Raw genomic sequence first — 72,089 nt, forward strand, 5'->3', positions numbered from 1 at the left:
TGATTTAATTATAAAGCCATTCCAATTTTTGTTTTTTGGAGGGGCGAGATGAGAGGTTGCTGGTGCAAGTATAATCATAGAATCCATACAGTATGGAAGCAGGCCATTTGGCCCATCAAGTCCACTTTGACCCTCTGAAGACCTACCCTCCCACCCTATCCTTGTAACCCTACCTGTCCAGGGCTAATCCACCCAGCCTACATATCCTTGGACACTACAGGCAATTTAGCATGACCAATCCATCTACTGCATATCTTTGGACTGTGGGAAAAAAACTGGTGCACCTGGAGGAAATTCGCTCAGACATGGGGAGAACAGCAAACACCACGCAGATAGTAGCCTGAGTCCCGATGCTGTGAGGAAGCAGTGCTAACCACTGAGCCACCATGCCAGCCCAATAATGATGAACAATATAACACTATATTCATGGAAGTAAAATTTTAATGAAGTTATAGCTCAAAAACAGGCTATTTGGCTCAATTGATCTATGCTGGGCTTTTTTCTGCTTCACATAAGACCACTCCCACCTGCCTTCATCTGCTTCGTATCAGTATAATCTTCTGAGCCTGTCTCCCTTGAGTTTACCTAGATTCCACTCAAGTGAACCCGCACCCTTTCAATCAACATTGAAAACTGATCATTTATCACGTTTCAGTTGATGGGATTTTGTTTGTATAAAGCAGCTGCTACATTTACCTATATCTCACAGTCATTGATTCAAAGTAACTCTATCTATGGCCAGTTTGTGTTGCCATGAGGAACTGCATGAATTCAAGTCCAGCTATTAGTTCAAGTCGCAATTCAACACTCAAAATGACACACTCACTCTGCTGTACATCATGATTCAATCTGACTTTGAAGGGCAATAAACTCATTAGAAATTGGGAATAGGTTTACTCTCTTCATGTTTTCTCACTGTCAAAATATGCAGGCATTTGCTCTTGATTCAGATGTGGTCAGTGTGATAGCAGATACCGGACACCATATACTGTGTTGATATTGAGTATGGAACATTGGTCTGATATGGATGAAATGGTCATTGCACCACTGGTCATCATTTCTAATAACATTAGAATCTCAGAACCCCAACAGTGTGGGAGCAGGCATTCAGCCCATCGAGTTAAGACTGTCCCTCCAAAGAGTACCCCACCCCTATAACCCTGAATTGCCTCATGGCTAATCCATCTAAACTGCACATGCTTGAATTATGGGAGGAAACCAGAGCACCCGGATGAAACCCAGACAGACATGGGGAGAATGTGCAAACTCCACACAGACAGTCCCCTGGTCCCTGGTGCTGAGAGGCAGCATTGCTAAACACTGAGCTACTGTGCTGTTCAAGTAAAGGAGCTTTCTATAGAAATAGCACAGAGCATCATGTGCTGGATAAAAAGTAGTGAAAATGTACATCCGATGCGATTAAGCATACAGGTGCAGATGATGGAAAGTGGAAGTGGATTTTGCACATTGGAATATAAATTGCCCAGAAACAATTTTTTTCAATGGTATAACATAACAAGGGGAATATTGCAGAGACTGTACCTTTCATTTGACTTTATTTTTCATTGTAGACTGAACTGGGAAAAGGTCTGTCCCACATCAAAGGATTGAGGGAGAAGATACCATACTTCTAAAAAAAAACAAGTTACTGAAACTCATTGTGAGAGTCATGTTTACTCTGCTGTTTTGTTCAAGCATTAAGTGAAGCTGTTTGTGGATGGGCTGTGTACAATATAAGATTCAGCTGGTGACAGGTTGCTGATTGTCACAATTTCACAAACCAAAAGGCATCATTGTTCCTTAGGATGCACACCAAGACAAACATTGGCTGTGCCTGGTGTTATGAAGTTGAAAGTGTGTACTGTACCTTTAAGAGAGAGTGAAAGCTGTTTTGTACTGAGAGCTTGCAGGCACATGCCATTTGACTGACTAGCAGTTTCAGAGTATACTGGAAAATTGAAAAATCTGTAACATTTGGCTGTGAAAAAAAACCTGACTTTTGGCTGCTATGTTTTCACAACAGTTCAAAATTAACCAATCGGTTTAAACTATGCCCCAGGATACTAAAACCCAATCAAATTTGAATTTTACTGTTTTGCCAGCGTCAAACCAATGAGATGATTAGGGTACAAATAAGCCAGCATTTTGAGAATTAGCCAGAATAGTGACCAACTGCCATCATCAGAGTAACTGCCAGAAAAAAACACTCTCAATCAAAGGTACTTTTTTCATATGAAACACCTTTGCAACAAAAGACCAAAGACAACCCAGGGAGATCTACATCCAGAGAAAGGTGGACACTGGAGATGACAGCTGCTGTCTGGTTTTGAAATTAAACTGATGTAATTTTAATATGGGTGGTTATTGAAACAGTAGATTGTTATAGAGTTGGAGGCAGATAACAAGTAGTTAGGAGAAAGGAGGTTTATAGTTGTAAATAGTTGTTGTAAATAGAGTCAAGAGTAAATAAATACATTTTTCTTTAAATAATAGAATTTGGGAGTTCTCTGTCACTTGTAGTTAAACACATTATGATGTAAGGTGAACTATGCTGGGTGTTTTCTTTAATTAGCAGAAGGGTTCACCGCTGTGTCGTAACACTGGTGAACCATCAACTCGGTGAAAGAGGCTCTTTGGTCTACCCAAAACTTGTTGGTCTTACAGTGTAAAGAGTTGACCCTGACTGGGTGTTACAGACTGGCACATTCCAAGGTCTAGGACTACGTGCTGAGGGACACACTAGAGCTTGAGGCAGCTGCTGCCAAGACAGAATGGGGACAGACAACTGCCTAAGGTCTTTTTGCCAAAATATAATGAGGGCCTGTTACATTTCAAGATAGGCTCATAGCTCTAATGGAAAAATTAATAGTTTCCATTCATGTTTAGAAAATGCCTTTTCTTTGCAACTGAATTGAAGCTGTAATGAGGAATGTTGAAATTCCACTGTACTTTCTGCAGGGTGTTTTCTATTTCTGATATTTATTTATGCATACTTTATTTCAAAAACAAAATCCATGAATTAAAAGAATTAGTCTGACAACAACTACCTGATTGGCTCCTGAATAGCTGAACAGCTTGTGGATGAGAAAAATACTGGCAGAAGCCTTTAGACTGCTAACTGTTCTGATGAAAGATAATTCATCTGAAATGATGGGGAAAATGTAATGCAACCAAATTTCTCTTGCAGCAGGAAACATAGTAGCCCGGCCCACTTAATTTTTGAAAAGGGCCCATGGTAACCTACCTGTGGTGGGGGCACTTGCCTTAAAACCTCTCCAAAGGGTGGACTGGGCTGACAGGAGATTACACTCACTACTATCAGGAAGTTAATTAGCCCCAAAGAGCCAATGCACATCCATTGCTACTTCACTCATCACAGTTCGCAGATGCAGATATTTTTAATCAACTTCTTCAGCCTGTTGTACAGAAATAAGATAAATCACATGCACACTAGAGTTTTACTGAATTGGGCATTTTGGTTTTCATTTTTGATGGATTGCAAAGTGTAACACCAACATTATAGATTCCTTTGTATATGTTAAAGCATGCATACTTAAAGGACCCCACAAGCAGCTGTAAAAGAAGACACTTCTTATTTTCATATCTTGTATATATAATACATAAGCAGATAGGAAATTGAAATGCATTGAACTGTTCAAATGAATTAGCTGATAATTGTAGGACATGAATCCAGGCAGTATAGATCAGAGGTGGGAACAATACCACTGTACCACAATTCTCCCTTTCAATTATCATTCTAAGTGAATAGAAGAATTCAGTGTACTATAGATATTTTCTATTCTGTGCCACAACACCCTCTCACTGCCGCCCCCTACTGCCCCCCACCCCACCAACCCCACAAAAACTTAGTGTATCAGCATCTTAATCACTGGTTACCATGAGTACAAATTGTTCATCATTACTCCCTATTCAAACCATTAAGGTTTTGCCCATTACCCTTTAGCTCTTTAAACCATAAACTTTGGATAATGTTTGGTTTTGTTGCTTACACCATAATTCCTGAATAATTCACCCACTGAATGTCTTACTGATGTTTCTATCAAATCTTGAAGAGTCAAACCACAATTTTATATTACGTAAGCTTTGCAGGTACAGCTAGCATTTAGGGAGAATATGATATGTTAACATTTATCAATAGAAGTTTGAAGTATAAAAGGAAGGAAGTCTTTCTGATACAGGATCTTGATGAGACCACACCGTAATTATTCTCATTCCCAAAGGAAGCTTGTATTTGCCTTAGACTGGGTGCAACAAAGATTCACTACATTGATGGTGAGAAGAAAGAATTGTCCTATAAACAAATTTGATTAGAATGGAACTGTATTGTCTGAAGTTTATGAAAATGAGAGAATCTCATGTAAATGCATAAGATTCTTAGAGGCCTTGATTAGGTATATGCTCAAAGGCTGATTCCCATGCTGCAGAGTTCAGAATTAGAGATCATTGTCTCAGGAAAATGGGTCAGTCAATTAGGGCTAAGATTAAGAGAAATTTCAGATGATTATGAATCTTTGGAATTTTCTACCCCAGAGGTTTGGGGGTATTCAACTGTTGTGTGTACCCAAGGATGAGACTGACAGATTCTTTGATACAAAGGAAAACAAAGGATATGAAGATGGGGTTTGGGGGAGAGAATGGGATTGGGTGGAGTTGATGTAAAGATTCAAAAATGATCATATTGAATCATAGAGCAAGCTTAGTGCTCTGTATGCTGATTCTGTTCCATATTTGATATGTTTGTGCAAACAATTTCTTCTTTTTGCTTGTTGTTCCTGAACTTTCCCTTATGTAATATTTCATATTATTATATTTTACACTCCATAAATCTATAGTTAGATAGAAATTACTTTGATCATGACAGTTGGACCCTTGTTAACTGACTGTGAGCTAATTCAATTGAACAGTTCGATGCATTTCAATTTCCTCCCTGCTTATATATATTATAAATATGAGACATGAAGGAAAGACAAGAAAATTATTCTTTTATAGTTGCTTGTGGGGTCCTTTAAGTATGAATGCTTTTAAAATGTACAAAGGAATCCATTGAAAATAAAAACCAAAATTCAGTAAAACGCTAGTGTGAATGTGATTTATCTTTTGCTGTAAATCCTGATAAAGCATTGTCACTAAATACATTGTGAAGGATGACCCAAGCATGCTCTTCTGGCTGATTGTTGCAGTAATAACAATCACTTTGTGACCCTGTTATACAGTTCAGCACCCTAGGTTGCATGGTACTAGAACTCACCAATCAAAACTATGAGGGATTTGGATCAGTTCTCACCAGGGCAATTGGTAAGTTACCCTGTCGTAACTGAGCATATCTTACATAATTCATCTCTGCTTCCACAAAGTCAGTTGAGAATTCATTTTACATCCATCAGGGAAAAAAAATACAGCCAGCTTGCCTAGACCTTTCAGTTGACATCACATGTATGGAAATAACAGGAAAAGAAAAGGTTGGTATAAGAAAGTGTGTCAATGACATCTGTCTGCAGGACAATTGTATGTTTTTATTACAGAATATCTAGGAGGTTGTGTATGATTGGATAAGAAAAACAACAACTTGTGTTGATTTAATGCCTTTAATGGATTAAAGTATACCAAGGTACTTCACAGGAGTGATATAAAATTTGGTACCTCATTATTCAAGGATATATAAAGGCAGCTGGGTTTTAATGACCGTATAAAAAGGAGAAACAAGAACTGAAGAGCATTAGAAGAGGAAGCCCACAGTTCAGAAACTTGGCAGCTTAAGGGGTAGTCAAAATGGCAGAGAAAGAATTTGAAGATAAGATTCCCTACAGTGTGGAAACAGGCCCTTTGACCCCACCAATCCACACCGACCCATCCGAAGAGTTACTCACCCAGACCCATTTCCCTCTGACAAATCACTTAACACAATGGGCAATTTAGCATGGCCAATTCACCTTAGCTGCACATCTTTGGACTGTGGGAAGAAACCAGAGTACCTTAAGGAAACCCATGCACACACGGGGAGAATGTGCAAACTCCACACAGACAGTCATCCAAGGCTGGAATCAAACCTGGGACTCTGGTGCTGTGAGGCTGCAGTGCTAACCACTGAGCCAAAGTAGTCATTGCTGATCGCTGTGAGATATATCATCAACCCAAGTGCTTAAGATGCCTTTGGTTTTTCTCTATGTTGAATAGGAGTGCACTAGTTTGTTTTTATGTACTCTGGAAGCATATAGTCTACATGACTTCAATATCGGGCAGATAGCTCTGAAGATACAGCTCTTACAACATATTTATTCTCAGGATTTGGAGTCAGACAGCATCAGAAATAGTTAGTTTGTCTGGTTGCAGGTATTTTTACCACCCATGAAAGTGAGTGCATTCTAAATTCATCCTGTAATTACCCAATTACTATATTTTATTTGACCTTGAAAAAAAATCGACAAACTTGCTTTGCTAGTTATCTATATGCCATTCAAGATGCAGCTAGAAGAAAGGATAAGATTTTACAGAAATAAGTTGCAAAAAAAAATAGATAATGGAGAAATTGTCTTTCTGGAGGCAGTACTCGGGGATATTGATAAAGGGTAAAAAATGAATTTTGATTTTACCTGCAGTTGTACAAATATTTCCTGCCATCTGAATCCCCATTGATGTCTGAGAGCTGATCAATTTTTACGGGAGGTCAGTGATATCATCAGTTGGCTTTTAATCCTGCTATTGCATCTTTCTAGGCCATTTTGTGACATGTAATTAAGCTCCTTAAGTTGTTTTAGCACAAACTGTCTTGAATGATCAAAAATAAAGGATTTTTCATGATGTAATTCAGTGAATAACCTAATATTAAACTTGTCACACAATTTCTCTGTAATCAAAAGAAAACAAAGAACTATGGATGCTGGAGATCAGAAAGAAACACAGAAATTATTATAAACACTCAGTAGATCTTGCAGCATGCTTTCACATCCACAGGTGCTGCCAGACCTGCTACGTTTTTTTACAGCAATTTCTGTATTTGATCTCTCCATAATAAATGTAATGGGTGAGCTGACAGCGTTGATATGGGCTTCTGATGATGCTCATTGGATTGAGACCTCAAAACTGAGGCGACCGCCAACCAGCAACTGAAGCTGCCTGGTTGGTCACAATCAGATAAGGTAGAGATCCCAGAGTGGCTCAAGCAATATTTGGAGGCCATGAAAGTGTAGTTTAGCACCTATTGTTGGTCGGCATCTTCAGTTACATTACTGCAACTGCACAGTTCAAACTCCAAACACTTCTCATCTAATATGGCAATCAGATTCAATTGCACAGTACAGTCCTGATACACATTAAACAGGGTGGACATTCAAGACACTATTTGTCATGGAAGTTAATTGCAAAGTTAGAGCAGCAGATCAGTAAGACTACCAACTTCATTTGGGAGCTGTTACCACCCCTTTTATATAAAGTGAAAGCAATCCAAATCAGCTTCAAATAGTATATCCAGTGCACTGTCAAACCTGGTTTGCAAAGCGTTTGTGTGACCATTAGACCTTTGGCAACTTTGTAAACCCAGCGAACTTTAATTTAAATGTATGGAGACTGTAGTGCTTCTGAACTATAGCCAGTCATTTCAGGTGCTATAAGTATATTCAAGATGTGTTGGTCTTGGTTTCTTTCTGTTAAACTACACATGATTTTTTTTTAAAAGGTTCATTTATTGAAAATATTCTGGTTACAATTGATTAAGAGTAATGAGTAAACAAAGAGCACTTTTACTGAACTATACAATAGTGACCTAAGGGGCACATTTTCATGCAGATGGTGGCCATTGTATGGAATGAGCTGTCAGAGGAAGTGGTGACAGCTGGTACAAGCACAATATTTAAAAGGTGTCTGGATGGGTACATGAATAGGAAGGGTTTAGGGGCCAAATGCTAGCAAATGGGACTAGATTTATTTTGGATATTTGATCAGCATGGATGGATTAGACCGATGTGTACAACTCTACGACTCTATAACATATAGGAAGAGAATTATATAATTGATCACGTCAAAGGTTGCAGAGAAACCAAAAAGGAACCAAAGGATAAAAATGCCAGCGAGAGCATTTCAACTGAGATTTTAAATGGATTTATTTTGCAGCTTTAGCATGTCAGTACCCTAACTATACAGATTTACAATTGGAATTCTGGGAAAAGTGGGCATAGATTCCAGGTGACAATACAATGGAGGAATTTGGGATGGAAAGGGTGCTTGGATATAATATACATGTCTGTAAGAACAGAGAAGACAAGAGTAAGTTCTTTGAAGCTGTGGCAATGACTACGTTTGAACCATGAGTTTGCGGTAGATGAGGAAAGTGAACTGTGTCAGCCATCATGGCAGGTGAGAAAGGTAAAGTGGATGGAAAACCAGGTTAGCAGGAATGATGTCAATGGAGGAGTTTAATTGGCCAGGCCAATCAGAATCGACTTGCCCCCTCTGAGAGGTAACATAAACAAATAACTGTTTTTGCAGCATCTCTATGCTAATGATGACTCAACCAATCAGTTGTCTCTTCCCATGCTTCATTAAAAGGTGTCTCTTTGTTCAAGGCTGTATCTTGCATCCTGGTTCTAAACAGTGAAAGATCAAAAGCTTTAACATTCTCTTTTATTTTAGTAATGTTCAAGCTCTGTAGTACTGAGCAATTATTCATACATCTGAAACAAAGGAACAAAGATCATGCTGGGGATGATGACAGAGTTAGAATCACAGGAAGGTCGCCACTGATGATGTTACCTAGCCAGGTGATGAAACGTCTGGATATCAAACCTACAACTCAGCGAGCAAACCTACACCCTAAATCACGGGAAGGTTTAAGAGGTATCAAATTGAATTTCTCCAAAAATGCATTGAGCTGAAAGTCTTGTCAGTGTTCATTTCCAAGCTTAGTGAAAATTGTAGACATAGTTCTACAATTTTATGCAAGAAAAGATGGAACAAACTAGTAACAGCAGGTTGAATCCTATGAGTTTTCTTCCTGTCAGTTCTATTAATTTATTTGGAGGGTTTTGGCTGTGAGGCCAAGCAAGATTTCTCACCCCATCTTATAAAACTTGCATCATTAAATACTTACCCTGCTCTTATAGCTTCTCTCATGTCCAATTCTATCTCTAACTTACCATGTACTGTTCCCAGAACAACTTACCACTCAGCAGATACCTGCCAAAAGATCAGTATGCCTTGCCCCGCGTCACCTTTGTGCAACCGGACAAGTGTTGGCAATCTGGCATTGCCCCTCACTGGCAATGTAATGGCACATCATCCACAAAGCCATGCTGCTTAAGGTCCATAGCCATCATGGCTGACACTCCCTCTCAGATACAACCCTATTCTCACCCCTTAGCCACAAAAGCTAACAGAAATGAAATGAGTAGAGAGTGCAGTTTACTACAAATGTTGGTAAGATGACCATAACTCCTTGATAATCTACTGCACCCACTACTGAACTGGGTGTCAGTTGGGTGCTGACTTGCTTGTAGCATTCAAGACAGCTGATTTCTGTGCACTGACAGCTTCCTCCTCCTTAAAATACAGGGACTCCTGACTGATAACAGCTCTTGCTTGACTGGACTAAAACCTAGCTCCTATCCATGGAAACTTGGTGGAATTAAATGTATTGGCAGATGTTAGATTGACATTTCAATGTGCCATATACTTGTGTCCCTCCCACAAACAGATTGCTACTGAGAACCAGCTGTCTGTGTGTCTGTGCAAAAGAGCACATCAATACAGCATTACTGAGAATGTTTAAACTCTGGCTAAAGCACCAACTCCCATGGTACAGCATGGCAAGGCAAGGCAGGAATGCTGGTAGGTGCTAAGTAAGTAACTCTAAGAGAAAAAGTAAGCAGCACTGAGACGCAGCCTGGTCCAATCTGTAACTTGAGTGTCTGTCTCTCTGCACAGTGTCCCTGCAGCAGCCTTTCAATGCTGGTTGCTGGTGTGTCCTGCAATGCATGTCTTTGCTTCCTAAGCATCCTGCATGTGGACTGGAGAGGTGCTATGAGGTTCATAAAGGGATGTTAATGACAATGGATCAGAACTGCATGCAGCTGGTACCAAAGGAATGTACCTTGAGATGCTATTGTGTCATGAGCTACATGGAGGAAGTTGCTGAAGTCACAGGATACTCACTCTGATGCCATGCTGAGAATTCTTGACACCTAGTTTGCTCAATGCATTTGGTAAGGTAGGCGATATTTTAATGAGTTACTATTAACAAGACGAAGTGTATACTTAATAAGGCCATTGCCAAGCAATAGTCACCCTAATTGGCAACTCAACACTGCTTAACTCAACACTCAGTAGATACATTAAAAAATGCAACCAGTTGCTCCTGACGTCAAGATAGACCTTATCAAATGTTCTCCTGTGATTATCCAGAAATCTCACCATGGCCTACATGGTGAAAATCTGCATAAAATCCCACCCAATTTACGTTGTGTTCTATTCCATGATTGGTGTGAAATGCCCACATATCTTTCAATTTTTGATTTAATCTAGTGAGGTGCCAGCACGTTATGTAGGCCATACATCTCAATGACTGGCAGACCACATCCTGTTGACCCTTCACAGTGAATAACATTCTGATTGTGCTTGACCAGCCTGTACTTGCAAATCTCAGAGATATATATCCACCATTCCAGGTGCTTCTGCTATTGGAAATCATTTATTAAATAATCCAGATTGTGCTAAGACATAAGACTGGAAACTAATCATTAGTCAGATCCAAGTGTGCTGCATTTATACATGCTAGAAGTTACAGATATAAATACACAGAGCCCTGTTTTATGTAGGCAAAAGAAATTTGTGCGCCCATTCCACATTTCTCAATGAAAGAGTCACAGAGACAGCCAAGCTCTGCTGCATCCCATTGCAATAGCTTAACCAATTAGAAAGGCTGCTTCAGGGACACTGTGCAGAGAGACAGACACTCAAGTTACAGATTGGACCAGGCTGCATCTCAGTGCTGCATCTCAGTGCTGCTTACTTTTTCTCTTAGAGTTACTTACCAGCCTCTTCCCATGCTGTATAAAATGCATTTCGTGTATTGTCATTCTGATTAGTGCAAACCACTTCTTGTCTCCTTTCCTAGCAAAGTTTGAGATAGATTACTGAGAGTTTAGAGACTGAGGAGTGTCTAATGTGATTACAGGGCTGGGATGGCCATGAGCAAAAAGGAATCAACAAAGAGGTCTGAATTGATGCACTTAATACGTAGGGAAACATACTTGTTTGGAGTCTTTGTTGCTCACCCCAACGGACAGACGTGTCCGGAAGGAAAGGGGTAAGATTCTGAGTTTCAAGGAAATGGGGTTGAGTGAGCAGATCTCAGAGACAGCAGTTGAAGAGATAGGAGAAGTAAATGGGTCAAGGCCAGAAGAAGAAATAACAGCTGCCAAATTTAGCATCAAGGTAGTCAATGAACTCCTTAATTTTTTTTGTTGGAGAGAAAGGTGAAGGCAGCAGAGGAGCTGTGCTTTGATTGGATGTTTAGGAGTCAGATAAAGAAGCCAGTGGTTACGTTTGATTTCCAAGATTATCATTGAATTGGGGAGAACTTTAACAAAGGAGACAAATATAAAAATTGCTGGAAAAAAATCAGCAGGTCTGGCAGCATCTGTGGGGAGAAAGGAAAGTCAATGTTTCAGATCCAGTGATCCTTCTTCAGAACTGATTGTAGCTGGGAAAGGTTGGCATATTTTTAAACAATAGGGTGAGGGGAGAGGCAGGGAGAAGTAAATGATAGGTGGGGATTAAGCCCAGAGAGAGAGAGAGGGAGAGAAAAAAAAAACATGATTTGTTTCTGACTTCCAGCATTCGCAATTCTTTGTTTTTTTTGACAGATGAGAGGCAGGTTCTCAAGTGTGTGATATTCTCCATCCAGAGCTGATGATGGAAGGCTACATCAGTTCAGACCTAGTTATGCTCTGGTTTTCAATGTTGGACTTGGGGAATAGGGATGCAGTGTTATAGGTCATACCAAGAGGGAAAATAGGATGAGATTGATCTCCAAGGGCATAAAAGTGAAGCTGAAGGACCTTCATGGAAAATGGAGATCAAAAGGCTTGGTCATTGAAAATGTGGATTTGCAGATGGAAATTAATTTGAGGAAGTGCTTTTCCTAAGATATATGCAGAGGAAAATGCATCCAGAAAGGGTTAGTGAAATGTAGATGATCAGGGACATTGGAAGTGGTCAGACAGTTAGAGATTAGGAGCACAGGAATGGAGGAATTACAGAGAATTGGAAGAGAATTGAAAGGTTGCTGCCCACATGTTTTGGGGAATTTATATGGTGGGGGAGGTCTGAAAAGACTAATAGAGCAATGAATTCAGGGTAAAAAGGCAGCAACTAAGACAAAGATTGAAATTATGGAATTCAGAGAGAGAAAGGAAGGCAGAAACTCAGGGATCAATGCATGATTAGAGGGTAAAGAGTTAAAGGAAAGGTCAGAGGTATGGAAAATGGCAAGGTATGTGTTGGAGGAGAAGGGACCAAAGAAGTAAAAGGAAGAGGTGTTACTTGGTGATGAAGACCAAACCATCATAATGGCATGTTAGGTGAGGCAGTTAGTGGAATATATAGTCAGCAAGGGAAGTGTCTAAGGGGAGGAAGATGTTGTCCCCTATGAGCCAAGTTTCAGCCAAAACTATGATGTAAAAGTAACCAGTATAATAAGGTTAAGGATGGCAAGGGCTATATCTGCTGCAAAACAGGTATTCTGAAGCCGAACGTGTTTTGGAAATTCTGAGCCTCAAAGACATAGTAGAATATTTCAATGACAGTTTTCATGTTGGAACTTTGTGATGGAATCTTCAAACTCATAGAAAAAGATTGTAAATGTCAATAGTTCCAGTATAAACTAACATTTCCCCCAGAATTGCATATTTCATGTTGTTTGAATTCTGATCCATGCACAGTGTGAAGTACCTCATAAGTTGTGGTGATCTTGATTCAAATTACTTACGGGGTGGAGGGAAGCAAAGTCGAGCTACTGTTTTAATTTGACAGGAACAGTTTCTGAAGAGACTGCATTTAAAAATTATTCATGGCAACCAAACTTTTTACCTTCTAATCAATTGAATGCTGCATAATCCTGTCTGGAACATCAGTTTACAAGCTACACATGAGAAGATTAAACCATATTTCTAAAGCTTAACGACTGGAAAAAAGACTGTCAGAGATTCCTAATTGTGTATCTGTCACTGATTTCTCAAAATATTGCTTTCGGCATGCTGTGATACTTATTGAGTTGTTCATTTTAGATTTATTATCTGTCAGCTTCCATGATATGTTCTGACAGTCAAGATTTTAACATCTCAGCCTTATCTCAATTTAACTCATGTATATCTTGATTTTGGGAGTTTGGAGTTTGATTTTGTTAATTTGCAGAGAATGGTTGAGACCTGTGGCTGCTGAATATTTTTTTCCACTCTTCCCCCCACCACCATTCATCAATACCACAACACCTTAGGCCTGAAAATCAACTCACTAAATAAATCAGTGCTGTATTTTCTCCTTTGAAAACATGCCCAGTAGAACTCAACCTGCAACCTATTGTAAAAATACACAGTTTGTACAGTCTGGGTGGATGTATTAAGAGCAATGTTTTGTTCAGAGGTAGGTTATTGAAGTAATATGCTGCTGAACGCCAAAATCCTTTCCCGAATTGTCTTCCAACAAATCTGGTCAGCTTCAAAAGTCAGTTCTTCAATTACCTTTAAAGGTAAACATGCCTCTTCTGTTTCTTTCCTAGTTCTGTCCTTCACCTGTGGAGATGATATACTGCAACTCCCCCCCCCCCCCCGCCCCCATCACTGCATGAAGACACTCTAATGATTAAATCATCAGCAAGCAGTACTGCAATGAGTCTTCCAGATCAAGAACAGAAACAATGCATAGTAAGGAAGGAAGGTTGTGTTTTAACAATGTACTGATGAGATGCAAAGCAGCAGACATCCATTCAGGATCCATTAGTTCCTAACTTATTGATATATTTGCATAAAAATAGCACAGGGTCTCACAGAGAGGCAGGATTGCCTCAAAATTAAACCAGTGCAAAAATGCCAATATAAATATATCATCGTGTTATATTTACTTACAATCAGAAATGTTACTAATCTGTCACTAGTTTATTTACAGACAGTGCTTTAGCAGCAAAGAAGACAATTATGAAGATTTTTTTGATACTAATTTTCCTTCATAAGAGGAGGTTTGCCAGGATTCTGCCTGGATTAGAGGGTATAAGCTATAAAGAGGGGCTAGAAAAATTGGGGTGTTTTCTCTGGAGCGGTGGAGGCTGAGGGGAGACTTGACAGAAGTCTATAAAATTATGAGATGCATAGATAGGGTTGACAGTCAACCCAGAGTTGTTATTTGCATTCACTTTCCTCAGTTTTGTATCATTCGTAAACATCATGGCTTCTGTCCCTGTGACTGAATCATTTATGCACAATGTGAACAATAATAGCTGTCATCCCAGATTCTGACCTTGACACACTCTACCATCTTCCTGTCTGATGAAGGGTCATGTATAACTATCTACATTTCCATTCAACTCAAACAAGTTTTGATTAATTCGAGATTTATTTCAAAAAGCTGCGTGATTTACCTTTGTCTATTTTTTCCACTGTATATTTATTTAAACATCAAGATCTCTGCACTTCTGTGCTCCTGGCCTCTTATACAGCTCTGATCTTTACTCCTTCACAAGTAGCCAAGCCCTTACCTTCATGCTTGTAAATGATCTCCCTAAATTCTCTATCTTTCTTACCCTTTCCTCCTTAAGATACCCTTTAAAAATATGAACAGAGTTCTTGTCCATTTTCCAATGTGCCTTGGTGACAAATGTTGAATGGTTATTCAGTTATCATCTTGGGAAGTTTACTAGGTTAATTATGAAACTATGTAAGCGTGAACTGCTGTTATGTGCATCGCCTGAAAACAAGAACAGCATCAAAATTCAGTCTGATTGTTAAACTACAAAATTTTGTCAGACTTTCCATTGAAAGAGATTCTTTCACATTTTACAGTTGTCATAGAGTCATAGAGATTCCAGCATAGAAGCAGACCCTTTGGTTCAACTCGTCCATGCTAACCAGATATCCCAACCCAATCTAGTCCCACCTGCCAGCATCCAGGTCATATCCCTCCAAACCCTGGTGTAGGTGAAAACTCGGCAGGGCTGGGAGCTAGGACCTGATGTAGGCGTGGAGCTGGGAGTGGGGGGGCGGAGCACGTAACTGGAGTGGGCGTGGTGGTAGGTGGAATGGGGTGTTCATATGCCCATCCAGATGTCTTTTGAATGTTGCAATTGTACAAGCCTCCACCACTTCCTGTGGCAGCCCAATCCACACAAACACCACACACTGCGTGAACAGGTTGACCCTTAGGTCGCTTTTATATCTTTCCCCTCTCACCCTAAATCTATGCCCTCTAGTTCTGAGCTCCCCCACCCCAGGGAAATAGACTGTCACCTTCATGAGTATGCATCATCATTAAATTGTAAGACTTGATGGTGCTCAAAATCAAAATGGCACTTTTCCGACCTAGTTACATCCAAATGGTACACTTCAGTCTGAAAAAGATAGGGAGGTTTGGACTGATAGGGCCATGGACAGAATTTACACCCCTACATGGGATGAGGTATGGAGGCAGGTTGGTGTGGAAACACTATCCCTTTACCAGACCATTCTCACAGAGGCAGGATCAACAGCTTGCTGGTGTCCACAAATATTGCTAGCTATTTAAGGGTTTAGGCCTATTGTCAGAAGCCAACTGGAATTTTCCAGTCTGCTTGTGGGTCACCAAGGTGTCAGGAAATAGGTGAGTTGCTCCATAAGGGTGTTGAGAGACTGTATGGGCTGAATACCAGACATACTTAGACAGCTGCTTCACCTGCATGGACTCAGTTGTGTCCAAAGGCCTGTAAACACCTATACATTGGTGGCCTGGCTGCTGTGGGATCTTTTTTTAAATTTAAAAGTGGTTAGAAGTTGCGGAGGAGGTGCCTCAGAGGGAGGTACTCTTTCAGTCTCTTACCTGAATCATAGAGTTTCACTCCATCTGAGCTGAATGCTCCTATTGGCTGCCCAGCTTCAAAATTCTGTGGGGTATCTTTCATTCGATGGCAATCCCACCTTCAGATCTCTTAATTGGCCAATTCAGGGAAATTCGCTGCCAGTTTATAGTTATCAATTGTGTGGGCTAAAACTAAACATTCACAGACCATCAGCTTGTGGTGATTAATACAGACTGATGATAAATAAATACTATAAAGTTAATAGCTTTCAGCTCATATGGAGTGAAACATGGAGTGAAACCATGTGGTTCAGGTTAAGGGACAGAAAGGGTGCCTCCCTCTGAGACACCTCCTCTGCATCTTTGAAATATTTTTCAATGAACCTTCTCTTTCTGTTCATCTCATTGTAACTTTGCTCAATTGAACTATGTTACAAAACACTCTCCCCTTCAGTTGATACAAAACAACAAGGCCAAATGCTGTCACTGAATTACCAGCAACCAGCAGGATTAATGAAAGGTGGAATTTATATTGGTAAACCTTTGGTGGGGAAACTCAAACAAAACTAAACCGCATATGTATTATTCATAAAATGACCTTTGGGTCTGTCGCAATAAAGTAATACATTTCTAGCATTTACTTCAGATATAAATTGCTAAGACCAGTTCACAACTTAAATTGAATGTTTGTTAGTGAATGCTTGAGCTTCCAAAACCTTTACTCTGGAAGCTACAAGAATACATTATCAGATAACGTATCACAATGTAACTAGCATGCTGTATTAACTGGATTTTCCTACTTATTAAATCTCAACTTTTTTGTTAACAGTATTCAGCATGTTGCTGACATAGGTTGAGCTATAAGGAGAGGCTGAATAAGCTGGGGCTTTTTCCCTGGAGCATCGGAGGCTGAGGGGGCAACCTGACAGAAGTTTATAAAATCATGAGGGGCATGGATAGGGCAAATAGACAAGGTCTTTTCCCCAGAGTAAGGGAGTCCAAAACTAGAGGGCGTAGGTTTAAGGTGAGAGGAGAAAGATTTAAAAGTGACCTGAGGGTAAACTTTTTCACATAGAAGGTGGTGTGTGTATGGAATGAGCTGCCAGAGGAAGCTGTGGAGGCTGGTACAATTGCAACATTTAGAAGGCACCTGAATGGGTACATGAATAGGAAGGGTTTAAAGGGCTATGGGCCAAATGCTGGTAAATGGGACTAGATTAATTTAGGATATCTGGTCAACATGGACGAATTGGACCGAAGGGTCTGTTTCTGTGCTGTATAACTCTATGACTCTGTTTGCATGTAAGAAATTGACTAAAGTTTGGATTGGCATTTCACAGACCTCCAGTGGGTTGAAGGTGGGATGATGGTCATAAAATGCAATGTGTGGCCTTCCCACAGCCTGCCGAACTACTGCTGACCTGTCTCCTATTTTACAAGGAACATTGGAGTTGTTGGGAGGACTAGCTGCCTTGGGACTGTTGATGTCCTTAAGTACCTCATCCTGCCCCTGCTACCACTTTACTTACAGTAGTTGAGGGGACGGAGGGGAACATGACGGAAGTGCAGAGGCGTCTATTCCAAGAGGATAGCTTAACACTTTTAGATGGGCTAAAATCCATGTCAAAGTTTATGGGAAGGTGCAGGAGTAGGGTACTGAGCATGTTGATTGGCAATGGTCATCATGAATAGTGAAGCAGGCTTGAGGGTTTGAATGGCCTACTCCTGCTACCTTCTCTGTTTCTGGGACACACGTTTTATACCTGGAAGGTTCAGTATAGCCATCATGTTCATTTCCAAGTATTCCTGTTTACTTTTTAAACGGTGCTTTTCCCTTTGGGCACCGACTCTTCGGGTCGTGGGCTTAGCAGCACTGTCATCTGAAAGCACCAGTCCATGTGGATAAATATTTGACACCTATAATAAGTTGACAGTGGAGATCAATTCATAAATTTGGAAACACCCTGATCAAACATTGCACACAGAGGAGGTTACTCTGAATCTCTACTTGCTCCTTCCTATAAGTGATGACATTTCTCATTGCCGTTAGTTTATTCTTCCTGAGATGCCAATTGGCTAATTTATAATTGATTGCCTGAGCCCTTCCCTTTTAAATGAGGAGTAGCTTTTTTGAATACTTTCTGAAAAACCACTGGCCAGCTTCCTTTCACTAATTTTTCACCTCTTCAAAGATTTCCAGTAGATTTGATAGTCATGAGGCATAACCTATTGCTTCAGAAACCATGCTCACTTCTCATGGCCTTTGTGCTGTTCAGATTATAATGGATTGTATGCCATAAAATGCTCTTGAGCATTTTCTCCACTACATAGATTTCTATTTTGGTTAACAGGAAAAAATTGCAAGTGGAGTAAAAAAAAATGTCAGCGTGATTGACGCTCTCAGCAGGTACTTATTTAAATCTTTCACAGCAGCACCACGGCTTTGCAAGGATATGATTTTAGGTTTATATGTGGAGTGCCATTTGAATGGTTTACAATGTCTCATTTTATTACAGATAAATTTGTATGGCTGTGTTAATCAACTTTCACCTATTTGCTTTTTTAATGTACCAGAGATGTAATTAGTGTACCTCCAATTAGCTGGATTGATGTAGCCTTTCCCTGACATCAGAATATTCATCCAATTAAAAAACTGTTCAACACTCAGCCATTAATAACATTCTGTTTCTATGGTCGAAACCAATAGCAGGACATATTATATTTCTAATTATTAGAATATTGTACAACTGATGACAAGTGTTGCCACAGAGAGTGAACCTTTGGCCAACTTTAGATAGTTTCTTGGAACCGAAACAAAAACAAGCAAACCATAAATCTTACAATTCCTTCCTTTTCAAAAAAGCAATCGATACATGAACCAAGAACAGCTACACTCACAAAAGTCATGGTCTTGTGTGCCTAGCAGGAACGTTAGGAAAAGCTGTGAATAATTTATGCCCTACTTCCCATCTACCCAAAACGGTGAATGTTCTTCACTAACCATTGGAGATGATTATTGGAATTACTTCTGTAATTCTTCTGTAAAGATGTTTTCTCCCACTCCAGAATGATAAGCAAATTGGTTTAACAAATTTCACATTACGAACCAAGGATAGAATGAAAATGTGAGCTTTTATTTACTCCCTACCTTAGAAAATAAAACCATGTATTAAATTTCCCCTGTTGGAGAGGGGTAGTTAAAATGAGACCAGTCGCTTACCCCTCTAATTCCCAACGTCTGAGCCTGCATTTCCCAGCAGGTGAGAATGTGGGTAGGAAGGCAGCAAGGTCTGTTGTAAACTGAAGTATAATGGAGTGTTGGACAAAGCCCCATAAAGGACTAACTATAATTGACTGCGATGTCATAGAAGGAAATGACACACATGCGTAATCCAAGACTCTAAGAGAAAGAAGCTGATGTAAAGGAGTGTTTTCAAAAGTGTAAATATGTTCACATAAAATTGGGGTGTTTTATAGCTAGCAGTCTTCCAGATTCACTGGGTGGGCATATACTATGTCTATTACTAAGAATGGCTTGGTGATAAGCTAGCTGAATCCTGGATGACATACTTATCAGACGAGACCTTCAGGGAGTGTTGAGAAACTAACACAAGAGAGAAACCTTCTTGATCTAGTCCTTGGCAATCTAATTCTAATTCCTCAACAATTCCATTTGATTGGAGGGCACTCTTATTTGATTGGAAGACAGCAAATGTTACTCCCTAGTACAAAAACGGAGGGAGACTGAAAGCAGGAAACTACAGGCCAGACAGTTTAATGTCTGTCATTGGGAAAATGCGAGAAGCCAATACTAAAATAAGGCTTTGGAAGGGAACTAGGATATAATATACGTAATCAGATGCAGTCAAGTTGGTTTTGTAGAAGGGAAATCTTGTTTGACCAATCTAATAGAGTTCTTTGTGGAGACCATAAAACTATTAGGAGTAGGAGTAGGACATCCTGCCCCTCAAGCCTGCTCCATCATCCAACATTTTTCACATCCACTTTCCTGCCCTTTCCCCATTAACCCTTGATTCCCTTATTGATCAAGAATCGATCGTGGCCTTAATTTTACATGAAGATGCTGCCTCACAGCTCTCTATGGCAATGATACCGAAGGACGCTCAACCTTCTGAGAGAAGAAATTCCTCCTCATCTCAGTCTTAAAATGGCAACCTTTCATTCTGAGACCATGCCCTCTGATCCTAGGTGGTAACACATGCTGTGAATAAAAAGGGAACAATGGATCTATTATTTTTAGATTTCCTAAAGTCAATTGATAAGGTTATTGCTGAAAATGAAGCTTGTGGTATGGAGAATAATCTATTGACATGGATAGAAGATTAGCTGGCTAACAGGAAGCAGAGAGAAGGTATAAATAGGTCTTTTTCATATTGGCAAGGTGTGATAAGTGGTGTACTTCAGGGATCAGTGCTGGGACATCAACTAGTTACAATTTATACAGACGATGAATGATGACGGGGTATAGTTGCCAAATTTGCTGACAACACAAAGTTATGGAGGAAAGTAAATTGTGATAAGGTCACAAAGAGGTTACAAAACAATATTGAAAAGTTGAGTGAGTAGGCAAAAATGTGACAGGGCAAAGATGTGGCAAAGGTGTGGTAAACATGTGAAAATGTGCAATTGTCTGAAAGGTTGGACAGCTAGGCCTGTTTCATTGGAGTAAGAGGCAACTTGATTGAAACATAAGATATGGGGTGGATAGATTCTTGTTAAGTAACTTGTTTTAAGGAGTTGGATATGTAGATTTGAGATTACAATCAGATCAGACATGAGCACTTTGACAGCTGACTGGTCAACCTGCTGCTACTGATTTGAAAAAAATTCAACCTTCACATCAATGTAACCCTCCATTGTGTTGAATAGCATTACCACCATGCTAAATGGGATCGGTTCAGAACAGAATCTTGCAGCTCAAACCTGGGCATCTGTTATCACTCACTTGGAGTTGTATGTTGATTCTCAAGCCCCATTACTCCAGCATCACCACAAAAGTTAATGATCTAATCAAAGCACACAAAGTCCTTGATTTACCTGTCTGATGGAACCAAGTAAACAGTAAAGTTGAGGTGCCACAGATTCAAGACGTCAACCAAGAGATGCCGGGGGAATGGAAAGAAGTGCATTTTGTTAATGCAGGCAGTGGTACTGACCTGGAACTCTCTGCTCACAAGGGCATTAATTTTGAAAGCAATGATATCAAAGAAATATTAGAGAGGCATTTGATCTGCAGGATCCCTGGAATGAAATGAGGGGGCAGACTGAACAAATTTCTCATCAAGAGCCGACATAGACATGATGGGCCAAATGGTGTCATTAATGAACCCACAAGATCATTTGGAGCTGGAGAAACAGAAGGCAGATTGGCAGAGCTTACTTTCAGCCTGCCTAACTCAGATCTTGGCTCCAGTGGGGTGTTGAAAGTTCAGATCTATGTTGACACCTTGAATCTGTGGCACCTCAACTTTACATAATCATCTAATGGAAACAGACTTTCCTTGTCTAGCTTATCTAAATGTGTAATAATCCCAATTTATCCAAACCTGTTATAATCCTGTACACTGGATGATGTATGCAGTGGTAGTGATATTCCAGTTGGTCCCCAGGATTCTGCATCTGCATTGGGTTAGTTAAGGTGCCTCGAGGCAGACATCACGTGCTTAGCATTACAGGCAGAGCTGGAGGTCCTCCTCACTTACCTATGTGCACAAGCAGCCACGTATTGCCCTGTAGAATGAGTGACTTCCCCTCCCCCTCCACACCAACCTTTGCAGAGTGGAGGCCAAGCTGCTGAACTATGTTACTGGAACTTGTAAATCTAATCATTCTCTAATGCAATTACATTATTGTAGAAATGATGCTATTCCTGCTTAGATTCTAAAGGGCAGAGATGACAAAATGTCACTTTAAGGGAGAACTCGAGAAGCAGATATTCATTCTTTCATATTTGTCAGGCTATTAATGATGATAATTTTACACCACTTGCAACAATTATAGTTTCAGTCCTGCAGGAAGCCCTATTACAGCGTACTAATGACATGCTATCATACAGATAAAGCACTTTATCCAATGTTAACACATTATTGACTTTCATTACAGATAAAGGTCAAGACTCTTGAAAGAATATTTGAAGCCAAAGTACAAATGTATGATTTTTAAAAACATCTTGCATACCTAATGGGGGTTAGTAAAACCTTTAAATATACACAGTTTTTTCAAAAGTAATTGAGTTTTCTACATGAGGAAAACATTTTCAATCTTACCTTTCTTCCCTGGGAATTTTTCAGAAAGTATTAATGACTGCACCAGTGCTCAGTTTAATGCAGTTCGTTAGGAAATTACCTGGTTCAAAATCACACTGTTCAGAAATTACGATGGGATCCTCTGGCTATCACCTCAGGTCAGAGTAAACAGCATACACATCAAATCCCCCTCTGAAGATCACTGTACCCACAATAATTTGAGGAGAAAATCCAAGCTGTTAGTCTAGTGCAGCCAATATTGAGGGAGTTGCACTGTGGAAGTGCTATCTTCCAGGTAAGGCACTAGACCAAAGCCCTAACCACTTCTTCAACTGAACACGAAAGCGGTCCTAATGTCATGGTCAATGCTTATACCCCAATCAACACCTGGAACAGATCAAATGTCAGGCAGCTCGCCAGTCCCAGCAGCACCAGTGGGAACATTGACCTCTGCTGGGGCAACATTCCAGCTGCATGTAGCCATGGAGCCTGAGTAACAGGGAAGTGAAAGGAGGGGCATGGTCAGTTTAGAGGGTCACAGGGAGGTAGTATGAGGGGTGGGATGTGAGAAAACAGGTAGGCTAGAGAATTTGAGGGTTGGGGAGAAGAAAGGCCTGAGTGGGTCTCCTAATAGGCTTAGGGAGGCCTTCACACTAGCCCCTTCACACTCGATCCTTGGGGCTAGTGGTATTATCACTAGATCATTAATCCAGAAACTCGGATAATGTTTTGGGGTCCTGCGATCGAATTCCACCATGGCAGATGAGGGTGACAGGCCTTGACATCGAGGCCTCATTCAACCAAGTGTGGCATTACCATGTTCTAGTAAAATAGGAATCATTGGGTATCAAGGGTAAAAACTCTCCACTGGTTGAAGTCAAACCCAACACATGTGATGACAGTTGTGTTGTTCGAGGTCAGTCATCTCAGCTCCAAGACATCTCTGCAGATGTTCCTTAGGATAGTCTCCTAGGCCCATCTTCAGCTACTTCATTAATAACCTTCCTTCCATCACAAGATCTGAAGTGGGGATGTTCGCTGATGATTGCACAATGTTTAGCACCATTCATGACTCCTCAGATACTGAAACAGTCCATGTTCAAATGCAACAAGAGCTGGAAAATATCCAGGCTTGGGCTTACAAGTAGCAAGTAACATTCACACCACACAAATGCCAGGCAGTGTCTATCTCCAGTAAGAGACAATCTAACCAATGCTCTTTGACATTCAATGGTGTCACATTACTGAATTCCCCACAATCAATATTCTTGCTATTAGCATTGGCCATAAACTCAACTGGACTTATTACAGTGGCTTAACAGCAGGTCAGAGCCTGGGAATACTGTGGTGAGTAACTCATCTTCTGATTCCCAAAGATTGTCTATCATCCACAAGGCACAAGTCAGGAGTGTGATGGAAAACTCCCCATTTACCTGGATGAGTGCAGTTCCAACAAACACTCAAGAAACCTGACACCACCCAGGACAAAGCAGCCTGCTTGATTGACACTGCATCCACAACCATCCACTCCCTCAACCAAGGATGCTCAGTAGCAGCAGTGCGCACTATTTACAAGATGCACTAAAGAAATTCAAAGGTCCTTAGAGAGTATCTTCCAAACTCATGGTCACTTCCATCAGTGACCCTTCACTGGACCTGAAACGTTAACTTTGATTTCTCTTCACAGATTCTGCTGGACCTGCTGAGCTTTGTCCTGTAATGCATCATTTGGCAGAGGAAGAAGAAAGCTTTAGACAGAGCAATTCAGTAATTCAAAAATGGTTTCCCCAAGGTTAAAGCATCAGCTCCATCAGCAAATTTCAGCTCACTTATCAACTTGAATGGCTGCTCATTAGAAGTTTATTACATGAAGAAAGAAAGTTTATTGACAAATGCTTCTATTGCAAAAAAGGTCCATAGCTGCTGTAGCTGCATGCTTAAATGATGATAACAATGTCAATTGATTGATTTAATTTTTAGGATGAACATGATTTTTTTAACTGAATCAATAGTTAAATCTCAAAAACAGTACAATATAAAACTGATCTGTGTGATCCTTGCAGGTTATTGAACATTTTTAATGGTGAGAAGATATTTTTAACCTGTCATCACTTTATTTTAAACATATGAAGTGGGAATGAAACAAGGTCATATGCGAGGTTGAGTAATACTACCATTCATTGGTTGGACTTAACTAATGTTATAATCACTGATAACATTTATAAAAGAAATAAATCCCAATGATGCCAACAGATGGAAAACCAATGGAGAGAATTTTAATTTTAGAAAAATGTTACAACAAAAAATTGATAAAAATCAATAAAACTGAAATATTAATTAACAAGTTAAGGATATTTCCAATAAAAAGACAAGTTTCACTATAAATCACCAATACATAAAGAAGAAGCCTCATTGGCATTATTTTCACATGGAACTGGGACCATGCATAACTTCACTGCCTTTCTAACTTGAACTCCATTTTGTAGATACTTTTTCACTTCTCATTGGTTTGGCTCACTTTCACCAGCAACATTGTTCCAACCACAGGTCCTGACCACAATTACCACTAGTAAGACAGTGTCTACAAACTGAAAATGTGTTGCCCTTCTTCAGGAAGGGCTTATGCCCGAAACGTCGATTCTCCTGTTCCTTGGATGCTGCCTGACCTGCTGCGCTTTTCCGGCAACACATTTTCAGCTCTGATCTCCAGCATCTGCAGTCCTCACTTTCTCCTCGAAGTGTCTACAAACTCCCACTCAAACGGTTCATGTTAGTCCTGAAGGTTCAGGATGCCAGAGATTTTCTTCCCTGCCCTGTTTAAACAGTCTGGGTGAGTGCTGGTACCACTTCACCAGCAGTCATGGACACTGCTCCATCCACAATCCCTCTTTCATACTGTTTTCAGTACTTTGTCTATTCTAACAGTATAACACATAGCAACACAATCTCTGCTCTATTTTCAGATTCCCACTTCTACGTAAGGATCGGATCTAAAACTGAAAACAATGGGGCGGCACTGTGACTCAGTGGTTAGTACTGCTGCCTCACAGCAGCCGGGTCCCAGGTTCAATCCTAGCCTCGGGCGACTGTCTGTGTGGAGTTTGCACGTTCTTCCTGTGTCTGTGCGGGTTTCCTCCCACAATCCAAAGATGTGCAGGTCAGGTGAATTGGCCATGCTAAAGTGCCCATAGCATTAGGTGCATCAGTCAGAGGGAAATGGGTCTGGGTGGGTTACTCTTCGGAGGATCGGTGTGGACGTGTTGGGCTGAAGGGCCTGTTTCCACACTATAGGGAATCTAATCTAAAAAAACAAGAAAGAACAATATTTTGTTTATTAGCGTTCTAAACAGCCAAAACAGAAAAATAGGCTTTACCCTCCCCTTGCAATTAGTTTTTAATTTAGCTTTTTTTAAACTATTTATCCATGGCAATCACAGGTAACGTAACGATATCATAATCAGTAAAGCAATTAATCCTCTTTCAAAATACTCCCCAGCACTTTGTGCTGAAAAGAAGATCCTGATAAAGAAAGTACAGAGTTTGCCAGACACATAGATCAACATACTGAGTCATGAAATGTATCATTTGCAGAAGGATGGCGGACAGAAGTGAATTTGGAGTCAAGCTGCTAACGCGTAATAATCAAAGAGATTGAGCAAATTGCTGCAGATGCTGGAATTTATACTGAAAACAAGAAATGCTGGAAATTATGGTGGGTTAAGACAGCATACGTGGAGAGAGAGCAAGCTAACATTTTGAGTCTGGAGTCATCCAGAATTGAAACGTTAGCTTACTCTCTCTCTCATGGATGCTGTCTGACCCGTCATGATCTATAGCAATTTTTGCTTTCAGTCATAATAGGATTTGAAGTCTGCTGATCACAGACTGGTGAAATTGAAAATGAATGTGAGTAGCTTGATCAACAAGTAAAGATAATAAATAAAGATAGAATGCTTTTAGTGTATGGTATGTAAGAAGAAGATTCATTGTCTGAACATTGACTGAAAAGCTTCAGAAGGAAAGTCAAAATTCATATCAAAGTTAAGCACAACAATTGTAATTCAAAAAGGGAAGGAAAATATGTATTCAATTAAAAGTTGCATATTAGTAATATTGTACAAGATAGTGGGATAAAATAATTTGAGATTGCAAGATGATTATAGTGGGCATAACTTGAAAGAGTCGTGCATTTAAAAACAAAGGTGGAATGTAGAAGGGAAATAATATGGCAGAAATATGAAATGCTTTAATAAAAAGCTAGTTCAAAGTGGTGTGCCCTTTGTGGTTGTTGGGGAGGAAACTGAAGGACAGGGAATTTATGAATTCTTTGAAATGATTATTAAAAATTATAGTGCTTGAATATTCATAATGCAGTGGGACCAGCTGGAGTGCTTCTAAGAATACTGAAGAAAATGAGAGTAGAAGTGGAAGACGCTGTGTTTGAGATATTTTGCTACTTATTAAATATAGGGGTAGCTTCAGAACATCAGAGAACAGCCAAATGCATGATTTAGAGAATTACAGATGTTTTAGCTTGTATGTGCACTGAGAACAAAGCAAGAGACTGTTAAACAGGAAGCAATTCAAGTGGATTTAATTGCACTAAATACAATACGCCCACGCTTCCATGGATTGATGAAAGGCAAATTATGCTCAACAAATCCATTGTAATGGACCAGATTTTCCTGTGTAAATAACAGCGAGGATTTTGATTCTCACCATTATTTGAACCCCAACTTCCCAACAACGTCAGTACAGGATCAGATGTGTCATGAAATGCAAATTTCCAAATTTTAGCCTCCAAGATGAGCTATAGCATTTCACTATTTATATCACTATTGAATTGCAATGAATGAAATTACAATGCAGTGTCTTCAGGACAGAGATGAACCAAACAAGTTGCATTTATTTCAGCCAAGCATTTGAAAATGCATATACCCTAAGGGCAGTAAAAATTATTCACTACTGACTTCCAAAAGCCATTTCACCAACTACAAGGCACAAATGAGGAGAGAGTTGGAATATATGCAAAGGAATGTTGGAAATCTGAAATAAAAACAGAAAGTGCTGGAAAAACTCATCAGGTCTGGCAGTATCTATAGCAAGAGGAACTTCCAATGGCATTTCAATCACTGAATTCTCCTCTTTCAACATCCAGGCAAGAGGGTTACCAAAGACTGAATAGGACTAGCCATATAAATACTACAGCAACAAGAGCGTGGCAGATGCTGTGAATTCTGTGGCAGTGGCTTACTTTCTCTTACTGTTCAACAATGGAGAAGGTGCTGACACCATTGAGACAATGCTCACTTTAACTGAAACTTCCTTCGGGACTTCAACATCCATCCCTTCACACTGGCACACAATGGCACGAGTGTTTACCATCTATAAGATGCACTGCAGCAACAAATCTAGGCCTGTTAGACTGGACCTTCCAAACCTGCAACATTTATCATTTAGACATTTACCATTGCAACAAACTATGCTGATGCGGAACTGTACTTCCTTCCTTCATTGGCTTTGGGTCAAAATCTTGATCCACTTAAATTGCTGTCAGGGAGAATGTATCTATACCTTACATACTGCAGTGATCCAGGGAATGGCAATTAGGGAGACCCATAGGATATAGCAACGGAAGTACACCATTCAGCTCATCAAGTCTGCTCTGTCATTCAATTAAATCATGGCTTGTTCTGATAATCCACAACTCCTTTTTCCTGTCTTTTCCCTATAACCGATGATTCCTTTGCTGATTGAAAATCTCTCTCTCGAAATATACTTAAGGACCCAAACTCCATAGACTTCTACAGTAAAGAATTCCACAGATTCACTCGTGTCAAACAAGAAGAAATCCTACCACATTATTATCTTAAATAGGCAACTTTTTACTCTGAGCCTAGACATTTTAAGGGGAAACAAACTTCCTTCATATAACCTGACAGGCCACCTAAGAATCTTTAGTGATTCAATAAGATTTGTTCTCATTCTTCCAAACTCCAATGAGAATAGATCCAAACTACTCAACCGCTCCTCATAAGATAATCCCTGCATATTGTGATCGCCTTAGTGAATCTTTCCTAACTGCTTCCAATGCCTATATATTTTCCCTTAGATAAGGACCTAAAATATTGTTTTAATTCACCCACAGGATATGGGCATTGTTGGTTGGCCAAGCGGGTTCCCCCAAGAAGGTGGTATTGAGCTTCTTTCTTGAACCACTGCAGTCCATGTGCTGTAGATAGACCCACAATGCTCTTAGGGAGGGAATTCAGGATTTTGACCAAGTGACAGTGAAAGAATGGTGATATATTTCCAAGTCAGGATGATAAGTGGCTTGAAAGGGAAATTGCAGATGGTGGTATTCTCATGTATCTGCTGCTCTTATCTTTCTTGATGGAAGTTCTCATGGATTTGAAAGGTGCTGTTGAAGAATCTTCAGCAAATTTCTGCTGTGCATTTTGTTGCTACTGAGTGTTGGTGGTGGAGGGAGTGGATGCTTGTGGGTTAGAAGTTTGTATCCCTACAATGTAGAAGGAGGCCATTCAGCCCATTGTGTCCACACTAACCCTCCAAACAGCATTCTATGCAGACCCACATCACAACCCTACCCTTTTAACTCTGCATTTCCCATGGCTAACTCACCCTAGCCTGCACATCCCTGGGCACTATGGGCAATTTAGCACAGCCAATCCATCTAACCTGCATATCTTTGGTTAATGGAAGAAAACTGGAGCATCCAGAGGAAATCCAGGCAGACATGGGGAGAGAATGTGCAAACTCCACACAGACAGCCACCCAAGGCTGGAATCTAACCAGGGTCCCTAGCGCTGTGAGGCAGCAATGTTAGCCACTGAGCCACTGTGCCGCCAAGTCATCTGCTTTGTCTTGGATGGTATCAACCTTCCTGAGTGTTGTTGGAGCTGCACTCATCCAGGCAAGTGGAGAGTATTCCATCACACTCATGACTCATGCGTTGCAGATGGTGGACAGGCTTTACAGAGTCATGAGGTCAGTTACTCACCCAGTATTCCAAGCCTATGACTTGCTCTTGTAGCTACTGTACTTATATGATGAATCCAGTTGTGTTTCTGTTCAATAATAACCCCAAGTATGTTGATAGTGGGGATTCGTGATGGTAATGCAATTGAATGTGAAATGGTGGTGGTTAGATTGTCTCTTAATGGAGATGGTTATTGCCTAGCATTTGTGTGTCACAGATGTCACTTGCCACTTCTCAGCCCAAGCCTGGTCATTGTCCAGATCTTGTTGCATTTGAACATGATATCTGAGGAGTTGCGAATGGTGCTGAACATGGTGCAATCATCAGCAAACATCCCCACTTCTCACTTTTGATGGAGGGAAGGTCATCGGTGAAGCAACTGAAGATGGTTGGGTCTAGGATACTAACCTGAAAAACTCCCACAGAGATGTCCTGAAGCTGAGAAGGCTGACCTCTGACAACCACAAACATCTTCTTGTGTACCAGGTATGGCTCTAACCCTTCTCAAAACTGTTCCAAAACTGTTCACAGTATTCCAGACTGTTCTGACATAGTGTCTTGCGTAATTTAAGCAAGAACTCCTTATTCTTGTACTCCATTCTGTTGAAATCAAGGGCAACATTCCATTTGCCTTCCTTATTATGTCCTGAACATGTAAGCTTTTTTTTTGTGACCTATGCAAGAAGACTTCCAAAGCAGTCTCAGTTCAGCCATCTGCTGTCTTTTTTTTCCACTTAAAAGACAGTCAGTTCCTCTATTCTTCTGACCAAAGTGCATGACCTCACATTTTCCCACATTACATTCCGCCTGCCATTCTTTCCCCACAGTCACTTAATATTTCTATATTATTTGTGTCATCCTCACCACTTGTGTTCCCACTTACTTTTGTGTCATCTGCAAACCTGGCTATAGTTTATTCACTTTCCTCATCCAAGTCATTCATATATATTGTAGATACCTGTGGCCTAAACATTGATCACTGCCAAGTGCCACTAGTTACACATTGCCATCACGATAAAGCCCCATTTATCTCAACCCACTGCCTTCCATCTGTTAGCAAATAGCCTCTATCCATGCTCATATATTACTCCAAACAATGTAGACTCGTACGACATGTTAAGTTACTTAATAAAGGTACCCTATCAAATGGATTCTGGAGATCCAAATATATTACATTCACTGTTTTCCCTTTTATTTCTCATGCTTATTACCTCTTCAAAGAATTCTAGCGTGATTTCTCCTTCAAAGCCAGACATTGTATTTGATTATATCATGGATTTGTAATGACTGAAAGTTAAATGCCAAGCTTTGTTTAAATTCTCAACAAGGCACGTTGACACTGATTGATCAAAGCATTGCTCTGAGAAACAAACCACAGAATGGCTGTCACCTGTTCTGTTGAGTTGAAAGAGGCACAGTAAGCCTACATGTTCTGTTTGCAAAGATCAGGGCTCTGTGCATTAAGATATGTGATTTCTAGGACATGCAGGTGCACCATACTGCGAGCCCAACAGACAGACAATCTTAAATTGGCTGTCAGCATAACTCTTCACACAATCAGCAAATGTTTTACAGATGTCCAATGTCCAATGCATTTCCTGGGTTGCACGAGAACAACAATATCAAAAAAGGAGGAAATATTTTCAGAATTTTCAGAATTTTCAGAATGCACATGGCACAAGTCAGGAATCTAATGGAATACTCCCTACTTGTCCGGATAAGTGCAACTCCTGCAACAGTCCAGAAGCTTAACACTATCCAGGACAAAACAGCCTGCCTATCGACACTGCAACGTCAGTGGCCATAGTGTGCACCATCTACAAGATGCACTGCTGAAATTAACAAAAGCTCTTTAGAAGGCACCTTACATACATACAATCATCAGCATCTAGAAGTACAAGAACAGCAGATAACTGCAAAGGACAGGCAATGCTGTAGCGGCACAAACAGGATGCAGCTTTCGTTGGAATCAAACAACTGTCAACGTCAGCTCAACACGCTCTGGAAGTCATCGACCCAGTAGATGGGCTACAAAAGCAGAAATTGCTGGAAAAGTTCAGCAGATCCAGCAGTATTAATGGAGAGAAATCAGGTTAGAGGTTTGGGTCTAGTGACCCTTTCTCAGAAGTGAAGACAGGCTACCTGTTACATAGGAGGCGACTAAATAATCTATCAGCCCGTAATGTTAAGGGCAAGGTACTTGCATGGATAAAGGATTGGCCAACTGGCGAAGGCAGAAAATAGGCGTAAAGAGGTCTTTTACAGGATGGCAGCCAGTGAGTAGTGGTGTTCCAGAGGGGTCACAATTAATCATGTTATACATTAACAAACTGGATGAAGGGACTGAGGGCATTGTTGTTAAGTTTGCAGATGACACAAAGTTAGGTGGAGGGGCAGGTAATGAGAACGAAGTAGGAAGGCTACAGAAGGACTTGGCCAGGCTAGCAGAGTGGGCACGGTGGCCGATGGAATACAAAGTGGGCAAGTGTAAGGTTATGCATTTAGTAGGAAGAATAGAGGCATAGACTATTTTTTAAGTGGGGAATGGTTTTGTAAATATGAAGTAACAGGGGATAAAGGAGTCCTATTTCAGGACTTTCTTAAGGTTAACATACAGGCTTAGTTGGCAGTTCAGAAGACAAATGCAATGTTAGCATTTATTTCAAGAGGTCTAGAATACAAGAGCAGAGATGCATTGTTGAGGCTGGATAAGGCTCTGGTCAGACCTTATTTGGATATTTGCATATTGTGAGACCTTGTATCCAAGGAAGGATGTTCTGATGCTGGAGGAGGTCCAGAGGAGGTTTATAAGAATAATCCTGGGAATAAAGGGCTTGTCGTATAAGGGGGAATTGAAGATTCTGGGTCTATACTTGATTGGGTTTAGAAGGATGAGGGAAATTCTGATTGAAACTTGCAGTCTACAAGAGGCCTGGATAGAATGGATGTGGAGAAGATGTTTCCACCAGCAGGAGAGACTAGGACCAAAGGATACAATCACAGAGGCATGACCCATTAGATATGAGATCAGGAGGAACTTCTTCAGCCAGAGGGTGGTGACTCTGTGGAACTCATTACTGCAGAGGCCAAGTCATTGGGTGTATTTAAGACAAATAGATAGGTTCTTGATTGGCAAAGGGCTCAAAGGTTATGGGGCGAAGGCAGAAGAATGGGGTTGAGAAATATATCAGCCATTGAATGATGAAGCAGACTCAATGGGCTGAATGGCCTCATTCTGCTACTATATCTTCTGGTCTTTTGGAAAAACAATTTCAGAGAAGAAACATCACTTCAGAATGTAGGTACCAGACAAACTGACATGAACACATTTGCATACTATTAAAAGACAAAAGGGAATATGAATGAAATAACATGCAGAGACTGACGAAAGTGGTACTGACTAGAATTAACATTTTTGTCAGGGAATCATCAGTCTTGTCACTTACTGTGCACATTAGGTAATTTGTAACAGCAAATGATGGAGCAAAGAAGTTTTTCTTTTTCATTGAAAAAGGAATAGTTAGAGAATATCATTTATACACTGTACACGTGAGACTTGCTATAATTAGAGAATATCATTTATACACTGTACACGTGAGACTTGCTATTGTCACATGAGCTCTGTTGCAAACTATTTTCACTTTAGATGGAGTAGCCATTAAAATGTGTTCTAAAAAAAGTTAGCATGTTGCAATCATTGGAGGGTCCCAACAAAAGAAAATTAGCTGCTGAATATATTTAGCTTGGATTAGCAATTTGGAGAAACAAGAGCAGTTCTGACCAACTTTACTGCTGCCAGTACTACCCATCTCAAATTATGGACTTAATCACAAAACTAACCTGCTTAGTGTCGCCCAGCTTTGGTTCCATGAGGGACTGTCTGTTTGATGCAGTTGTTAATAGTACACACTGCTGCTACTGAGCATTGGTGGTGGAGGAAGTGAAAGGTCCTGACCTCATTATAGCTTTGGTTTAAACATCAACAAAATAAGAACTGAATTCTAGAGGTGAGGTGAGAGTAACAGTACTTGACATCAAGGCTGCATTCTTGCAGCATTAAGAAGCCCTTGCAAAAAAACTGGAAACAATGCATGTCAGGGAAAAACTCTCTTCTGGTTAGTGTTAAATGTGGCATACAGGAATATGGTTGTAGTTGTTGGAGGTCAATCATCTTAGCTCCAGGTCATCTTTGCAGGAGTTCCTTAGTGGAGTGTTCTAGGCCCAATCATTTTCAGCTGCTTCATCAATGACTTTCCCTCCATCATAAAGTCAGAAGTGGGGTATTCACCAGTGATAGCACAATGTTCAGCACCATTCACAACTCCTCAGATACTGAAGCAGTCTATGTTCAAATGCAACAAGATCTGGACAATATCCAGGCTGGGCTGACAAGTAGCAAGTAACATTTGTGCCACACAAATGCCAGGCTGTGACCATCTCCAATAAGGGATAATCTAACCACCATCCTTTGACATCCAATGGTATTGCTATCACTGATTCTCCACTATCAACATCCCTGGAGTCATTATTGACCAGAAACTCAACTGGACTCACCATATGAATACAATGGCCACAAGAACAGGGTCAGAGGCTAGGAGTACTGCGGTGAGAACTTATCTCTTGACTCCCAAAGCCTTTCCACCATCTAAAAGGCACAAGTCAGACGTGTGATAGAATACTCCCCACTTGCCTGGATGAGCAAGCTCCAACAATGCTCAAAATGCTTGACTCTACATAGGAGAAAACAGCCCACTTGACTGGCAACAAATCCACAAGCATTTAGTTCCTCCACCACCAATGCTCAATAGCAGTAGTGTGTACTATTGATTAGGTGTGCCGCACCAAACATCCTTAGTCAGCACCTTCCAAATCCATGACAATTTCCATCTAAAAGGACAAGGGCAGCAGATATATGGGAGTGCCACTACCCGCAAATTCCCTTCCAAGCCACTCACCATCTTGACTTCGAAATATATCGCTATTCCTTCCCTGTCACAGGATCCCGATCGTGGAGTTCCCTCCTTAAGAACATTGTGGGTCAACCTAGAGCACTTGGACAGTAGCTGTTCAAGAAGGCAGCTCAGCACCACCTTCTCAAGGGCAACTAGAGATGGGCAATAAATACTGCGCCAGCCAGTGATGCCCACAACCCAGGAATGATCTTTTATTAAAAAGTTAGCATCTCATTGTGTTTTGTTTTATAAACCTGCTAATCTGTCTGCCTTCACTGAAGTCTCTTGACTAACCTGTCAAGATAAGAATGAGAACAGGTGCCACATACAGTGCTGCAAGATTGCTTCACACGACATCACTTTCCAGAGAATTTGAGGCCCATCTGCTTCCGCAGAAGGAATTTTCCCTGAAATATTGCAAATATTGAAAAACTAATTTAATTTTAATATCCTGAACATGAAAAGTGTAACACTGCATACTGAAAGGAATAAATAACCTCACCATTTTGTTTACAGTTTAAGTTTTTCAACATAAGTTTTCTTCTATCATCGCTAGAAAACTGAAACAAGATTAGTTTTTTTGAAAGAACATCACTTCTTCCCTTAGGAAGAGCTGACTGCTGCAGAGATTATTCGACAAGCATTGGTCATCCTCTGGTACCATCACACAAGTTCTCGCTAACCTGACAGTACGTCCCAAACGTTCAAGCTATTCCATTTCAAGATGGGAGTGCATCCGTCCAGAATCATAAGCTCCCGAACATTGTGTAACTCGCGGTTACACATACAGTCACTAAAGATCGCTGAATAATTGCCTCACAATGGTCCTCAGTTAAATGGATCCAAACTTGCTTCCATTCAGTGACTGAGGGTGGTTGGTTGGATGTGTTGGGGACCAGTATCAGAATTGATTAGATTCCCTACAGTATGGAAACAGGCCCTTCGGCCCAACAAGTCCACACCGACCCTCCAAAGAATAACCCACCCAATCCCTTTCCCTCTGACTAATGCACCTCACACTATGGGTAATTTAGCATGGCCAATCTACCTGACCTGCACATCTTTGGACTGTGGGAGGAAACCGGAGCACGCGGAGGAAAGCCATGCAAACACGGGGAGAATGTGCAAACTCCACACAGAGAGTTGCCTGAGGCTAGAATTGAACCTGGGAGCTGTGAGGCTGCAGTGCTAACCACTGAGCCAACGTGCCACCCATGAGATAGGAGATAAAACAAAACCTCTTAGTCAGTGCTGGCATTGAGATATAGTAAATAGGGGTCAGCAAGAGAAAGTTTGGCTGACATTCAGGTAGGTTGGTTACCTTTTATACTGTAGGTAATCTCTGGGATGATTTGTTTCAGTACGGTTTGTGACAGTGTTGCTGATTTGCCTCCGGTCAAAGGGGATCTCAAACAGAGCCTCTTGTTTATCCTTCCCCAATATGGCAAGAGACACACATTCTGTTGTGGGCCTGCTCCAATGTTCCAATCAAGCACAACACAAGTCAAAGGAACAATACCCCATTGTCTGCTCAGGCAATTTACAGCCTCAGTCTCAATATTGAATTCAATACCTTCAGAATCTGACTGTATAATGTCTGTTCTCCATTTTTATTATTTTTCTCTTCCCCACCCCCACGTCTCACAACGGCTTTATTTCTGTTTGCGTCTTATTTACTGTTCCTAACGAGAAAGGACCCATTCTTTCCCTTTCAGACCTTTACCATTTTACATGTTTTTCTCTTTCTCCACAATTAGTGGTGTTAGCACTGGGCCTCTTCCTCAGTCAAAAATATATCAAAATATAATTCTCAACATCTTTCTGAAGAAAGGTCATACCGAACTTGAAACATTAAGTCTGTTTCTCTCTCTGGTGAAGTTGCCAGACCTGCAGAGTTTCTCTAGAATTCTCTGTGTTTACTTCAGATTTTCAGCAGCCAGAGTATTTAGCCTTTATCATGGCAATTGATATACTTCCAGCCAAACATTTATATGTGCGTTTAGTTCACCATTTTGAAAATTAAAAAAGCCACTTAGCAATTGTAAACAGATGCCACATAGTGCTATTCTAGGCCTTGGCATTGACAAACTAATCAAAACTACAGGGCAACATTAAACAGCCTAGCTTTCCTAGATTTCAGCAACAGTTACCTGACAAAAGTCAGAACAAGAAACCCTGGCTGATTTTTCACTTCCCAGGAATGATGTCTTAAATGTGTCAGCAAAAGCTGGAATTGGAACTGAGTCTATCTGGTCTGTATTACAGTGGGCAGCATGTCAGACATCAGGTTTCAGCAATGGATTTGTATTAAATTTATATATCCTTGGCACTGGACTTACTTTAGCATATGTGAGAGGGAGATTACATTCAAATGAATTGGTCTTCAGCAGCATCTGTGACTCAAAACTGTGAAAGAGCAGTGAACATCATGTCAGAACTCTATTTAGTTTTATTTATATCACATTATTATATTATACATTTATAAAGATCTTGGAGAAAAATATCATGATTGACCACTTTGATTGCATTTAATGCAGACAGGGTCTGCATTTCATCCTGCCTGAATAATAGTCCCATTAATTATTTGAAAAGACAAGACTCAGTACTGTGAAACAAACTCTCTTAGGGTCAGTATGATTGGGTTTATGGTAAATGTGGTCTTTCAAAAATGAATTCAACATCCATTATAAGATTATCTGGTTTTAAAAAAGACCAGGTGCCATTGTAGCTTTTCTTTGACAAGGCTCTGAGAAAATTAGACTCAAATAATCCTGTGAACAGGATGGAAAGATGTTTTTCTGAGGATCACTGGAAAATAGGAGTTGATTGATAATTTTTTATCTAGGCAGAGATATACTTGGATATTTTAGTTTCCAACACAGCCACAATGATTAGATGAAACCTTAAGGTACATCTTTGTCTTTCCTAGATGGGTTGTTCTCTATTCAAGTGATTGTCTTCTCCTTATACAGCCTGCTCAATTCTAATTCCATTAGAAATTGTGAGTCTAAGTTTTATTTTACTGATCTGTGTGACTTGTGTTGCCAAATTATAGAAATTGATGATTTTGTACAAGGTGCAAGTGAAAAGTTCTGTGATCTGTTGCACTGATTTTTCACTATTATTTACTTTCTACTGTATCATAAACTTGATGATAAGAACATGAAAAATCTGTGACATTTGAAGAAACAAAAGATGATTTCAGACTATTAAACCTTGCACAATGGAGAAAATGCAATTTTGAACAATGTGATATTACAGCTCATGGCTGAAAAACTACACATGTACATATCCTCTATTTCACTGCCCAGGAGATAAATTGCAGATAAAACCCTAAGATGGAAGAGTGATGGTAGCAGGTGCAGATTATAAACAGACTATTCAAATTTCAATTGAGCAGTAACAAACTGCCATGTTTAGGCTGAATCAGAGATTAAGATAGAAGTAGCCCGATTAGTAGAAGAGAAAAATAATGAAAGAAAGCTATAGCAATTTGATGTGGTTAAATCCAGACTCAGGCAGGAGAAGGAACAGGTTTGAGGAAAAATAAAGGAGAATCAATGTATGAGTACAGAAGATAAATAAAGTGAAGAGGAGAACTACCAAAGCCTTGCAACAGCTGGACAACCTGTAACAAAACAAAATCAAGTACAGGTGACTGATGTCCATGGTCCAGTGCACATCAAATCTTATTGCAAAATGTAATAGTGAGGATGACACAGATTGATCACATAAATTAAACCATGGAACATGGACAGAGTCTGTGCTGTCAGTCATTGGGAATATTTTAAATTTGAATTTGCGTGCGCAGAATATGAACTCAGCATAGTTTAGAATGTTATGAAAAGTGAAATGTGAACTATTTTCATCTCGCATTGGCAGTTTACTGGCAGAACAACATAAGAATCAGATCAAACATGCCATGAATTTGTCTGAAGTTCCACGCGGTATGAAATTTTTGGTTACGAGAACTGGGGAGACACTGTATATTATTGATATTATTAAAGTGCATCATATTTATGGAGTAGCTCAATTGATATTCTAGGAGCCCTGAATTCTCTACGTTTTCTTCAGTGTTTTCCTTGACTTTTGTTTCAGAATCTCTGATGCAGAATTTTCCATCATCAGACAATGATATTGGTTTTATGCTGAATGCTTTTCCTCAATGCAGATCACTGCAAGGCTTTAGTGCTTTCTAAAGTGTGAATTAATTGGATTTTATATCTATCACACCTCCGATTCTAATCTGGAACAAAAAGGACTTGTCAGCTTTATCCAGGATTTGTTTTGACGTTGAAGCAGAGGGAAATTTCATTATCTTGGGCATTGTGCAGCAAAAGTTTAAGAAGTATTGGTTTGTGTTGTTGCTGTTGCTGGCAGTGAGATACAAATAAATTTGATTTATGTGATTTCCTACACAAGGTGTGCAGTCGAAGTAGATACGTTTAAAAACTAGCTCAAATACTTCAATGAGTTTCATCAGTGGTTAGCTGAACAGTGCAGATCAGGAGAGTCGAAGATTCAATCCCTGATCAGTAATGAGCTATCTGAGCACATCTGGGGCAGCAGTCAGGAAATAATTGGCCCCAGTTCCCCTGAAGGGAAGAAATTGGTTAGGTTTTCCTGATCCTTCTTCGATTTGTTAGAGATGGTGGACATCATGCAGAAACTGAAACTGAGCTATGAACTTATAACCTGACAAAAGATGGGAACTCTAGAAAGTTAAATCATCTATTTCTTTTGTTGCCTACTTGCTTGTATTTACAAAAGAAAATGTGAACCTCGTAAAAAAATCTCCATCTATTCTTCTTAAATAGAAGATGTCAAATTTTATATATTCTTAATGGGGCAGTCTATAATAAAGTGGTAAATGTTCCCACTGTTTTAACTGTATAATACAATGTCTTGTGGCTTTTCTTTATTTCACAGGCTAGTTTCTGATTCCCAAAGATCCATCATGTTTCATCTGGTAAAAGTTCAACATACATTCTTTGCCATTTGAAGAGTTCTAACAAGATAATTCAAAAGTCTGATTTAACAACAGAACTACTTTTAGCAATTTATGACATACAGCTTGGATAACAACAACTTGCATTTAGTGTTTAATTAAACATTCCAAGATGTAAGAATTTTACGAAACAAACTTGACACCCAGCTGCTTAAAAAGTTATTAAGTCAGATGACTAAGCCTCTAGTTAGAGGTACGTTTCAAAAAGGGGGGGAAACAGGTATTATTATATCACTGTAAGAAGAAGCATGTTAATCATGAAGTAACCAGGATGTAGATCATGTGACTAGCTGCATTTGTCAATCTAATTTGCAATGTGTAATATGAGGGAATGTGCATTCCTGTAATATTAGCTGCTGAGATTTTACAACAGATTTGTTTGCTAAGCAATCCTGCAACAGACCTTCAAATAAATAAAATCAATGACCACATATCAGTCCAGCTTTGAGATTAGTAAGCTTGTGTAAATAAACAGAAAATCACATTGCTCTAGACTTTGCTTTGAAAATAGAAATTTCTTTGGAGAGGGTTCAGAGGAGATTTACTAGGACGTTGCCTGGTATGGAGGGAAGGTCTTATGAGGAAAGGCTGAGGGACTTGTGGCTGTTTTCATTAGAGAGAAGAAGGTTGAGAGGCATCTTAATTGAGACATACAAGATAATCAGAGGGTTAGATAGGGTGGACAGTGAGAGACATTTTCCTTGGATGGTGATGACTAGCATGAGGGGACAAAGCTTTAAATTGAGGGGTGATAGATATAGGACAGTTGTCAGGGGTAGTTCCTTTACTCAGAGAGTAGTAGGGGCATAGAAGACTCACCAATTTTAAGGGCATTTAAATGGTCATTGGATAAACATATGAATGAAAATGGAATAGTGTAGGATAGATAGGCTTCAGATTTAGTTCCACAAATCGGTGCAACATCGAGGGCCGAAGGGCCTGTACTGCGCTGTAATGTTCTTTGTTCTATGTTCTATCACATTTTGATCAGATTTAGTTTCACTTAGACAAGAAATGGCAGAAAATATGAAGCCTTTGCAGCCAGACAAGATTAGTTGCTGCCACCAGTATTACTGGAATAGCCAGAAAGCATAAAGCAAGCAAGTCATGTGGGAAGTATGATCTGTTGCATCTATCATGAAGCTGTCCTGTGTGAAAAGATTTTTGTAAGTCACGCAGAACGGGCGTACACTGGACTCATCAATATGAAAAAAATTGGTTCTAGTGATGTGATCAGAGGTGACAATAAGATGCAACAAAACAAATGTCATGTGCAGCATACTGGAAGCAAAAACAGGGAGTATGCCAGAGATCTGCATAAATGTATGCACATACATGAGGTTGGCATCCCATCAGACCAGGGCAAAGGTTCCCAGTGGAAGTGTCTTCAACCAGAGGTGACTAGGTTTTCCACATTGTGAATCTGACAGGTTTCTTGGAGAAAAAGAAACACTTAGAAATGTTTGCAAATATTAGTATTACATGCATGAACAATTATGACAACCACATTCTGAGAACCAAAGTCAACACAGGAACTATTGCAAACACTCTACCAGTCAGAGTCCTGAATGTTCCTGGATCATTCAAAATCAATGATACAATCTATGACAGCCAAAGCAAATGTGTAAAATGAATCACCTATTGCTTGGATTGGTGCAATAATGGTAAAATACAGCTGTAGCAAATCTAGGTTTAGAATTTGTGCTTGTCACAAAGCTAATCCTTTTTTATCTAAAAACTGTTCCTTGGCTCAAGAATACTCTGTTCTTGATTATTTTCAGAGGGGTAATAAACCAGGCCGGGCTCTGATCTGACGGGATTGGTACAGAGATAAAAAGGGTTTTAAGAGGCCATCCGTTTATATGTAAACAGTTGAGACTTCAAGCCAAAGTGGTCATGTTTTAGAAGTGACCTGTATATTGAAAGTGGAGTGGTCAGCTTTCTAGCTGGGCAGTTTAGTTCAGTCCAGAACTGGTTGGGAGTTCAACAGGGAGCTGTGTGGAAACTCTCTCGTCTGCCCTACTTCCTTCAACCTGTGAGCATCTGACCCTTTTTTGTACTGTGTTTTAAAGGGATTTTGTTTATTGGGACTGTTGTGTATATTTGGAACAGCACAATTAAGTCTAGTTTGGATAGACTGAATTCTGTAGGGGTTCTTTATTCTGTTCTTTGTGTTTCATTGTGTAATTTTGTGAATAACTTTTTTTTGTCTGTTTTAAACCTGCTAGTCAATTTCGCTAATTTAACCTGGTAATCCGAAACAACATGCAACGTTATTGTCTGGGCTGTCTGCTTAAGAATCTGTTGAGTTGTCTGGCCTAATCCATAACAGATTGGGGCTCTTTGCAGGATTTTAAACAACAAGTGGTAGGTGCTAGTGTCTTTACTTTCGGATGTTGGTTTGGTTGGGTGGACAAAACTTAGGGTAGTAATGGCTCTTTCAGTCACCAAAAGCTTTCTGGAAGTGGATGCAGTGACCTTGGAAGTTTTTCAAAAGGTGAATAAGACCAAGCTGCAGGAATTAGCAGAGAAGCTGGATTTGGACCTGTCTGCTTCTGTGAGGAAAGGAGAGATAATTACAGCAGTAGCCCAGCATTTAAATGTGCTGGAGAAACACTCAGAATCTATAGAGATAGCAAGAATTTAATTGCAAATGAAGCAATTGAGTTAGAGGCGAGAGATAAGGAAAGGGCAGCAGAAATGAAACTGTTTGAATGAAGATTAAAAGCAGGAGAGAGGGAAAAAGAGAGAGCAGCAGAACAAGAGAAAAAAGAGAGCAACTGAAGAGAGGGAAAAAAGAGCAGAAAAAAAGGAGAGAGCTTTTGAACTTCAAAAATTGACACTTAAAAAAGGAAAGTCAGCTTAAAAGGCTGGAGATAAAGGCTGAAGGTAACCTCAGTGAGGAAGCAGCGCACACTCATGTGGAAGAGCAGAGAGTTAAAACAGCAAGGTTAGCAGCTGAAGTGGCTGATGATTATGAGCAGGTCCATTAAACAGGGTTTGGCTTCCAGAATCAATTTCAATCCATGAGGGATAGGAATTGGGGCAAAGAGAAATCCTCACGTGGAAAGGGAAAGGTAGATCTCAGTGAAAATCACAAGGATAATTTACCACAGGGTAAAAAAGAAACCCTTGAGGGGGACAAAGAAGTTAAAAAGTTCTGGTGCTTTCATGAAATAAAGTGGGCCACAAAAGAATCACAGTATTGGTAGGCTAGGAGAAAGCCAGATGTAGGAAAACCAGACAAGCCTGGAAGTTTTGTTAAACTAGTAACAAAAAGCACAAGGGAAATTAGACAACTGCCTCAGAGTGTATAAGATGTTCAGAGGTTGATTAAGGAGGAAGTGCCAGATCTGCTTAAAAAATATACATGCAAGGGTAAAGTTTATTCACATAGGCCAGGAGCAGTAGGTAAGGAGGTTACAATATTAAGGGACACAGGATCCTCTTAGTCTGTAATGCTGAAGGATGAGGAGATATGTACTCCTGAGGCACTATTGCCAGAAAAGGTACTGGTAACAGGAAGTCATGGTGAGACAAAAAGTACTCAATTATGTAAAGTGAGGCTAGAGAATCCAGAGAAGAGTGGAGAATTTGTGGAAGGACAACTGGACAAACTCTTAGCTCCAGGAATACAAATTGTCCTTGCAAATGATAAGTTGATTCACCAGTAGGCATGCTGCCTAGTCTAGTTGAAAAGCCAGTGGGGACACAGGCAACTGAAGAAATAAAGGATGCTTATCAAGGAATTTTCCCAGATTGTGTGATCTCAAGATCACAGAGGCACAAGTTGATGCAGGTGGGATCAAAAGGCACAAATAAGGAAGCTGACATAGTATTATCTGAGACCTTTTTTGATCAGATAAGTGGAACAGAGAAGGAGCAGATAGATAAACATGCAAGTATCTTTAGCTCTGCTAAACTGATTGAATTACAGCAGAAAGATGAAACCTTAAAACAGTTATATCAAAGGGCATATACAGAGAAGGAGAGTGAATGCATCCCTGTGCATTATTACTGAATAAATGATGTCTTAATCAAGGAATGGAGATCATCACACATTCAAGCAGATGAGAAATAGGCAGAGAATCATCAAATTGTTTTGTCAGTAGGGTACAGAAAGGAGGCACATGAGCTACCGCTTGGAGGTTGTCGAAGGGTGAGGAAAACACAGGCTAAAATACAAAGACATTTTTACTGGCCTGGGCTACACAAAGATGTAGTTGAATTTTGCCAGACGTGTCATATATGTCAGCTAATTAGAAAACCACAGGCACCTTTAATACCTCTTTCAGCAATTGAGGAACTTTTCACAAGAGTCATGATTGATTACATAGGTCCCCTACCGTAAACGAAAAGTGGGAATAAGTATTTATTAACAATAATGCATGTGCCAACGAGATTTCCAGAGGCAATCCCATTACACAACACCACAGCAAAAAGGGTTGTTGAAGAATTATTTAAATTTTTATCTAGATATGGACTGCCAATAGAGATCATCCAGTCAGATCAAGGATCAAACTTCACATCCAAACTATTCAAGGAGGTTATGGATAATTTGGGAATAAAGCAATTCAAATCTACTGTGTACCATCCCGAATTGCAGGGACAACTAAAGAGACGGCATCAAACATTAAAGACCACGTTTTGTGTTTATGGTCAGGACGATCCAGATGACTGGGAGAAGGGAGTTCTGTTTGTACTTCTTGCAATCAGAGATGCACCAAATGAATGGACTAAATTCAGTCCACTGGAATTAATTTTTGTGCATGAAGTAAGAGGACCGTCAAAATTGATTAAGGAGAAATTAATAAGTCAGAATTCAGAGACCACCCAGTTGGACTATGTGTCAAATTTTAGAGAACAATTAAATAGAGCTGGAGAGTTAGCTCGGCAGCATTTAAAAGTATCACAGCATGCAATGAAACAAGAAGTGGATAAGAAATCACAAATTCACAATTTTGCAATTGGGGATGAAGTATTCATGTTACTTCCAGTAGCAGGGGACTCTTTAAAAGCCAACTTTAGTGGGCCGTATCAAATTGAGAGGAAACTGAGTGAGGTGAACTACTTGATAAGGACTCCAGACAGGAAGAAATCTCACAAAGTGTGTCATGTGAAAATGCTCAAAAGGTATTTTGATAGGGAAGGAAAGCAAGAGGTGAATGTGTTATTGATTACAGCACAGAGGGAAGAACCAAGTTCAGAGGATTCTGAATTAGACATTCCTCAAATCAATTTGGATAATGAGGAAGTTGTCAAAAATTGGAATAGATTATTGAGTTACCTTCCAGGAGAAAATAAAAATGACCTGAAAGAGTTATTACTATCACAAGGGGAGATATGTGGAAATAAATTGGGTATGATGTTGAGATAGGAGATGCTGTTCTGCTTAAGCAACATCCTTATAGGCATAACCCTTGAAAGTTGGCACAGGTTCATAATGAGATAGAGTGCATGCTCCAAGATGGCATAATTGGAGTTATGTTGGCTGGAGTTCATGGTGCTAAAGCCAGGTGGTACCCAATGGTTATATGTGGACTATTGCAAAGTCAATGCTGTTGCAAAGACTGATGCATATCTAATTCTACGGTTGGAGGACTATGTCGAAAAAGTAGGACAAGCAACTTAAATTTCTAAGTTGGACTTGCTCAGAGGCTACTGGCAGGTACCTCTGTCGGAGACAGCAAAGGCAATTTTGGCTTTTGCAATGCCAAATGGACTATATCGATTCAAAGCCATGCCATTTGGTATGAAAAATGCTCCAGCCACATTTCAGAGACTAACTAATAAGGTCATTGCTGGATTACCCAACTGTGTGGTGTGTATTGATGACCTGGTGATTTTTAGTCACTTGTGGAAGGAACATTTACAGCATTTATCGGACTTGATCGATCAACTTCAGAAGACAGGTTTGGTGGTAAACCTAGCTAAAAGTGAATTTGTTAAAGCCCAAGTCACCTTCCTGGGCCATTATTGGACATGGACAAATAGCCTCATGAGATGCAAAAATGAAAGTAATTGGAGGATTTACCACACAGTCGATGAAAAAAAGCAGTACTACAGTTCCTGGGATTGAGTAGATTTTACCAAACATTTGTGCCGAACTTTAATAGTGTGGCTGCTAAACTCACTGAATTGTTAATAAAGGACAAGAAGTTTCAGTGGACAGTGGACTGTCAAAAGGCATTTGATAACCTAAACACTGTGTTAACCACTGCCTCAGTATTAGCCACACCTGATTACACGAAGCCTTTCAAGGTGGCTATCGATGCCAGTAATGTGGGTGTCGGTGCGGTGCTCCTGCAGGAAGATGACAAGGGAATAGAAAGACCCATCGCGTATTTTTCCAGGAAGTTGAGCATTCATCAACAGAAATGTTCAATGGTGGAGAAATGGACTTTAAACTTGGTGGTAGCATGACAATATTTCAGTGTTTATATCACCAGCAATGCATCTGAGACCACTGTATACACTGATCATAACCCATTGACATTTGTGGAAAACTTTAAGCACAAAAATGCCAGACTGTTTGGATGGAGCTTGTTGTTGCAGCCATTCAATTTGACAATAGTGCATGTGGCAGGTCGCAAAAACGTGATTGCCCATGCGTTATGGAGACTCAATATGGAGGCGTTGAGTGGTGGGTGTACTGCAGCCTGAATTTGCATTTGGTTGTGCATGTTTGCATGTTTATCATTAGTAGAGTGTGTGTGTGTGTGTGTGTGTGAGTGTGTGTGTGTGTGTGAGTGTGTGTGTGTGTGTGTGTGTGTGTGTGTGTATGTTTAGACCATTAATCGTGTTTTTGAAGGGTTAAAAATGAAGCCATCTTTTGGTATTAATGGGTTTTTTTTAAGGGGGGAGGTGTTACAAAGCTAGTGCTTTTTTTTCTGAAAGCTGTTCCTTGGCTCAAGGAGACTCTATAGTTGATTTTTTTCAGAGGGGTAATAAACCAGGCCGGGCTCCGATCAGGCTGGTTTGGTACAGAGATTAAAAGGATTTTGAAAGGCCTTTTTGTTTAAATGTAAACAGATGACACTTCAGACCAAAGTGGTCATGTTTTAGGAGTGACTTGTATAATGAAAGGGGAGTGGTCAGCTCTCCAGCTGAGCAGTTTAATCCAGCCGAGAACTGGTTGGGAGTTCAACAGGGAGCTGTGTGTAAACTCTCTCGTCTGCCCTTCTAACTTCAACCTGTAAGCATCTGACCCTTTTTTTGTACTGTGTTTTAAAGGGGTTTGCTTATTGGGACTGTTGTGTATATTCAGAACAGCACACTTAAGTCTAGTTTGGAAAGACTGAATTCTGTAGGGGTTCTTTATTCTGTTCTTCGTGTTTCATTGTGCAATTTTGTGAATAAATTTTTTGTCTGTTTTAAAGCGGGTAGTCAACCTCACTAATAGGGCGGCATGGTGACACAGTGGTTAGGACTGCTGCCTCACAGTGCCAGGGTCCCATGTTCGATTCCAGCCTCGGGCAACTGTCTGTGTGGAGTTTGCGCATTCTCCCCGTGTCTGCGGGGGTTTCCTCCGGGTGCTCCGGTTTCCTCCCACAGTCCAATGATGCACAGGTTAGGTGAATTGGCCATGCTAACTTGCCCGTAGTGTTAGGTGCATTAGTCAGAGGGAAATAGGTCTGGGTGGGTGACTCTTTGGAAGATTGGTGTGGGCTGGTTGGGCCGAAGGACCTGTTTCCCCACTGTAGGGAATCTAATCTCAAAATCTCAACTTAAATCAGGTAATTTTCACTGTACACTTTGCAAAACAAATTGTAAAGTTATGGTCTGGGCTGTCTGCTTAAGAATGTTTTGAGTGGTCTGGCTTAGTCCATAACACGCTCAAGTACAGAAGTACAAGAGTACAGTGAAATGTGTACAATGTTACCATACACGATGCCATCTTAGTTACAAAGTACCCAGCTATAAAAACTTGGGTGCGGAAGTCGAAAAATAAAGAAGTAAATTTACATGTTCAGCACTAAAGTCTACTTAGCATAGAAGTACTGTATATGGAAACCCAAAGTATTTAACTTGGTGGAAATGAGTGAGTGAGCAATAGCAGGGGTACTGGGGAGTACATAATTCAACATTTTGACTATTTACAAGGTCACCTATATGCAAAGTGAGGGCAGAAAGGCTAAGAACAACTGCATCAACTTTGAAATAAAACAGATATACCAAATAGATTTTCACCATAGCAAGTTTCGAAGATGATGCTGTACTACATTCCAGAGAGGATGCATTGCCTTGGTTCACCAGTTGGATGACATGGATCATGATAACACTATCTGTCATGTGCAAAAGCACATCGACCAGAGCAATTGTGCTGAAAAAGTACAGCATAATCTGGATACATTTGGACCCAAGACATTGGGGTGACAGTGATAGATCGGAGGGGAGGGTGGAGTGGATAGGTGGGAAGGAAGATGGCAGGTTGGCCAGTTCATAAGTGTGGTGCTGAGTTGGAGAGTTGGATCTGGAATGAGATGAGGGTAAGGGAGATGAGGAATCTGGTGAAGTTGATGTAGTTGCCGTATGGTTAGAGGGTCCCAAGGCAGAACATGAGGCGTTCTTCCTCCAGTCATTGTGTGGTTTAGATTTGGCTGTGGAGGAGACCCAGGACTTGCATGTCCTTGGCTGAGTGGGAGGGGGCCAAATCAAAGAGAAGCATGACCAAAATTTACATTCACTGATGGCAACAGTTCATCATGACAGACATGTCTTCAACAGCAAGAAATTCCAGGTGAATGTAGGCCAGATCAAATTTTTTGGGACTTAGGGATCTGTCCTGACTAAGACAAAAAATTAAAGATTTATGACATATGCCTATTCCACAGGATAAAGAGGAAACTGCATATTATGCTTTGGAATGTTTAGCTTCCTCGCAGTATGTATACTATACTTTGCTATAAAAAGGAGTTTGTTTTTAGATTTTAGATTACTTACAGTATGGAAACAGGCCCTTTGGCCCAACAAGTCCACACCGGCCCTCCGAAGAGCAACCCACCCAGACCCATTCTCCTACATTTACCCCTTCACCTAACACTACGGGCAATTTAGCATGGCCAATTCACCTAACCTGCACATTTTTGGACTGTGGGAGGAAACCGGAGCACCCGGAGGAAACCCACGCAGACACGGGGAGAACGTGCAAACTCCACACAGACAGTTGCCTGAGGCGGGAATTGAACTCGGGTCTCTGGCGCTGTGAGGCAGCAGTGCTAACCACTGTGCCGCCCAGCCACTGTGCCGCCCTTGTTGAGAGATTTCTTCTGGAAAAAAGTTCTGTATCTATAGCAAGAGAACCATCAGCATGTGGTCAAATCACTTAAGCAAGCTTTGTCATAAGGGACATGTATTCTGCAATACTACAATGAAACAATCTTGAAGATCAGTACAGCTCAGAAAGCGAGAAGCACAAAATCATGTAAGACGGCATGCCAATTGTATTTCACTCCAAAGGTCTATTGCACATGCAGTCCAGTCAATCAAAAAGCATAAAACACTTGCTCTGGTTTTCAACATCACAAGATTCCATAACATACATGATCGATCTGCAAATTGTTGAGGGAACTGATGACAAACCATTGAAAATTATTTGGCACAAGTCCACAGCGGCAGTGGTACGACATTGACATCTGTTAGAAATTGGGAATAAAATGGTTCACTCAGACACACTGAGAGAAGACCAAATCCGGAAAAGACCACCGAATTTTATGAGACAACCAAACCCATAGTATAGACATTGTTAGATGATAGGTTCAATGTTAGCCTGATGAATTTTGGCCAGCACAGATCAAACTGATTTCAGGAAACAAAAGCAAATTATCTCTGACTGAAATGTCATTACAAGAGGCTGACTTGACAGGAGGTGCAATTCTCCAAGGCATCTGGCCATACAGAGATGAATTAGGCATCTCAAGATACATCGTTTTTAAAAGATGTTTGTAGTAAACTCTTACGCTTCCATTATACCTTTCATCTAAAATTTAAACAGATTTATTTTGTTAACATGGTGGTATTGGGGTCTTGTAGCACAGTGTCTTAACTCTGGGTCAGAAGTTCTGCATTCAAGTTCCATCTACCACAGAGACAAGTTTTAAATGCCTGAACAGGTTCACCTAAAAACACAAAGTTTTGGAGAAACACATAGTCTTTCAGCAACCACGGAGAGAGAAAAACAGAGTTAACGTTTTGACTCTGATATGACTGTTCTTCAGGTGCTGAGATTCTCCAGCACATTCTGCTTTTATTTCAGATTATTTGCATCTATAGCATTTTGCTTTTATTTAATTAAAATAAAATGTTTTTACATGGTGATGATCTTTTTTCCCAAATCCCTAGTCACTGATTATTGCTGTAAATTTACAATTATTAGACAAGTGAAGAATACTTTAAGTTTCGGGCAGGTCTGGTTAGTAGAACATTCAGTCAGCTTGTTATAGCTGAAGAGATTATGCCTGATAGATATCAAATACTGGCATACCTTTCTGAGATATGTGCCAAATAGGGTATAAACCATGTGACAATTTCACTACACTATCCCAGATCCTATGGTCTGCTGACCAGATGGCTCACACCATTTAAAGCACTAATCAGCAAATGCATTAATCAGGAAGGGTGACAGTTAATTGCTAAGATACATTTGAAAACAACACTCCTAAACATGGGCTTACTGTCACGAGTGGAAATCATGTTTGGAAGGCAGCTGGGGGAAAACACATGCCAAACCATTACTTGTCCAAGTTTTCAGAAATATGGGACATGTTTCTCGAAAAACAAGAGAAGATGATGATTAAAAAACGACATGCAGATGCAGAACTGCATGTAGGATAATTGGTTCAGGCCATTTTTCCCAGCCAGGGAAACTGTCACCTGTAAGAGTAACAAGAGTGAGCTGAGCTCCTACAATGTTCCAAAACCAAACAGCACAACATTAAGAAGAAACAGAAGACAACTCAGGAAGTTGTACAAGTGTATAACAACTGGCAATGAAATTGTGCAGAGAACACAAAAAAATAAGCTTGGACAGTAAAATCATAAAGGACCATGATGAAAACAATCAGCACTCTAAGAATACATAAGGTATTAACAAGTCTACAAGTCAAAAATGTTCATGTGACAAATCTAGATTTCAGGAATGTGAGAAATCTGGGAAGGTTGTTCACCCACATATACAGCTTACAGCATCTTAAATGCTTCAATTCTTATTTTTGTTCAAATAATTTTCACAGCTACCGATACATGAAAGTATCTCCATTCTTACAGCATTTAATTTTATCTTGCAAAAATAGGGAATGTTGTGCTATCACTTTAAGAAATCTAACTTCCAATATTATATGGTGAACTGTGCTTTCCTGTAATAGTAGTTGCTGTGATTTTATACTGAATCTGTGTGCTGAGCAATCCTGCAATAAATCTTCAAATAAACAAAAACAACATGAAATTACAAGACCTGTTATGAAGTTAGTAAGTTTGTGTCAGTAAACACAAAATCACAACAGGGTGAAAAGTAGATGGACAAAATCAGAAGTCACATGACACCAGGTTATAGTCCAACAGGTTTACAGTATTTGAAATAACAAGGTTTTGGAGCGCTGCTCATTCATCAGTTGAAAAAACGTTGGAAAGGTTTGAGGAAGGAATTTCAGAGATTATTAGCGGCAGCAGAATTCAGTCTGAACAATTAAAATCAGCAAAGTTGAGAAACTAGATTTTGATGAGCTCAAATATCACAGAGCTGTGGAAAGCCAAGGGAGAATATATGTAGGGAGCAATGAGGTCACATACTCACTCAAAAATAAGCTCAGAACTTTAAAATTGACGTCCTGCCGAACCAGGAACCCCATGTATGTCACTGAGTACAGGTTGGTGGGTTAATGGAACTTGGCATGAATTATCACATAGGCAGCAGGGTAGACTTTAGGACATCAACCAAGACAGCAATACATTGGAGTAGTCAACTTTAGAGGTTACAGATGCATTAGTGAGGTTTCTACAACAGGTCAACATGACAAGTTGGGGGTTGTTGTTGAATGGGGAGGGTGGCATGTTGGATAATGTTTTTGGAGTTGTTAATAGATAATGATCTGAATGACAGCTGATCAGAGGGTTAGTTTAGTTTTGAGTTAAATATGACACCAAGGGTGTAAGCAGTCTGTTTTAAACAGCTATCAGGAAGTGGGATGGAATAAGTTCAAAGTTTGTGAGAAGATTTGTAGCTCGGGTGCTCATTGTTGTAGTTCTGTACGCCGAGCTGGGAATTTGTGTTGCAGATGTTTTGTCCCCTATCTAGGTGACATCCTCAGTGCTTGGGAGCCTCCTGTGAAGCACTTCTGTGATCTTTCCTCCGCCATTTGTAGTGGTTTGAATCTGCCGCTTCTGGTTGTCAGTTCCAGCTGTCCATTGCAGTGGTCGGTATATTGGGTCCAGGTCCATGTGCTTATTGATTGAATCTGTGGATGAATGCCATGCCTCTAGGAATTCCCTGGCTGTTCTCTGTTTGGCTTGTCCTATAATAGTAGTGTTGTCCCAGTCGAATTCATGTTGCTTGTCATCTGCGTGTGTGGCTACTAAGGATAGCTAGTCATGTCGTTTTGTGGCTAGTTGGTGTTCATGGATGCGGATCGTTAGCTGTCTTCCTGTTTGTCCTATATAGTGTTTTGTGCAGTCCTTGCATGGGATTTTGTACACTACATTGGTTTTGCTCATGCTGGGTATCGGGTCCTTCGTTCTGGTGAGTTGTTGTCTGAGAGTGGCTGTTGGTTTGTGTGCTGTTATGAGTCCTAGTGGTCGCAATAGTTTGGCTGTCAGTTCGGAAATGCTCTTGATGTATGGTAGTGTAGCAAGTCCTTTGGGTCGTGGCATGTCCTCGTTCCATTGCCTTTCCCTTAGGCATCTGTTGATGAAATTGCAGGTGTTCTTCCTTTTTTTGCAGTTCTGGTGTACTGCAGTGTGTTGTGGCCCTTTTGAATAGTGTCTTGACGCAACTTCTTTTGTGTGTGTTGGGTTGGTTGCTTTCGTAGTTCAGGACTTGGTCTGTATGTGTGGCTTTCCTGTAACAGAGAACAGCCAGGGAATTCCTAGAGGCATGGCATTCATCCACAGATTCAATCAATAAGCACATCGATCTGGACTCATTATACTGACCACTGACAGTTGGAAGCGGCAGGTTCAAACCACTACAAATGCTGGAGGAAAGATTACAGAAGCGCTTCACAGGAGACTCCCAAGCACTGAGGATGTCACCGAGACAGGGACGAAACGTCTGCAACACAAATTCCCAGCTTGGCGAACAGAACCACAACAATGGAATAAGTTTCAAGAGACTAATGTTTGTGACAAGGAATAGAGTATTTCTAATATTTATTTGGAAGAAAGGTGATAAAATATTTATATTGATAGAAATCTGAGTGACATGCTTAAAACATGGTGATGGTTTGAAGAAACCTATTGAAGAAATATGTCAAAACCCAATGAAATGATATTTGTGATAAGAAGTCTGAAAAGTATTTGAAACCGTATTGAGAATGAATTTAATGATTTTCTGAAGTCTTGTATTTTGAAGAAAAGAACTGCAGGTGAATATAATGGGAATGGGAGAAGAAAAGCAGCAAGAGAGTGTTACCTTGATAAAAAGACCCAGTTGAAAGGAAACAGATCTAGTTGTCAATCAAAGAATTCTCAAACTGTCAGGAAGACCATTAGGAGGAGATTTCTACATTACCTGCCAACTGAAGTCTGCTGAACAGCCACAAAGAAATCCTGAAACAAATCATATTTCAATATCACACAAAATAAGTCAAATCCAAAAATCACAAAGTGTTCTCATAGTGCAAAGAGATAATGTAATCATTAAAAGAAAGAGAAGACAAGCAAGAAAAAGAAAGACGATTAGTGCTAATTGAGACCTGTGACATCCCTATAGGTTCAGTGTTGCATTTGTCATTTTGGTTCTAACATAGTATCCCCACAGTGTGCACAGAATCCAGGTGTAACCCATGTCAGATGCCATTTTTAGGAGGTCAGTAACGCAGATGCTAAAAGACAACAGAGAGCAAAGTAGGCTGCTTCAATTCTCTGAACAGAACCTGAACAAATGTTTGACTTACTCCCATTGAAATTTCTAATCAAGTTAGAAACTCTTAGTAGTCAACCAAGTGAGTTTCTGAATCCAATAAAGTTCTACAGAAGGTCGCTGGACCAAAAACATTAACTCAGCTTTCTTTCCACAGATGCTGTTTGACCTGCTGAGTTTCTCCAGCAATTTCTTTTCTTGATTCAGATTTCCAGCAACCGCAGATGTTTGTTCATGTTTTCCTCCCTTAAACTTGCACAGTATTAAAAGAATCATCAAAGACTCTCAGGTTAGTTCTGAATATTTTCCACTCATGGGATATAGGCGTTGCTAGATGGGTCAGCATGTATTGCCCATCCTAGTTGCCCATCAGAGGGCAGTGGTGAGCTGCCCTTTTGAACCACTGCAGTTCATGTGCTGTGGATTGACCCACAATGCTCTTAGGGAGAGAATTCCTAGATTTTCACCTAGCGACAGTGAAGGTATGCCGATATAGTTCCATGTCAGAACTGGTGAGTGGTTTGGAGAGGCACTTGCAGGTGGTGCTACCCTCATCCTTCTAGCTGAAAGTGGTCATGGACTTGGAAGGTGCTGTCTAAGGAGCTTTGGTGAATTTCTGCAGTGACCTTCTGCAGTTTGTAGAAGTGATTGGTAATTTGCAGAATTGTTTAAAGTTGGTGAATAAAAGTGAAAAGTGCTGCAGGTAGACACAGTCTTCATTTTGGCTTCAAGGGTTCTGGTCAGACCATTTGCTCCCAGTCATAAGTGTTGTAGTGGCTATGCACATAGTTTTTGGAATGAAAAGGCAATGGAGAAGCACTCTCAGCAGGAAACGTTATCTATGCAGGGTGGGTGGCATAGTCGCTCAGTGGTTAGCACTGCTGCCTCACAATATCCAGGACCTGGGTTTGATTCCAGCCTTGGGCGACTGTCTGTATGGAGTTTGTACATTCTCCCTGTGTATGTGTGGGTTTCCTCTGGGTGATCTACTTCCCTTCTATAGTCTAAAAAGGTGTAGGCTAGGGATTAGCGATGGAAAATGGAGGATGGGTTACGTCTACGTAGGATGCTCTTCACAGTGAACTCAAATGGCCTGCTTCCACACTGTAGGGATTCCATGATTCTGGAGCATTTCTCTTATTTCTGGTTATTGGTAACTTTACAAAGGAGATTCTTATGGAAATCTGCTGCCTCTGGCACACTGGATCATTTTCAGGTTTGCAGTCCAACACTGCATGAGGGAGGTGACTGATGCTCTTTTCACTTGAATCGGAGAATTCATCATCTTTTCTTTCAATTCAGAAAAGCAGGCAAAACACGTACATGAATTTGCATGTATATTGAGTTTTTCTATGGTGTAAGGGGACTATTGACCACACACAAGTGACTTATCTAAATGATTTAACATCCTGCGGCCATAAAGATTTTCACTCTGAATGTGCAGTTGGTTTATGTCAATGCTCAGCATATCAGATAAGTGAATGGTAACTATTGTGGCAGCAGTGGCAATGCATTTATTCTGCATTTAGAGTCATAGAGTCATAGAGATGTACAGCATGGAAACAGACCCTTCAGTCCAACCTGTCCATGCCAATCAGATATCCCAACCCAATCTAGTCCCACCTGCCAGCACCCGGCCCATATCCCTCCAAACCCTTCCTATTCATATACCCATCCAAATGCCTCTTAAATGTTGCAATTGTACCACCCTCCACCACATCTTCTTGCAGCTCATTCCATACACGTACTACCCTCTGCGTGAAAAAGTTGCCCCTTAGGTCTCTTTTATATCTTTCCCCTCTCACCCAAAACCTATGCCCTCCAGTTCTGGACTCCCCAGAAAAAGACTTTGTCTATTTATCCTATCCATGTCCCTCATAATTTTGTAAACCTCTATAAGGTCACCCCTCAGCCTCCGACGCTCCAGGGAAAACAGCCCCAGCCTGTTCAGCCTTTCCCTGTAGCTCAGATCCTCCAACCCTGGCAACATCCTTGTAAATCTTTTCTGAACCCTTTCAAGTTTCACAACATCTTTCCGATAGGAAGGAGACTAGAATTGCACGCAATATTCCAACAGTGGCCTAACCAATGTCCTGTACAGCTGCAACATGACCTCCCAACTCCTGTACTCAATACTCTGACCAATAAAGGAAAGCATTCCAAACCATGGTTCCCTCACTTTGTTGAGCAATTATTGCGTTGCAGAATTCCTTGTAAATTACCATTAATCTTGAGAACTCTTACCTCCTTTCCAAATAATTGCACTGGAAACAATGTTTCTTCAATCATAGAATACTCTCTAATAATATAGAGACACTTCCTTCAATTACCTACCTTCTCATCATAACGTCAGAAGTGGGGATGTTCGGTGATGATAGTCTAATGTTCAACACCATTCATAACTCTTCAAATACTGAAGCAGTCCATGTCTAACTGTAGCAAGATTTGGACAACATCCAAGGTTGGAGTTGATAAATGACAACAACATTCACACAACACAAGTGCCAGGTAATGACCATCTCCAATAAGAGAGAATCTCATCATCACATTTTGATATTCATAGAACATAGAACATAGAACATAGAACAATACAGCACAGAACAGGCCCTTCGGCCCACGATGTTGTGCCAAACATTTGTCCTAGTTTAAGCACCCATCCATGTACCTATCCAATTGCCGCTTAAAGGTCCCCAAAGATTCTGACTCTATCACTCCCACAGGCAGCGCATTCCATGCACCCACCACTCTCTGGGTAAAGAACCCACCCCTGACATCTCCCCTATACCTTCCACCCTTCACCTTAAATTTATGTCCCCTTGTAACACTCTGTTGCACCCGGGGAAAAAGTTTCTGACTGTCTACTCTATCTATTCCTCTGATCATCTTATAAACTTCTATCAAGTCACCCCTCATCCTTCGCCGTTCCAACGAGAAAAGGCCTCGCACTCTCAACCTATCCTCGTACGACCTATTCTCCATTCCAGGCAACATCCTTGTAAATCTTCTCTGCACCCTCTCCAAAGCTTCCACATCTTTCCTAAAGTGAGGTGACCAGAACTGCACACAGTACTCTAAATGTGGCCTAACCAAAGTCCTGTACAGTTGCAACATCACTTCACGACTCTTGAATTCAATCCCTCTGCTAATGAACGCTAATACACCATAGGCCTTCTTACAAGCTCTATCCACCTGAGTGGCAACTTTCAAAGATCTATGAACATAGACCCCAAGATCCCTCTGTTCCTCCACCTCACTAAGAACCCTACCGTTAACCCTGTATTCCGCATTCTTATTTGTCTTTCCAAAATGGACAACCTCACACTTGGCAGGGTTGAACTCCATCTGCCACTCCTCAGCCCAGCTCTGCATCATATCTAAGTCTCTTTGCAGCCGACAACAGCCCTCCTCACTATCCACAACTCTACCAATCTTCGTATCATCTGCAAATTTACTGACCCACCCTTCGACTCCCTCATCCAAGTCATTAATAAAAATTACAAACAGCAGAGGACCCAGAACTTATCCCTGCGGAACTCCACTTGTAACTGGGCTTCAGGCTGAATATTTGCCATCTACCACCACTCTCTGACTTCGACTGGTTAGCCAGTTTTCTATCCAATTGGCCAAATTTCCCTCTATCCCATGCCTCCTGACTTTCCGCATAAGCCTACCATGGGGAACCTTATCAAATGCCTTACTAAAATCCATGTATACTACATCCACTGCTCTACTCTCATCCACATGCTTGGTCACCTCCTCAAAGAATTCAATAAGACTTGTAAGGCAAGACCTACCCTTCACAAATCCGTGCTGGCTGTCCCTAATCAAGCAGTGTCTTTCCAGATACTCATAAATCCTATTCCTCAGTACCCTTTCCATTACTTTGCCTACCACCGAAGTAAGACTAACTGGCCTGTAATTCCCGGGGTTATCCCTATTCCCTTTTTTGAACAGGTGCACAACATTCGCCACTCTCCAGTCCCCTGGTGCCACCCCCGTTGACAGTGAAGACGAAAAGATCATTGCTAACGGTACTGCAATTTCCTCTCTTGCTTCCCACATAATCCTAGGATATATCCTGTCAGGCCCGGGGGACTTGTCTATCCTCAAGTTGTTCAAAATGTCCAACACATCTTCCTTCCTGACAAGTATCTCCTCTAGCTTATCAGTCCGTTTCACACTCTCCTCTTCAACAATACGGTCCCTCTCGTTCGTAAATACTGAAGAAAAGTACTCATTTAAGACCTCTCCTATCTCTTCCGACTCAATACACAGTCTCCCACTACTGTCCTTGAACTGACCTACCCTCGTTCTCGTCATTCTCATGTTTCTCACATACGCATAAAATGCCTTTGGGTTATCCTTGATCCTATCCGCCAAAGATTTTTCATGCCCTCTCTTAGCTCTCCTAATCCCTTTCTTCAGGTCCCTTCTGGCTATCCTGTATCCCTCTACTGCTCTGTCTGAACCCTGTTTCCTCAACCTTATGTAAGCCTCCTTCTTCCTCTTTACAAGACATTCAACCTCCCTCGTCAACCAAGGTTCCCTCACACGACCATTTCTTTCCTGCCTGACAGGTACATACATATCAAGGACACGTCGTATCTGTTCCTTGAAAAAGTTCCACATTTCCATGACATCCTTCCCTGACAGCCTATGCTCCCAACGTATGCTCCTCAGATCCTGTCTTACAGCATCGTAATTACCCTTCCCCCAATTGTAAAACCTACCCTGTTGCACGCACCTATCTCTCTCCATAACCAAGGTGAAAGTCACAGAATTGTGGTCACCATCACCAAAATGTTCACCCACTAACAAGCCCATCACTTGTCCCGGTTCATTACCGAGTACCAAATCCAATATGGCCTCCCCTCTGGTCGGACAATCTACATACTGAGTTAGAAAAGCTTCCTGGACACACTGCGCAAACACCGCCCCATCCAGTCTACTTGATCTAAAGAGCTTCCAATCAATATTTGGGAAGTTGAAATCGCCCATGACTACTACCCTGTGGCTTCTACACCTTTCCAAAATCTGTTTCCCAATCTGTTTCTCCACATCTCTGCTGCTATTGGGGGGCCTATAGTAAACACATGTCATTCAATGTCATTACCATCAATGATTCCCTCACTATCAACTTCCAAGGGGGCTATAGAAACTGAACTGCACAAGCCATATAAATAAATGGGAATGAGATCAGATCAGAGGCTAGAATCCTGCAGCAAGTAGATCACCTCCTGACTCCACAAAATCTGTCTACCATCGACAAGACACAAGTCAGGTATGTGATGGAATAATCCCCACTTACCAAGATTAATGTAGCTCTAACAACACTCAGGAAGTTTGACACCATCCAGGACAAAGCAGTGTTGGTTCACAAATGGTAAAGAACTGAATGAAGAGAGTCATAGAGTCATACAGCACAGAAACAGACTCGCCAACCCAACTTGTCCATATCAACCAGCTTTCTTAAACTGAACTAGTCCCATTTGCCCATATCATTCTCAACTTTTCCTATCCATGTACCCGTACAAATGTCTTTTAAATGTTGTAACTGTACTCACTTCTATCACTTCCTCTGGCAGCTCATTCCATATATGCACCATATTCTGCATGACGACATAGCCCCTTAAGTTCCTTTTAAATCTTTCCCTCTCACCTTAAGCCTGTGCTCTCTAGTTTTGGATTCCCCCACCCTCAGGAAAAGACCTTCACTAGTTACCCTATTCATGCCCCTCATGATTTCTTAATGTCTATAAGGTCACCCCTAAGCTTTTGATGCTCCAGGGAAAACAGCCCCAGCCGAATCAGCCTCTTCTAACACATCAAATCCTCTAGTTCCAGTAATCTTTTTGGCACCCTTTCCAGTTTAATAACATCCCTCCTAGAGCAGGGCAACTAGAACTGTGCACAATATACCAAATGTGGCCTTACCAATGTATCATACTGCTGTAACATGATGTCACAATTACTATACTCAATGCATTGAACAATGAAGGTAAGTGTGCTAAACGCCTTCTCCACTGACCCGTCTATCTGTGATGTTACTTTCAAGGAACTATGTACCTCTACATCTCTCTGTTCAACAACACTCTCCAGGGCCCTACAATTAACTGTGTAAGTTCTGCCCTAGTTTGTCTTACCATCGCAATTATCTAAATAAAATGCCATCTGCCATTCCTCGTCCCATTAAGAGCCCATTATATTCTGAGATAACTTTTCATTGTCCGCTCTACACCAATTTCGGTGTCAACTGCAAACTTACTAACCAAACCTGCTATATTGTCATCCAAACAGTTTATATAAATGACAAACAATTGACCCAGCACCAATCTTTGTAGCACACTGCTGATCACAGGCCTCCAGTCAGAACAACAACCCTCAACCACTACCTTCTGTCTCCTACCGTCAAGCCAATTTTGTATCCAATTGGCTAGCTCTCCCTGGATTCCATGTGATCTAACCTTAGTAACCAGTTTACCATGCGGAATCTTGTTGAAGGCCTTGCTAAAGTCTATGTAGACAGCATCTATCATTCTGCATTCAATCTTATTGGTCATCTCTTCAAAAAACTCATTCAAGTTTGTGAGACATGATTTCCCATGCGGAGAAAGTGAGGTCTGCAGATGCTGGAGATCAGAGATGGAAATGTGTTGCTGGAAAAGCGCAGCAGGTCAGGCAGCATCGAGGGAACAGGAGAATCGACGTTTCGGGCATTAGCCCTTCTTCAGGAATGCACAAAGCTATGTTGACTATCCCTAATCAGTCTTAGCCTTTCCAAATGTATGTAGATCCTGTCTCTCAATCCCCTCCAACAAATTCCCCACCATTGATGTCAGGCTCACTCGTCTGTGGTTCCCTCGCTTCCCTTGCAGCCTTTCTTAAATAATTGCACCACATTTTAGTCATCCTCCTTTCTTCCGGCACCTCACCCCGTAGTTATCAATATTACAAATATCTCTGCTATGGGGCCCTCAATTTCTTCCCCAGCTTCCCACAATGTCCAGGGATACACTCGATCAGGTCCCAGAATATATCTACCTTTATGTGTTTTAAGACCGCCAGCACCTCTTCTTTTGTAACGTGGACTCTTTTTAAGACATCTCTATTTATTTTCCTGCATTCTTCATCTTCCATGTCTTTCTCCACTGTAAATATTGACACTAAATACTTGTTTAGGATCATACCCATCTCCTGTGGTTCCACACATATATGGCCTCATTGACCATTAAGGATCCCTATTTTCCCCCAGTTGCTCCTCAATCTCAAGCAGACTATTGGGGAGGCCTATAGTACAATCCCATTGAAGTGATCACCCCTTTTTATTTCTCAGTTCCACACATATAGCTTCACTGAGTGACCACCCAGGATATGCTCTTTAACTACTGCTATGCTGCTTTCTCTAATCAAAATCACCACTTCCCCATCTATCTTACTTCCCCTTCAATCCTTCCTATAGCATCTATACCTCAGAACAGTGAGCTGCCAGTCCTGTACCTCCGTCAGCCATGTTTCTGTAACAGCTATGATGTCCCAGTCCCATGTTCCAATCCATGCCCTGAGTTCATCTGCCTTACCTGTCAGGCCTTTTGTATTGAAAAAAATGCATTTAATTCATGAAAAGATCCAAATGAGCCAAAAATTTGAATTATTCCCTCCTGCACCAGCTCTGCAGCCACATATTCATCTGTCTTATCCTCCTATTGCTACTCTCACTAGCATGAGGCAGCAGAAATAATCCAGAGATTACTACCTTTGAGGTCCAACCATCGTGATTTCAGGGTTCACATAAATAGGCAAAGTCTTTTCCCTGGTGTGTGGGAGTCCAGAACTCGAGGGCATAGGTTTAGGGTGAGAGGGGAAAGATATAAAACAGACCTAAGGGGTAACTTTTTCACGCACAGGGTGGTACGTGTATGGAATGAGCTGCCAGAGGAAGTGGTGGAGGTTGGATGGGTATATAAATAGGAAGGGTTTGGAGGGATATGGGCTGGGTGCTGGCAGTGGGAGTAGATTGGGTTGGGATATCTGGGTGGCAAAGACAAGTTGGACCGAAGGGTCTGTTTCCATGCTGTACATCCTTAAATATCTAAAACTCTAAAACCCAATCACCAAAACGGCCCAGCAGAAGTTGGACCAAATTCAGGGAAACAATCCAAATATTCTGAAACATAGGCTTTCAACAGGTCCAGCTCACAAATGAAACAAAACAGAAATTGAACGGCCGTTAAGAAAAGTATATTCCTCCACATAAAAGAATTGATATTCTGCCATGCCAAGTCCTAATACATTCATTTGTGTGCAATTCCTCTGTTAGCATTTTCGAAAAATCTCAACAGATTAGGCATTTTCTGAGGAAGAGTCACCAAAACATTAATGTTGATTTCTCTTCACAGATGCTGCCCAACCTGCTGAGCTTTTCCAGCAACTTCAGTTTTTGTTTCTTATTCACAGCATCTGCAGTTCTCTCTGTTTTTATTTCAACACCGGGTTATAGTCCAGCAGATTTATTTGAAACCACAAGCTTTTGGAGCCTCACTCCTTCTTCAGGTAGCTGGTGAGAGGTTTTTATTTAGATTTACCACTTTGTGAATTTAACAATCAGAGGATCCTAAAGTACAATTTCAACGTTGTATTATGGCACTGAATATCAATGCATGGATGTTATAAATTTAAAATAAAACATATAATTAGCACACTCACCAGTGAATATGAAAAGGATGCATTGGAGCATTGATATAATTTGAATAATTAATGGTAATTTACTGACACTGTGCATTCAATGGGAAGTCATGGTCAGTCAATTGCTTTGCAGTATTCTAATTCTTTCTCTGACCTCTGCTCCCTCATATGTTGTGTCAGTGAATTTCCCTGTTATACTTTCTTACACATTGTGGTAAATTTGATGATATTAGAATCATTTGGAGCAGCTTCTTTCACAGAAACAGAAAACCACATCATTTACAAAAAAAACCTTAAAGCTGGACATTAAAGAAAAACACAATTAATCACAAATAGTTACAAACAGCATAGGTAAAATACTTACATATTTTCACAATAGATTAGTGAGACTGTCTGGCAAAACAGCCATACATAAGATTTACAGATTGTGAAATCAAGTACCGACAAATGAATTGAATTAAAATCGTCATCTTGCCGCAAGTTCAGCAATTTAGTTTCCATTATAAAATATTTCACCAAAACATGCATTGCTTTCCTCTGAATTAGACAGAAAGGGAGGAATCTTACAGGGTTCCAAGTGAAGTAGGCGGTGGAGAGATTTCTGTCAGAATCATTGCTTATTAAGTGCCTTGTTCATGGTTCAACACACTTCATTAATATTGAATCTTCTATCTTACTAATCATTCCATACAAGCTAAATGTCCAACAAACTCAACACGCACCTTTTGTCTCACGGTGGAAATCCCTCAAAAAATCTCAACACAACTTGGGCTTATCCAATGAAACACAAGGATCAGCCCATTGAGTGAAACCAAATTACTATTCAAAAGTCTTGACTGTCCTGGACCATTCTACTACTGGGGGAAATATTGAGGTCTTAGAGGGTGCTTTGGCTAGTTTTTAGACAGTGACATAACATGATGCCAATTAAAGACATCAACATTTTTAATTGAAGAAGAAAGAGAAGGATCTCTTGAAGTTAAGGTTTTCAAGGCCAATTGGAAATTGGCCTTTACTCTCCCTGAATGCATGAAGAACCATTCTCCATTCAAAATAAGCAAGGTTTAGTTCAAACAGGAATAATTCACACCTGCCTTTAATTTTACACACAAAGTTGACAAAATAAAATATAGCATAAATATATCATAAATCACAAAATGTTGGTGACTTTTTTACAGAAATGTCATAATGTAGCTGTCAGCTACATGAATGGTATTTATCCTTTTTTGCAATAACTTAATGGCTGCTCTATATCCTTAACATTTTACTTAAAGTAATGATGTGAGTCTCATTGTAAAATAAATTTTCATTTCTTAAGCAATGAAACTTGGCAAGGATCTTCTGCCCTCTGACATGCTTTGGTGAGCTTGGGAACTTAGGAGAAAGTGAGGACTGCAGATGCTGGAGATCAGAGCTTAAAAATGTGTTGCTGGAAAAGAGCAGCATGTCAGGCAGCATCAAAGGAACAGGAGAATCGATGTTTCGGGCATAAGCCCTTCTTCAGGAATGAGCTTCGGAACTTCAATTGTTGCGATGGTGTTCTAATTATCGCTGCTTTAACATTGCATTCTATAGACTGGAGTTAACAAAAGCATAAAGCACAACATTTCCTTTATGTAATTGCAAATGTATACTGTTTATTAAAATACATCTGTGTAAAAATACATATGGGGGGGTGGAGTTGGTTAACTCAGTTCGCTGGACATTTGGTTTGTGATACAGGGTGACGTCAATTCCTACATTGGCTGATAATAGTCATGATTTGGAAGGGAGGGCCTCAACCGGGACCTTGGGTTCATGTCACATTACAGGTGATCACCATTGCACTACACACACACACACACACAGATATTCCTGCACACACACACTCTCACATTCGCACGGACACAGATACACACAGACGCGCACACAGACACCCACACACACCCTTATAGACACACAGACTCCCACACGTGCACCCCCTCACAGACTTAAGACACTCTGCACTCACTACACACACACACACACACTTTCTCACACTCACAACCCCCACCCCAGACAGACACAGACAAAGACCCACATGCACACATATATTTTGTGTGGTGAATTTTTTTAGTACTTTCAGAGTTACATTGCACTTTGCTCAAAAACCACATACATTCATGTAGAACTCTGAGCTCAAAAACTGCATGAATTTATGTAAAACTCTGTTATCTCACTTTTTAGATTGGAATCAATCTAAACATCAGGTCATAGACAGAGAACACAGGGGGCTAACACCTTCAACATATTGTCAAGCTATCACCATTGTTAACAGCTAACCTGAGAATGCAACTTTAAACAAAAGGGTTTTGTGATTTACACATGAAAGAAGTGAAACTATCACTGTATTCTAACAGATGAAAGGCTTAACAGACAATCAATTCTTCAATGTATAATTTCAGTTACATCACACTACAAATTTTTGCTATAAATTCTATGTTACGATCGAGCCCTCCACAATCACCTGATGAAGGAGCGTTGCTCGGAAAGCTAGTGTGCTTCCAATTAAACCTGTTGGACGATAACCTGGTGTTGTGTGATTTTTAACTTTGCATTGGGTGAGGTTACTATGAAATTCCCACCTCCTCAACCTCACCCCTTGACTGAGGCATGGTGACCTTCAGGTTAAACTCACCATCTCTGTCCAATGGCCTTCTGAGTCTGTCGTGACTTTACATTGTAAAATACATACGTTTATGCTCTAATTTTGATATGGTCATTAAATTAAGACACACATAGACATCATAGGATAATGAACTGCAATCAAATCTTTTTAACTGTATTTGTATCCCGAACAAACGATCTTTCTGAGGTAGAATTGCATTAGTGCCAATGAGATCACTTCTCATGGGAGCTATTCTCTGATGCTTTCAAATATCCCAAAAACTGAGATGTTATGTACTCTATGTTTACAGTTCTGCTATCTCAATGAATACAAAGAATAGCCAGTAGGGGATAGGAGATTTGTCAGGCTTCAAGTCATCAAAAGCTCTGTTTAAATGTTTTTGAGCTTTTACAGTCGGCTTCCATTGCAGTAAGTTGAAAATTTGGCAATAGCTGTGACAGCAGAAATGACCAAGAGGAAAACTAGATTCCTTGCTCCATTAGATAGCTTGATGACTTTCCATTCTCATTATTTCTTGAAAGTGCTATTTATATGCAGAGAAATATACAAATGGGTAGAGCAGGTGGTTTTATAGCTCTTCTGCTCTGCAACTAAAAAATGATGTCAAAGTTCATTTCAGTGAGTTCAGGTTTATTCACATTTCCTCAGTTTATGGAACAGTTGATGTCCGGATATGACATTCATATTTGGACTAGTAAGTGGCAAATAACATTTAAAACATAAACGTAATTATTTAATCAATATATTTTGATAAACTAGCACAAGTACAATGGCTGGAACAGTCTGCTATATCAAAATATTTGTGATTTATATTTCTACTTGGAAGATGCAACAAGAAATTTCAAACTTCATCCATTTGCCACTTGGGGAATTACTTTTCTCTCATTTCTGCTATTAACAGAAACACTATTACTTAGATATTTGCATTTTTTAATCCGGTAGGAACCAGTTGCAAAAGAAAACTTCTGAGATGGTCAGATTGATGTGCATTAATTAACAAGTAGTGTCTAGCTACAGCATAATCTTAACTACATTTATTCACTTATTGTGAATGAGATTATTTATGAGCAACTATAATTTACTGTGGCCATTTGTGTACCATAGTTATCCTATTTGAAAAAGTCAAATTCATTTGATGTTTATGGTCTGTGCATGCAATGCAATTCAAAATTGCCATGTTTGCAATAGCCAGGTTTCCAATATAGTACTGAAAATTGGCTTTGAAAATTAATCCCCCTCTTTCAAAAAAGAGCAATAAATTATTTTAACACACAGCAGATGGCAATTCAATATGAAATATGCCAAAATGCTGACTGATTGAATAACTTGGAAGATAAGATAACGTTGGGAGAACATGATGCTGTACAACTGCAGGGGCTTCATTCAAGTTGTGATGAATCCAAATGGCATGATTTAGCTTCTCCCAGATGTACCTGAATCAGCCAATTTCAACACAGTTCAGATTTATGATTGGCATCGATGTTCAGTCTCAGACATCCTGTGATTTTTACAGTGAGTAAAATACATTATGACAAATGAAGTCAGCACCTATGGGCAACTTAACTTAATCCCACTCAACCTAATCCCATTGAGACGAGTTGAAAATCAATGTCAATCACTTTTGCTGAAAGATGTTAGTTTTTCAATTTGTTCCACATCCGCCCAAATAATACTGTGATGTTATAATTTCAAAGAAGAATACAGACTTTTGTTAGCGATTACTTAAAGACATGAAAATACTGTGTGCTGTCCAAATGGCATTAAGCTGGTGTTTATCAATGTTTTGGCACTGAGTGAAGTCATGGTGGAAAATACTTTGGGGGTTATGTGATTGAGGACAAGAAGTGACCAACTGATCATTCTCCGTACGAGAGTCGAACCAATCATTGAAGACAGAAACAAAAATCAAAATTGAATTGCTCTGTATCACTTTCAGATGCCTCCAACTGAGCAGCCAAGGTAGTGGGCTAATATTAGTTTCTGTACCTTTACTTTCTTACCTAAAGAATGGTGAAATTGGAGAATTGTACACTTGGGGATTGAGGATCCAACTTCCAATTTATCTATCAGAGTAATGATTACAAAACTACTTTAGTGCCATGGAGCTTTGTAAAATCTATATGCACATGTCTCTTGCTAATTTTGGCAATTGGACATTGTTCAAAAGAGATTCATTTGACTGATTCTGGGATAAAAGGGATTGAGAATGACTAAGGAGATGTTGAGAATATATTTCCACTAATGGGAGAATCTTGGAACTGGGGAACATAATTGCAGAATAAGGGGATATTGAGTTGTGAAAGAATTTCTTATCCAAGGGTAGTGAATGTCTGGAACTCCCCACCCAAGAGAGTTCTGAGAGATAGATTACTAGAGGTATTTAAAGAAGAGGTAGAATGATTTTTAACAGACGTTGAAGACAACAAGGGGCTGGCGCAAGAGCGAAATTGAAACCTGCGACAGATCAGCAATGAATTTATAGGTTAACAAAATAGGCCTGAGGTATTGGATAATCTAGTCCTATTTGTTATGTAATATTATATGTCTGATTACCAAAGAATTCAATGGAGCTGAATTGCTATTTTAACTACATTCCTTAAGGAATTATACACTTCCCTGACAGCTTTGGCTTAAGGTTTTGATTAATTATGATTATGCTAAGGTTTACACATATAATATATTAGATTTGGAGAATTATACTTGCCAGGTTTTCTTCTGAGAAAATATCACTAGCCCTATATTCCTTATCAGTGTCATTATGGAAAGGGGTTGATTAAAATGTTAATAGCCCTCTGATCCTCAAGCCTGAGAGCAGCATTACATTTAGTGGATCATTTTTCACTTACTGTGCTGCAAATTTGAATCTGCATGTCAGCTTGGAGAAATACTGTCAGCTAAAGGTCAAAAATCAAAAAAGTAGATCCTTCTTTACTCTGATTTTGATCAGATGACAAAATAAGAAATCTCTTCAAAAGATTGCATGACATATGAGGGTCTGTCACAAAATCTTACATCCTACTTTAAAATGCAGCAACATCCAACCATTGATAAAGGTTACGCTCTTTGAAAAACCCATGAATAGGGAATTCACAAATGATGAACATATTTCATAATGTGTTACAAAATTGGATAGGTTCCATCCATCCAAAACTTGGATACATACAGTACACAATAGAAGACAAAATACAATAAAATAATGTTTTAATTAATATATATCCCAATACAGATATAGTTCAATAAAACAATAACTATGTAAAAATTGTCAGTTACTCTTATTCTATGGTTCACCACCAGAATGCGATGCATGTGCAGAAGTTAAGGGCGGTTTCCTTGAAGGTGGCAGTGGAGGGAGCAGCTGAAGTTAATGATGTTGCAGTGGCAGTGTTACTTCTGACTGCTTGAACTTATGAATTTGAATTTTGTAAAGTCCACAGTAAGGAGAAATAACAGCGTCAATCATTCTACAAAAGACATTGGATACAGTTTTCACCAGTTTCAATGAGATTCACAGCGTCTGGTCTGCTGTGGTTTGACAGTCCTCATGCAGTCTTATTCTTTTAACAGTATTCATTATGCATCAAGGCTTTTCAGCTCCACACACATGAAATTGGATAGTAGAAGATGCAGTAGGGCTTGCCACTGCCTGGCCTTTGGGCGTTCATGCTGCCTTTGCCATACTTAAAGCCCAACTATACACCAGTTTCAGATGCTATGACTTAGCAACCAGCTATCACCCTTTGATGCTTGTCCCTAAGACCATATGATGTCGGAGCAGCAATAGGCCAAGCAGATCATTGAGTCTCTTTTCACATTTGTAAATATGTCTTCACTGACACTGTTAAAATACCTGCACTAATTTCCTTTGAGTTGTGAATACATATTTGTGCAAAACTGAAAGATATGGAATTGTTTGAATATTTTTAGGATTAAAAAGGCATTCACAACTGGGAGTTATACAATGGCCAGTTCACGTGCATACTCCCTCATTGCGCAGTGGTCTGCTGAGAAATAAAAACTGCACAAAGCATCATCTTTTGCAGATTCAACACCCTCGAAGAGGATGTGCAAACATCTAAGGGCTACTAAGCATTGCACAGACACTCTGAAACATTGAAGTGTCAAAGGAAGGTTCCTCAGTTTCTTTCAATCTGCTGCTATCATGGGAGAGGTCACTGCCCAATATTTGAATAGGATATAAAATGCTGACTAACGCTTTAAGAGCCTCCTAACCACACAATGTCGTTGCATAATCTCATTCAATGCTGCTTTCTCCCTAATGTACATTAGGAAGTGCAAGGTCTGTCATTCTCTCAGTATTTTCCCATCTTTCACACCATTGCTCAGACAACAATTCTGCCCAATACTTCTTTTCTTGTTTGTACAATTGTCTGTTCCTTCTTTTTTAAAAAAATTTTCAGCTGATCTTATAAGACCATAAGACATATGAGTGGAAGTAAGGCCATTCGGCCCATCGGGTCTGGTTACAAGGATGTTGCCGAGGTTGGAGGATCTGAGCTATAGGGAGAGGCTGAATAGGCTTCATTTTAAAATGAAGCTCTTCTTCCTTTTCCTCATTATATGCACTTGATTTGATTAGTGCTATCATTTATTGGGCACAGGATTGTACTTGACAGTTCTGAAACAACTTCTGTACCGTGTTGTGGTGAAGTCTTTGAATCTCTCCTCATGCACTTGCTTTGTCAGCTGAACAATATTGGCTACTTCAGCACTTATATTGGGAAACCCCAGGACAAACTATTTTCCAGCTGGCATTTAGATATTTTCCTAATCAACTTCCAGAATGTGATAACCTCCCTCTAGAGCAGGTGAGACTTGAACCCAGGCTTCCCGGCTCAGAGGTTTGGGTGCTGCCACTGCACACACCAGTCTGTTCCAGCTGGCATTTATGGTTAATTCTCTGAACTCATTCTACAGGTCCTAAATCCTCTTTATGGATGCAAGGTTATTGAATACCTTCCTATAGCAATAGGCAGTGTTTGAAAGATTTGGTTCCATGAGGTTGTGAATGTGGTTGAAACTTCTATTGGTGGAGCATGCTTTGAAGGTTGCAATGACTTGCTTGCCCATTGGCTGAGTGGATGAAGTTGCCTTGGAGGTGAAACAAAGCTTCAGTATCTGATTGGCTATTTGCTACAGAAGCTGGATGTTGATTATTAAGGCTAATTATGGACATGAAGGACAAGTTCTTTTTCTTTAAACATGTTGTGACCTCATAGAATCCCTACAGTACCTGTTGTCTTTTCACTGTGTCTCATACCTGCACACACACAACATGGGTGCTGGGGAAAATATAAGCACTATCACAGTTAGGCAGTAGTGTAGAGGAGAAGAAAAAAGAAAACAAAAACAGCAGATTTAGAATTTCCTCAGTTTCGGGGACTGACTCTGTGCTGGCTGGTGCTACAGTCAGTGTGTTCCTACTGCCCATCTCTGTGTTTTGGAGGAGGACAGTTTTCTTTTTCTTCCTTCCCCCCACCTCACCTTTTTCAAGAGGGAAACATAGAATCCCTACAGTGCAGAAAGAGGCCATTTGACCTATCAGGTCTGCACTGACCCTCTGAAGTGCATCCTACCTAGACCCAGACCTATCTCCCTACCCTGCCCCCATATTTACCATGGTTAATACACCTAGCCTGCACAAGGAAACAGGTGCACCTGGAAGAAACCCATGCAGACTCCACACAGACATTCATCCGAGGCTGGAATCAAACCCGGGTCCCTGGCGCTGGAAGGCAACAGTGCTAACCACTGAGCCACCATGCCATCCTAATTTCAAGCTAAAAGCAATTTTCAAACCAATCAACAAATACCTCTAATGTAATCCAGGCACTGCTTTAGACTTGCAAAAAAAAAGATGAGATGTATTATTTTCCTTTAAGGGCTCAAAGCACTTTAAACCTAAAACCAGCTGCACTGGCACACAACAAAAGCATTAGATTGTGTTTTTGCTGAATTTAAACCGGCTGCTGTCAATTCTTCTTTGGATATGAAGGTCCTATTTGCATTTTCTTCCATAGCAGCCAGTTTTGTCTTCTGGCTGATACCAAATCTCCTCAAAGTTTGCCTGCAGCTCCTTTGGAAACTCTCCCGCAACTGTGTGGTCAACATTTAAAAAAAAATCGATTCAGCATAAGCATAACTCAATATGACCCCAGTTACTGCCTATCCCTAAATCGCCTCAAAACAGTGCAAGAGAGCTTTCCTCTGGAACTGCTACATGGAACTAGGTACAGCAACTGCACTGTTAGCAAGGCAGTTCCAGGTTTATGACCAAGTGACAGTGAAGAAATGGTAAAGTAGTTGCAATAAGTGGCTTGGGAAATTCTTGCAGGTTGTGATGTTCCCATATTATAAATGCCTTTGTCCTCCAGGTAGCAGAGATTGTGATGAAAAAGTGCAGTCAAAGGAACTTTGTGTGTTACTGCAAGGCATAGTGTCGATGACACAGATATTGTCACTCCTGCACATTGGTGGTGAGTTACTAGGATTCCTAGCCTCAAACGTTTTATAATTAGGCTACACACTGGAATTTTTCTTGATGGTATATTAAGTAGCTTATTCATTTCTTCAAAGTGCACATCTCTTCAACTAACAAAAATTAACTTGATGATGCACCTACCAGAAACACTAACACTGGCCCTTATTTTATCTTCAGACAGCTTAATGTATCTAACTTCAGATTCATTAACACTATTCATGGACCAACATGAAACCATTAGTGCTGTTTTTCAGTCCAATACTGGCATTTTTATGGCAAATGTCATCATTTTTCTAACTTGTTTATTGCTTGGTTAAAATTCATTTATTATTTAAAAATGATGACTCACCAAACTGTACCTAATGATACTAATGGTATTGTATCTGTATCATAATGCACTGTACACTGCACTTAAACACAAATCACTGTCAATCATAATAATAATGTGGTCCCATTTGTAAACACTCCAGTAAGCAATGTAACAGATGATCTATGTGCAGTGCAGGAAATACAGTTTTAGTACATCATCCAGACATTTACATCTTAGGGTTTTTTTAGGTTATTTATTTATTTGATATTTTCAGCAAGTTTTCTTCTATTTTGCTTTCAGAAATCCTACAAATAAGTGATATTGAGCCACACAATGGATGAAATTTTGTAAACAGAGCTTTGCATGGACAATTTGCAAAGTCGCAAACAGTAGAATTTTATTGTAGTGACAACTTACAAGTACTTCATGGACTGTAAAGCAATTCTGAAATGACCAGTGGTCAAGAAGGCACTATATAAATACACATCTCTCTTAGATAGTTAAATACATACTTCAACTGCTTTTAAAATGGGACTATGGAATATATTTTCAGTATAGTTTGAGTTCCATATTTATGTTTAACCATGACTTACAATAT

General features: G+C 40.2%; 1 long non-coding RNA gene across 1 annotated transcript; it reads right to left on the bottom strand.

Annotated features, from left to right (window-relative positions):
• Positions 1–24,604: 24,604 nt before the first annotated feature.
• Positions 24,605–48,908, bottom strand: LOC148145316 (uncharacterized). Its single transcript, XR_015761458.1, has 3 exons — positions 48,822–48,908; positions 40,615–40,713; positions 24,605–25,620 (listed from the first exon to the last, which is right to left on the bottom strand). It is a non-coding gene; the product is annotated as an uncharacterized LOC148145316 (long non-coding RNA).
• Positions 48,909–72,089: the final 23,181 nt, after the last annotated feature.

The sequence above is a fragment of the Chiloscyllium plagiosum genome, unplaced genomic scaffold (assembly GCF_037043375.1).
Source record: "Chiloscyllium plagiosum isolate Xiang-an unplaced genomic scaffold, Cpla_swu_hap1 HiC_scaffold_25, whole genome shotgun sequence".
NCBI classification, from domain to species: Eukaryota; Metazoa; Chordata; class Chondrichthyes; order Orectolobiformes; family Hemiscylliidae; genus Chiloscyllium; species Chiloscyllium plagiosum.